Raw genomic sequence first — 71,283 nt, 5'->3', positions numbered from 1 at the left:
AGCAGTTCCAGTCATGGTGACGCAGCAGTGTGACCTCTAACGACTGCACTTCCTGTTCTCTGCACCTACAGCTCCGCCCACGAGTCAGTCGAGCTTTGCAGAAGAGCAGACGTGTTTACAGCCTGCTTTTATTCTTCATGGATAGTTTCTACCGTCAGTAGGGGCGTGGCCTGTTTGACTGACAGGTGGATGTAACACATTTATAATGACATCATCTTACTGAACTGTATTAGGTTTCAGTGTAAGCTCATAAAGTTTCCAGCAGTAAGCGAGTCCAGCTGTGCAGAAGTTCACTTTCGTTGTTTACATCTTCTTGCAAAGGTACATCTCCGTCCTCAGGAAGTTCTTCATGCGGTCGATAACACTCTCATCGCTCTGCGCATTAAAACAGTCTCTGCTGCTCAGCTGGAAAACTGGGTGGTGTAACAGAAGCATGAATATATTCTGACTTGTAGATGATCAAACCTCAGACTGCTGTGGGGAAAAGTCCGGCCCTGTAAATGAAATCATTAGCGGTCTGATTCAGACTGACTCCCACACTGAGAGAGAAGGAAACAAGCTCCAAGCTTCAGCTTCTGTTCTTCCTCCAAGCAAGCCTGTTATTACTCCAGCCTGTAATCACACAGGGACAGTAAAACCTGCTGCACACACACACACGAGAACTTATTCAGACAGCAATGACCCGCTGTGCCACACGGGGGCGATAGTGGGGCTAATAACAAATCTCATTAATTTATGTCTTTTTAACGTCTCTTGCAGGATTGGAGGATTGAAACAGCCAACAGCCCGTCGGAGAGGAGGACCACATCGTCCCCGAGCTCTGAGGGCTGGGTGACTCCGGTGGATCAGGTGCTGCTGATTGAAGTCCCAGCTGCTCCACCCTCCTCTCCAGGGCCTTCAGAAAAGCCACACAGACAGGCTGGTGGTTGTCCAGGTGTGTTGTTCACCGGTGCTTTCTTTCATCCTCACGATGCACCAGCCTGTAGATTTTGCCACTCCTGCGATTGTAGACGTTTCTCAGATGGTGTTTAAGGATGTCTTGTATAGAGAGCTGCTTTGACCACATGTACTCTGTTCACAGCACAATCTGTCAAATCAACTCAGACCTTTTATTTATTTACTTATGTATTTTGGCATAAAGAAGGAATTGCCCACACTTGAACTGTCCAACTACTTTTGGTCCCGTTAAAAAGAGGGTGGTACCGACACACGAGCCAGGCAGAGATGACACAACAGCAAAACACTACAGAACAAACTGCTTGAATGGAGAAAAAGATGCATGCAAGGCTGACATACTGTATAGGACAAAGGGGCATGAATCACAAAGTGGTTTTAGGAGAAGTAGAAACACACGAGCTTGGAACTGGAGTTTTGAAAAGCCAAAGCAAAGAAAGAAAGAATTATAGCAGTGTTTTATGATGTTGAGAAAGCATGTATGATAAGATGTGGAGACAAGGTTTACTAATTAAAGATGGTATCAGGGCGACTGCACAGATGGATAAAGTAAGGACAGGAAACAAGTATTCAAAGACGTGTATAGTAGGAAATGTAACACCACAGTGGAGCAGAGCGAGTCACTTATTATTTTATCATTTTCACTGATGATAAATGATGTGTTGTAGACAGAGGAATGGGATTTCCCTTTTTGCAGATGATGGCGACATGTGTGGAAGAGAGGAAGGAGTTTATTACTAGAAAGGTACAGGAAGTGGTTTTAAAGCTGAAGGACGGTCACGCGAGTGGGTACGAACAATGTTTTTACAAGGAAAGACATCAAGTAAGGACGTTAAACTAAAGTAGAAGAAGTGAAATAACATTTCCTGAGGTTTGGTTTGATGACACGTTCAGACAAATGCAAGAAAGTGTTAAACATCATGAGAAGTTTGAGTGGACGTGACAGAACAGGCCTGAGGCTTATATACAGGTCAGTGTGTGCATGTGTGGCTCGGGTTAGATCGTGTCCAGTACGGAGCATTGAGACTCTGTACAGGTGAACTCAGACAGGTAGAACCAGGAGAAAGAAGAGAACAGTTAACACTGAGTTACTGGGCGGATCATCGGGAAACAGCTGGGCTGGAGAAAGAAGAAAAAGACGTGAGCCATTTTATTTGGACTGTGAATAGATCAGGTCAATAAGTCAAACGGTCATTACCAGAAATACAGCCGTGGATACTTCCAGAAGCTGCAGTAGACTCACTGTTGGAAAGGAGAAATGAGGAGTTTACTTTAAACTGGCAAACAGCACAGAAACATATTCATCAATATTGCTGTCATGTGCAGATTGATACAGCATCTAAGAGTATATCTAACAGAGCGGGAGCAGCTGTGATTGTGTTTAATATCAACGTAGGGAACAGGATAAGCAGAGATGGGCAGTAACGCGGTAGTTACTGTAATCCGATTACTTATTTCAAGTAACGAGTAAAGTAAGGGATTACTATTGCAAAAACAGTAATTAGATTACCGTTACTTTCCCGTAGGAACGCTGCGTTACTGCGTGCGACGTTAGTGACAACAGCTGTGTGCAGATCAACAATGGATCACATATCGAGTGCAGAGAGAGTATGAGCGTGCAGCGTTTAAAGCGTGGAAGTACTGACCTTACTTTGAGTTTGATTCCATAAAAAGTGACAAAAACATTAGTGTCCGCTGTGCGTGGGAAGAAAACTTCTTTTTACAGCGAAAAAACCCCTAAACTTCCAACAAGCACCGAGTAGCTACGACGTAATGGGAAACTCACAGAGAAACTCGCGGATTCTTCCACTGACCGCGGCACACCTGCACCAGGGTAAACCTCCGCCTACCCCACTCCTGCTTTACAGGTGAAAATAGAGCAACAGGACCGCTGAGTCTTTGACTTTATTTATTTTCTGCTGTGTTTTACTTGCATCTATTTGAAAGACTGAGTGTAAACACAACAAATATTTTATTTTATGAGCTGGAATCAGAATCAGAATCAGAATCAGAATACTTTATTGATCCCTGGGGGAAATTATTTTTTGTTACAGTGCTCCATTTTAAACCAACATTAAGACAAGACAGACAATACGCTAACTAAGAATAGTACAATATATACATATATATACATACATACATACATAAGTCACTTATAAATAAATATTTGGAAAAGAAACATGTGTAGTTGTAGCAGCAAACAGTGTGCAGAAAATAGGTTTCAATGTTAAACTAATTTCTTCCAGTCAGAGAATGTTGCAGATAATTAAATGTTTGCTTGATGCATAAAGTTAAAAGATTAAAACTAATAAAACAAGTTTTAAAAAGAGACTTTTCCATTTGATTACATTTTGTATGATGGATTATGCAGAAAAAGTAGAATTGGGCTGAAAGATCTATCGCTTTATCACCTCTTCAGGTTGTAAATCGTGTTTTTAAAAAGTAACTGAGTAACTAATTACTTTTGAAAATAAGTAATCAGAAAAGTAACGGGATTACTTTTCTGGGGAAGTAATCAGTAATTCGTTACTGATTACTTTTTTCAAGTAACTTGACCAACACTGAGGATAAGTGATGGGCTTTCAGCACAGACAGAGGAACGGCTGTGATGTTATCAGCCGTCCACCGGGCTGAAGACACCACACCATTAAAATCAGTCATTTGTTCAGATTCCAGTTCATTGTAAGTACGTTTCCAGTGCAGCCATTCAGAAAGTAGCCGGGACAGAAACTCAACAATACAGAGTGAACACGATGGCTCTGATGATTACAAGAAGACAACTGATTTACTGAAGAAGTGAAACTTATCAGGCACATCTAATTATCTTAGACACACACGTCTGTATGATAGGATCTAATCTTAAGTGACTTTCTGGTCCACACTCCATACCAGCTGCTGAAGGTAACGCACCAGTTTGTTGACTGTCAGCTGCCAATAAACACCAAAGAAGAAGAGTCTGAAAGCAAGGCAGGGAGGAGAGGGCCACAACAAAGGCTGGAACATCTTCATCCTCTGAGCAGCTCTCTGTCAGCTCTGTGAGGATCCTCAGGAACAGTTCTCCAGGCTTCCTGAAGGACACCCAAAGCTCTTTGGATGTTTCTGCCTCCTGTTCTCTGTCAGCGTGATCCCACACTGCTCCACGGATGCTCCGGGTCTCTGCGGAGGCCCATCCGTGACTGACAGAGTCTAAATGTTAAATTTGCTCTTCGATAACTTATCTTTTATCTGTAGACACAACACAGCTTATCTTTGAGCCTTTTTATGTTTGACTGAAACACAGAGCAGACTGAAGTCACTTCACAAACATGAGGAAAAGGTCCAAAGACGAACTATTGATCCAGACTTCTTTAGAAATGATAAGAAAGCCTTGAAACATCTCTGTTCAGCACCAAATCAACAGTCGCCTACAGAGAGAAACTCAACAATCCGACGGTCCTAAACACTTGGCAACAGCGAGGAGGAAGAGACCCCTTGTAACAGGAAGGAACCTCTGGCAGGAGCAGGCTCAGGGAGGGGCGCCCACCTGCTGTGGCCGGTGGGGGTGAGGGCAACACTGTGACATCATGAGGACATCTAGCTCTGTGTGCTCTGCAGCGCTGCGTGATGAATAACTCTTTGTCTTTGCTGGTAACACAGTGACCTCGTGCTCGAATTCCTGGTGGGGGAGCGCCTTCTCCTCAGGCTCCTCCCACACTCCCGCCCTGCATGTATTACTGTTACACATTCCTGAGTAAATACTGCAGGCGTGTCAGGTCCTGTCAGCCGTACTGCTCCAGCGCACACAAACACAAAGTGTGCGCCGTCGAGCGAGAACAAGTTTCTTCTTTTTCTGCAGTTTTCTTTACAGGACCTGCAGCTTTCCACCGTGAACGCCAAAAGGCCTACCTGCACCGGTCACCTGCTCCTAAACCTGATTGGCTGAATGCTACTCACTTTAAATGTTGACACGAACACTTCACTGTGCTGTATTTACAGTATTCAGTGATTACATTTCTGAAATTAATAATCCTACTCCCAGTTGTCCTGCTTTGCCTTACCACCACTCCATTTCTCTTCCACACCACCTCCGGCGCTCCCGGCCTCGCTCTCCTTCACCTTGCCTCCTGCACACACGCATTACTCGTAATTATCCCGTCACACTTTATTTGTGTTTCAAATGTTAGTTTGTCAGATGTGAACATGTTTTGTAGGACCATGTTTTCACATTTTACCTCAGTTTGTGTTTGCAGTGTAGCGTTCCACTCTGAGGTGCTGCACAGGTAAGCAGCATTTAAAGTATGCCTTTATTCATTTATGAGACGCGTGCTTTCTTGGCAGCGGTTTTAGGCTGGATGCCACTCCTCTCCTGCCCTCTCCAGTGACCCAGGCTTGAGAGAACACCGCCTCTTTAGAAACCTTATCGAGATAAGAAAAGGTGTGGAGCAGCTTTCAGAAGCTCAGGCTGATGGAGACGAGATCCATTTGCCCGATGCAGTGATGTAAGTATTGATCTCTCAGCCGTTCAGGGTCACGCGAGGCTCTCGGAGAGGCTGCGGCGTGTTAGATCTGTGGTCCTCGAGCTCAGACTCCAGTTTGGTTCTGCAGGTTTTGGTTTTCCTGACTTCAAAGTTTGCATGTGTGAAATGTTGGTTTCACTTTGACACGCAACATGTCAACATGCAACAAGCACAGGCGGTCTGTGTGTGTTTCTGTGTGTGTGTGTGTGTGTGTGTGTGTGTGTGTGTGTTAGTTTGTGTTTGTGTGTTTGTTTCTGTGTCTGTGTTTGTGTATGTGTCTGTGTATGTTTCTGTGTGTGTGTGTGTGTGTGTGTGTGTGTGTGTGTTTGTGTGTTTGTTTCTGTGTGTGTGTTTCTGTGTGTGTGTGTGTGTGTGTGTTTGTTTCTGTGTGTTTGTTTAAGTGTGTGTGTGTGTGTGTGTTTGTTTCTGTGTGTGTGTTTCTGTGTGTGTGTGTGTTTCTGTGTGTGTGTGTGTGTGTGTGTGTGTGTGTGTGTGTGTGTGTGTGTGTGTGTGTGTGTGTGTGTGTGTGTTTGTGTGTGTGTGTGTGTTTGTTTCTGTGTGTGTGTGTGTTTGTTTGTGTGTGTGTGTAACTCACTTCCACAGAACACTGAGCCAAACCTCAAACATGCAGCTAATCTGATCTCCCGTCACAGCTTCCTGCAAAGTTGTCACCAGGTTTTCAGTTTGCAGGTGTAACAGATGACAAGATAAGAGAGAACACCAGGACGTGTTCAGTGCTGCACACACTCCTCCAAATACACTGTTTTCATTAGAATGATGGTAAAATGTGACCAAAGAACCACTGTGACCTCTGCAGTACAAGAACTTTCATCTTTTACCAAAAGTATGTAGACAAAACCACGGCCATGCTTCAGTGGTTTTGTCTAAATACTTTTGCAGCAGGGATTTCTTCCGAGTTGGTGTCGTGATGTAAAGTGGCGTGTATGAGGAAGAACATTTTTCACACACTCTGTCATATCTGTGACATCTGCTGCGTTGAAGAACTGAATGTGTGTGTGTGCTGAATGTGGTGAAACGGTCCAGGCAGTGCGTGCCGTCTTTCTCTGCTCTCTCGTGGGTTCGGTTTGTTGTTCCAGCGTGATGATGGCTCCCTCACCTGCACTGACATCTCTTTGGAGCTCATTAAGTGTTCCAGTGAACAGCTCCCAAATCCACAGGTAACTCTGAGGATTACTCTGTCATGAAATAGCACGCACTTCAAGGCCAGATGAGGCCTGTTCTCTCCTCACTCCGTTGTCTAATTGGGAGCTGTGTATAAAAATGAGTCATTCCTAAAAAATATAAATATTGTTTTATTATTACAATGTTATCTATGGGCTGCAAATACACTGTACAGGGAGTGCAGAATTATTAGGCAAATGAGTATTTTGTCCACATCATCCTCTTCATGCATGTTGTCTTACTCCAAGCTGTATAGGCTTGAAAGCCTACTACCAATTAAGCATATTAGGTGATGTGCATCTCTGTAATGAGAAGGGGTGTGGTCTAATGACATCAACACCCTATATCAGGTGTGCAACGTCCTTTCCTTTGGCAAAATGGGTCAAAAGAAGGACTTGACAGGCTCAGAAAAGTCAAAAATAGTGAGATATCTTGCAGAGGGATGCAGCAGTCTCAAAATTGCAAAGCTTCTGAAGCGTGATCATCGAACAATCAAGAGTTTCATTCAAAATAGTCAACAGGGTCGCAAGAAGCGTGTGGAAAAACCAAGGCGCACAATAACTGCCCATGAACTGAGAAAAGTCAAGCGTGCAGCTGCCAAGATGCCACTTGCCACCAGTTTGGCCATATTTCAGAGCTGCAACATCACTGGAGTGCCCAAAAGCACAAGGTGTGCAATACTCAGAGACATGGCCAAGGTAAGAAAGGCTGAAAGACGACCACCACTGAACAAGACACACAAGCTGAAACGTCAAGACTGGGCCAAGAAATATCTCAAGACTGGTTTTTCTAAGGTTTTATGGACTGATGAAATGAGAGTGAGTCTTGATGGGCCAGATGGATGGGCCCGTGGCTGGATTGTGTTAAGATTCAAGAATTGAGAAAGGGTACAAGAGGTGATCGAAAAATAACCACACTGGTCCGGCCGGGTGAAGTCAAACGAAGATTTTAATTCACATGTGGGAAGATCACTGAACACAGCAATTGATCTTCAACTTACTAAAGCACAAACAATTATTTTATAACATCAGGGTTTGTTTACTGACGCCCCTTCATGCGTCACAGATACATTTTATACATAGATCAGATCAACATCATCATGACTTTTCACCTAGAAAATCATCTTCTATTTTCATGGCTAGCCCTTCCTGTCTACCTTTCAGTTCTTGTCTTGTTCCTCTTTCTTGCCGAGACACCAAGAAACGGTTCCTCTTTTACCAAGACAATTTTGCAGTTACAGCCAAACATAACTAACCTCTCCTCTAAATAAATCTAATTTAAAGTGTGTGTGTGTGTGTGTGTGTGTGTTGACCTCACATGCTCTTTGTGTCACCTCTTCACCTACTGTCTGTGTCTCGTCCTCAAATGCTCTTTCTCAATTCACCTGTTGCACTTCTGACCTTTTACCAGACCAGAAGCTCACTGAGACTATGTGTATGTCTTCTACTAAATAAATGTTTTAACCAAGAACCTCTACTAAAACCTTAATACAAGAATATGAACATATAAAAGATAATAAAATAAACTGATATAAGTGTTTTGTAAGCATGTATTGCAATTCCTTCTATGTTCTAGTTTTCCCTCAGCATGTATCACCTGAACAGTCACGTCAGTGAGGCTTACGACCTTTAAAGAACCTGAACATCAACTCAAATAAGCACAGATATGCAATATGTATAAAATGGTTATAACTGCACCTGAAATACAAAGTTAGCATCATCATAAACATCTTAAGGCCATCTTAAAGCTATCTATTACCTTGTTAAAGCAATGATCATACTGCAGATTATATTATGCTGGTAAAATACTTTTTGTTCATCCCCACAATTCCCCCTTACGACCTCTGGCACACCAGAGGTCGATACACAGGTTGTTGTTCACTCCTCAGTCCACTCGGCTACCTCCAGATCCATCATCGGCATCATGGACATAGGGGCCACCGCCCCAGGGTCCACTGCCTTTACAATCACTTTCTCTACCAACCTTCGGGCACAAGGAATGAGACAACAACCACAGGTCACCAAAATACCCACCAATACAGATAGAGACAACATAATTGACAGAACAAGCCCCTTCCACTTTCCCTTTTTTACTCTTTTTATTTGAACCACCCCTTTTCAAACTCTCAATTTGTTACCACTCCTTTCTGTAGGCGCGGCGATCTCCTCCTAGGCTGCTCTTCTTTCTTCGGCCTTCCAGGTGGACTACTGGTCGGCCCGTTGCACAGGTGAAGAGGTTTATTCTGCCTCTGTTCCTTGACACCTGCGTTCCTTGAAGACGAATTTTCCTCCACCAAGCTCTCGTGTGCGGGTGCACACTGCGACCAGTGGTACCAGGTGTCGCCTTTCCCTTTCAGCTGGACTGCTGTAGCCGTCCGGGCGGTCACCTCATACGGACCAGTCCAGCGGGGCTCCTTCCACTTTCGCTTAATGACCTTCAGCCACACTGCCTTTGCGTCCGGGACCTCTCCGTTCCCCGTGGGTCTCTCACAAGTGACCTGTTTTGTAAAGCTGGACACAAGAGCTTTCAACTCATTAAAATATTCTGCATGAGACCTGTTGCTTGTCCTGGGCTGCTCCACCGGGACCACTGTCCAGGGTGCTGGAAACTGTCTCCCAGTCAGCAGCTCATAAGGGGTGAAACCTGTGGATTGGTTAACAGAACATCTTATGGTCATCAAAGCAATGGGCAGGGCTGCGACCCAATTTAGCCCTGTCTGCGCACAAATTTTAGCCAACTTGTTTTTCAAATTTAGGTTCATCCTCTCTACCTTTCCTTGAGATTGAGGATGATAGACCGTCCCGAACTTATGTTGCACTCCCAACATCCTCTCTACCTCTTGCAAATATTTATTCTTGAAGTGAGTACCATTGTCTGATCTAATTCTCTTGGGAAACCCATGCCTTGGAATGTAATGATTGATTAAGCACTTAATCACACTTTTCGCATCTTCACATTTGGTCGCCCATGCTTCGGGCCATCCAGTCAGAACATCCACACACACCAACAAATACCTCACCCCACCTGGGCCTGTATCAATCATGTCGGTATAATCAATCACGACCTCTTCTCCTGGCCTTTCTGGCATGAGAAACTTACCAGCTTCAGGTTTTACTGCTGGCTTTGGGTTGTGTGCCCCACAAATTAGGCACGTTCTGGCCTTTTCCAGTATCATCCTTCTCAAATCAGGATGCCACCATCGGCACAAATTTCTCTCCATCTGTTTCACTCCCACGTGACCAAGCCCGTGAGCCTCATTCACCTTTTGTTCCGCCATTTTGGCCGTTAAAGCGGGACGCCCATCTGGCCCCCTCCACAAACCGCCATCTTGCCAGGCTCCTTTGTTTTCCCACACCCCCTTTTCCTCTGGGGATGTCTCCTCCTGAGCCTGTCTAACTTCTTCCATGCTGTTAGTGCTAACCTCCTCTTCTGGGGTTACCTGCACCAGTTGTCTCTGTCCTTTGTAGCCCGCTGCTTCCTTTGCGGCTTCATCAGCTTTCTGATTTCCTCTTGCCACCATACTGTCTGCTTGTGAGTGGCCTTTGCATTTTATAATACTTACCTCGTCTGGGTCCTCCAGGGCCTTTTCCAGTTCCTCCATTTCCTTTTTGTGACAGATGGGTGCATTAGTGGCCGTTCTGAACCCGGCTCTCTTCCACTGAACCAGTTCCACATGAGCTGCTCCAAACGCATATGCTGAGTCAGTGTAGATGTTCACTCTCATGTTTTTAGCCAACCTCAGGGCTCGAGTTAGGGCTATCACTTCAGCTCTCTGGGCCGACTGTTGTCCCTCGATTTTTCCTGCTTCTTTCACCTGAAACTCAGTTCCTACTCTACAGACTACTGCATAGCCGGCTTTCAATCCTTCTTCATCTCTGTGGCAGCATCCATCTGTGAACCAATCCTCAGCTCCAAGTATGGGCTCTGCCTTTAGGTCTTCCCTGATTTTTCCTTCAACTTGGGCTTTCTTAATACAGTCATGTGGTTCTCCTGACCCCATTAGGTCCGCCATATTTATTCCTTCATGTGTGAATATCAAATTTGGCGCCTCTAAAATTTTGCTCAACCTTTGTTGCGTCAGTGGAGTCATTGTGAATGCCTGTGAGTTCACATAGGCCACTACACTGTGTGTAGTAAGCACTTTCAGTGGGTGTTCCCTCACTATATGTGCTGTTTTCTGAATTATCTTTGCTACTCCTGCTGCGTGTTGTGTGCATGTGGGATGCCTTGCTTCTGTTGAATTTAATCTTATGCTAACATACATAAGTACATCCCTACCTCCCCCTTTTTTCTGAAACAACACACCATTCACAACTCCCTTTGTTTCTGAAACATCAAGATAAAACGCCTCATCATAGTTAGGTGTGGCCAGATCTGTGGCTCTTGACAAATCCTGTTTTAGCGACATGAACGCTGTCTCTGTGTCCGGCGTCCAAGGCAATTCAGCCTTCAGATTTCGAACACCAACTTTCTTGATCAGGTCCCTTAAAGGGGCCGTTTTACCCGCATAGTTCGGAATGAACTGCCTGCTGTAACCTGTCAAGCCAAGAAAGGAAAGCAACTCCTTCACAGTTCTTGGTTTTGGATGTGTCAGAATTTGGTCTCTGTGTGTGTTCATTAACCCCACTGATCTGTGTGCGATCACCCGGCCCAGGAATGTTACCTCCGGCCGGACCAACTGCAGTTTTTCTTTGCTCACTTTGAAGCCACACTCCGCCAATCTGTTCAACACCACGAGCGATGCTGCCGTACAGGCCGCTGCTGACGGGGCTGCAATAAGAAGATCATCAACATACTGTATTAATGTACAGCCCCCTGGCAGTTGACATGGGGACAATGCCTCTTTCAACACCTGATTAAAAATTCCTGGTGAGAGTGCAAAGCCTTGTGGTAGGCGTGTGTACCTAAATTTGCGGCCTCTGTATGTGAATGAGAAAATGTCTCTGAGTGACTCGTGCAGTGGGAGACAAAAGAATGCATTCGCTAGGTCAATACATGTGAACCACTTTTGGTCCCCAGTAATTTCGGTCAGAGCCGTGTAGGGATTTGGTACAGGCACAGTGTCAGTCCTCAGCATGGCATTTATTGCTCTCAAATCATGTGCCATACGGTACTTCCCTGCCCCATGTTTTTCCACTGGCAAAATAGGTGTGTTCCAAAATGACCATGAGGGCTCAAGCACTCCTGCCTTCCACAGTCCGTCAATGGTTACAGCTATACCTTCTTCTGCTTCAGTTTTGTGCTTATATTGTGGTCTGTTAATTGGTATGTCAGACTTCAGCTGGAACAGGACAGGCGAACAGTTAGCTAGACCTACATCTGTGGGCCCTGCGGACCACAAAGTACCAGGCAATTTTGAGAGCTCAGCTACTGCATCAAGATGATCCATTCTTTCCCTGCCATGTATTCTGGAGATTTCTTTATGTTCTAAGATCACTGCATCGTTGGACAAACAAGTTATGCGATATATTTTACATTTTGGTGCATACCAGACATTTGGAATTTGGGTGTTTTGCCAGCATGCGTTGTCCAGCGCCCGCTTGACCATTGGTCCCAGATCTCTTGGCCCATGACCCTCGTGGACCGCCAATGTAATGTGAGGGGCTAAATCCTCTCCCACATTGTACCAAGGCAGTTGTTCATCAGTAAATTTCACAGCCGCGGCCACACCTTCTGGTCCAACATAAATGTTATGTGTTTGCACATTCCACGTCTGTCCCTCAAGATCAGACTGGAACTGTTCCCGATAGATATCGTTATCTTCCCTATCATAAAAGAGTGTAACGTGGAAAGGATCTCGCGGAGGGGAATAGACGGCCAGGCTCATTATCCAGGGTTTCCACAGCTGATAATGTCTCAGAATGCCTTCTTCCACTAGCCTCCCCCAGTAGATTTCGGCAGTGGGTTGTTCAGAGTTCTGGACTAGATATTGAGTCTTTGAAGGTGATCCCAGTTTCACAAGCAGGTCCCTGCCCATGAGATTTTCCAGGCACCTGTGAGGACACCACATATTGGTGCTTCAAAGTCTGTTTTCCCAGCTGTGTCAATGCTGGATCCGTCAATGGCAGTGTCATTGGAATCCCGGAAAAGCCTACCACATTAACTGTGTGACAGGAGAGTGTTGCACTGTCTGGTGTGTCTTTCAATGTTGAGTATGTTGCTCCAGTATCCACCAGGAAGGGCAATTCAGTGCCTTCCACGGTCATCGACAGCATGGGTTCTGCCGTTCCCACACTGTTCGGTTTCTCCGGGCTCCGTCAGTATTGCTCCCCCTCCCAGCCCCAGTCGGCTACTGGGTACTGGGGGGCTGGTGCTGCATTCGGGTTTGGAGCTTGATGTGCTCCCCTGTAAGCAGCTCTTTGTCTTGGGCCTCCTTGTGCCTGGGATTGATAGCCTCGCCCCTGATAGTTCTGCGGCGGTTCAGGGCAATCTCGGGCCCAGTGTCCTTCTGCTCCACATCTCAGACACGCAGTCCAAGACACTCTGCCAGGATTCCCCGGATTCCGAGCCCTTTGTCCTCCCCTCACGGATCCACCACGCCCTCTCTGCGGTCCACCGGTCCCCCAATTCCCTACTGGTTGACGCTGCCTTGGTGCATTGGCGGGCCAACGGTCATCAGGGTAGAGACCCGGATCCTGATCTGGCCAGTCAGGCACAGGATCGGGCTGAGACCTTGCCACCATTATAGTCTTATTTAGTTCTTTCAGTTCTTTTTTCTTCGCATTATATTTTTCGCGAGCCTCACCCAGCTGCAGCCTAAGCAGCTGCGCCTGTACTTCATCTAACTCTTTCTTTTGTTTGTTCGTCAAATCCTGTTCCCGCTGAAGTCTGTGGGTCACATGTCTATCCCACTGCACCGAGTCTGCAACGGCAAAATCTGGGTTCCTTTCCAAGTCAACTGCAACCTGGTTGGGCAGCCCTGCCAGCACTGCCGAACGAAACCACGCTCTACTTTCACCCTCCTTCCCCGGATGTATTCCTGTTCCTAACAACCATTGTTCCTTTGCTTTAGCTAAACACTCTCTGGGTGTGTTTTTGGGATCCCAAATAATTTTTGGAATGGCTCCAGAGTTAGGAGTTGGGTACTTCTCCCGAACTGCATCTGCTAAGTCACCCTGCACCTCATGGTATTGCAGGTCATTTGCATATCTGGTTGTTTGAGCTATCTGCTCTACATCTGCTAACCCACCACCCAGCATACAACGTCCGGCCAAAGCGCGAAAATCGCCCAGCGCTAATTCTTCTCCTTCCCAATGTTCTCCCTTGGTTATTGGTGGAAGTTGTTTAACCAATGCTTCCAAATCTCTCACCTTATAGGCGCGATAAACTGGTTCGTTCTTTGGACCTGCTATTAGAGGCAGACTTAAACCAGGGTCAGGAGCTCCTTGTTCAAAACTCACTTTTCTACTCTTTGAGCTCTTAAATATGGGCCGTCTCTGTGCTTGGTCTCTCTTCACACTTCTTTTCCTCAAAATTAGGCTTGTACTTGGTTGAGGTTCAGCTCCTCCATCTTCGTCCTCCTTATCATCCTCTTCTTCTGATGACGTCGCACGGTCTTCATTCTCCTCTTCTGGCCCTCCCTGCATTACTCTCTGCTTTATAACCTCCAATGCCGTTAATGCCTCTATGGACGCACGTAGGGCCTCATGCATTTGTCCGTACACTTCTCCTTCAGTTTTTAACACCAAGCTCAGAGGTATTTTATCACCCAGCCCTTTCTGTTGGGATGTAATAAGTTTACTTACCTCAACCTCCATCGCTTGGCACTCTTTCTCTGCTGCTTTTAATGCTCCAGGTGAAGCCAAACGAATAGCTTTCTTAAGCTGTTCAAGCTGATCCTTCAGAGGTTTGCATCCCCTTTTCCCACTAGGTGTCGCACCCAAGCTGTCAGCCATTCTCTGAAACACAGACTTACCTCTTCCAATGGCGTTGGTCGACTCTACCTTCTTGGTCTAGGTCACCCAGACACGCTTAACTTTCGGTTTCAGTCTTCGTCTCGCTGTTCTCGCAACCACTGGCTCCTCTTCCCCTGCTCGGTGATACACAAAGTTTAACCCAGCACTTTAGACGCTGCCCTCGCGTTCTCAAGCGTTGACACTCAATCAAAATTATTCGCCCTCAAAGTGTTAATATATGACACCAGCAACCCTTATGCGCAACGCGCTCACCTCCGTATACTTACCTCTCCAATAGTTCCTCGGATTAGTGTTTTTTCATTTATTTTAAACCCATTAACGGCGCTGCGCGTCCCTTATATACTTTACAACAACACACCCTCAAGGGTCCCTCAACTTGTCCCGTACTAATAAGTCTAAAACCAAGAAATCACCTTTATGACATTATGTCAAAGCTTTCTCCATGTTGCACAGCCTGCCACAGGTTTAACAAAAAAATCGCTGCCCGAGAAGGCTCCCACATATCAAGGTGGTCGTTTTCACAAACTTCCAGCAGACCCTCAAATAAACAAAAACAACGACCCAGGCAGGCTTCCAGTTCAGCCTCCTCAATTTCTATGCACACTGAAAACTCATGGGGAGATTCTTCTGTCTCCCCGTGTCCTACACAATTCACCTCCAAATGATCCCCTACAATTGAAATTTCAGTGTGGAATGACGCAGAGATTAACATTTCCTTATTTATTCACTATATGTAACCTGAATTTTCTCTCTCTTATCAAATAACAAAGGTTATCTTTACAATTTGTTATTGAACTACTAATTAAGTTGCTTTTTATGGTGTCAGTGATAAACTGCCCCTAAAAAGTCCACTTTATTGCGTGCTCATTGAGTTACTCCTATCAAAGCTATTTAACAAATTCAATTTACACATACTCATTAATTTGTCACGCTTATTAGTGGCTCATGGTTGCTTAAAGCCTATGTCTGACTTGACCACAGAGTTAGAGCATCATTCAATCCTCTCAGGATGACCACTCCACTTACTCTGCATCCAGTCAGCTCATGAATTAACAACCCTTGCAGACTGTAACCCTTTTATTTTTTGTTTATGCCTTCAAATCCACCTTAAATCTTCTTTACCTAAACGTTGGTTTTAAACACAAACAATTCTTATATTCTATTTTGAAACGCTATCACCATTCATATATTTACAATGTTATTATTTACTAAGCCAGCATTTTAATCGCAGACATTTATCCACATTTGCAAACAATAGTTATAGAGCTCAATGACACACAAAACCGAAAGCATAGTCCTCTCATGCGCTCTGCATCTGCTGCCTCATTTGCATGCACACACACTCTTCATCTAAGAATAGCAGCAGGCAGTCAGTGCATTGCTGACTCGACCCACAGAGATCTTTTTTATTACAGAGACGTCTTATATTTACAACTGCACAGATTTTAAACCTTTTAACACCTATCGAATTTCGACAAATTTAACATAACAGTTTAACCGATAAACTCCCTGAGTTTTTTGCGATCAATTAACCAGTATCTGTCCAACAGTTTCTGGCCTCATCTCTAAACTCCCTAACTCAATTTAAAAGTGTCCAACACCCAAGGTCCAACCTTTGCTGCCCAAAAAAGCGCAGATACCGTTCCAAACGGTAAGGAGATTCTAACTCCTAGTTATTCTGGAGTGCCCCAAGCTCCACAGTGACCAACTGACTATCCCTCTTCGAGGACAATGCATAAGCGTCCTTTGCATTGGCAAGCGTTACCTCTGAGCACTGCGCTTCCTACCAGTCCAACTGGCGTTCTTGAGTAATTTATAATACTTTGGAACAACAGTAAAACACCCAACCAAGTGTAAGACTGAAGCAGGTCCAACCTTATAACCAAAAAATAACCAAATTCCCTAACCTACTAAACGGTCCAACCGTATTCAATCATTACCAGCAGTCCAACTGCTTTAAATCCTCAGATTCTTATCAAAATCAAAACAGACATGCACCAGTAACTTCAGTGAGTAGACTTAAATTTTATCATGTCCAATTTGGCACACTTTGGAAATAATTCAACAGGTAGTGCCTTACCTTTTGGATAAGCCGGCTTATGCCCACTCACTTCAACCACTGGAATTCATGTCTGCCCGTCTGACCACCTCGGACCACCGCTCACACCTCCACTTTTTTCCCTTACTCAACCACCGGACGAAGCCCCCAAATGTTAAGATTCAAGAATTGAGAAAGGGTACAAGAGGTGATCGAAAAATAACCACACTGGTCCGGCCGGGTGAAGTCAAACGAAGATTTTAATTCACATGTGGGAAGATCACTGAACACAGCAATTGATCTTCAACTTACTAAAGCACAAACAATTATTTTATAACATCAGGGTTTGTTTACTGACGCCCCTTCATGCGTCACAGATACATTTTATACATAGATCAGATCAACATCATCATGACTTTTCACCTAGAAAATCATCTTCTATTTTCATGGCTAGCCCTTCCTGTCTACCTTTCAGTTCTTGTCTTGTTCCTCTTTCTTGCCGAGACACCAAGAAACGGTTCCTCTTTTACCAAGACAATTTTGCAGTTACAGCCAAACATAACTAACCTCTCCTCTAAATAAATCTAATTTAAAGTGTGTGTGTGTGTGTGTGTGTTGACCTCACATGCTCTTTGTGTCACCTCTTCACCTACTGTCTGTGTCTCGTCCTCAAATGCTCTTTCTCAATTCACCTGTTGCACTTCTGACCTTTTACCAGACCAGAAGCTCACTGAGACTATGTGTATGTCTTCTACTAAATAAATGTTTTAACCAAGAACCTCTACTAAAACCTTAATACAAGAATATGAACATATAAAAGATAATAAAATAAACTGATATAAGTGTTTTGTAAGCATGTATTGCAATTCCTTCTATGTTCTAGTTTTCCCTCAGCATGTATCACCTGAACAGTCACGTCAGTGAGGCTTACGACCTTTAAAGAACCTGAACATCAACTCAAATAAGCACAGATATGCAATATGTATAAAATGGTTATAACTGCACCTGAAATACAAAGTTAGCATCATCATAAACATCTTAAGGCCATCTTAAAGCTATCTATTACCTTGTTAAAGCAATGATCATACTGCAGATTATATTATGCTGGTAAAATACTTTTTGTTCATCCCCACAATTGGTAAAGGGCAGAGAGCTCCAGTCCCACTCAGACGCCAGCAAGGTGGAGGTGGAGTACTGGTTTGGACTGGTATCATCAAAGATGAGCTTGTGGGGCCTTTTCGGGTTGAGGATGGAGTCAAGCTCAACTCCCAGTCCTACTGCCAGTTTCTGGAAGACACCTTCTTCAAGCAGTGGTACAGGAAGAAGTCTGTATCCTTCAAGAAAAACATGATTATCATGCAGGACAATGCTCCATCACACGTGTCCAAGTACTCCACAGCGTGGCTGCAAGAAAGGGTATAAAAGGAGAAAAACTAATGACATGGCCTCCTTGTTCACCTGATCTGAACCCCATTGAGAACCTGTGGTCCATCATCAAATGTGAGATTTACAAGGAGGGAAAACAGTACACCTCTCTGAACAGTGTCTGGGAGGCTGTGGTTGCTGCTGCACGCAATGTTGATGGTGAACACGGCCTCTCTGTGTGAGGATCTAAACGTATTCTACGCTAGATTCGACACAGCGAACACCATGAGACCGGACAGTGTGCGCACCGCGGATGACGTCAGTGCGCACACTGTGTCTGAGGAGGATGTGCGGAGGTGCTTCAGGAAGGTGAACGCACGCAAAGCTACTGGTCCGGACGGGATTCCCGGCCGCGTCCTCAAGTCATGCGCGGCTCAGCTGGCTGGAGTGTTCACGCACATCTTCAACCTTTCCCTCTCTCTGTCTGTAGTCCCAGCCTGCTTCAAAATGGCCACCATCGTCCCTGTACCCAAATCCTCCACCATCTCCTCATTGAACGACTGGCGACCTGTAGCCCTGACCCCCATCGTGAGCAAATGCTTCGAGAAGCTGGTCAGGGACTTCATCTGCTCTGCACTACCCGACTCACTGGACCCTCTACAGTTCGCATACCGCCACAACAGGTCCACTGATGATGCCATAGCCCTGACACTACACACTGCCCTGTCACACCTGGAGAAGAGAGACACGTATGTGAGGATGCTGTTTGTAGATTACAGCTCAGCATTCAATACCATCGTTCCCTCGAAGCTGGACAGGAAACTGCAGGATCTAGGACTGAGCAGCTCCCTCTGCAGCTGGATCCTTAGCTTCCTGTCTGACAGACGCCAGGTGGTCAGACTGGGCAGCATCACCTCATCCCCCATCACACTGAACACTGGTGCTCCACAGGGGTGTGTACTGAGCCCTCTCCTGTACTCACTCTACACCTACGACTGCACAGCCACTAACAGCTCCAACATCATTGTGAAGTTTGCGGACGACACTACAGTGGTGGGTCTTATCACCAACGGTGATGAGACGGCTTACAGGGAGGAGGTCAGCGCCCTGACCCACTGGTGTCAAGACAACCATCTCACCCTCAACGTCGCAAAGACAAAGGAGTTGATAGTGGACTTCCGGAGGTGCAGAGAAGTACACACCCCCATCACCATCAACGGCGCTGCTGTGGAGAGAGTGAGCAGCTTCCGGTTCCTTGGAGTACATCTGGCTGAGGATCTTACGTGGTCAGTACACACAAACAAAACAGTGAAGAAGGCGCAGCAGCGCCTCTTCTTTCTCAGGAGACTGAAAAGATTCGGCATGAGCCCCCGCATCCTCAGGACCTTCTATCACTGTGCCATTGAGAGCATCCTCACTGGATGCATCACCACCTGGTATGGCAACAGCACCGCCTACAACTGCAAAGCTCTCCAGCGAGTAGTGCGGTGCTCTGAACGGATAATTGGAGGTGAGCTTCCCTCCCTCCAAGACATCTACAGGAAGCGGTGCCTGAGGAAAGCGGGGAGGATCATCAAGGACTCCAGTCACCCCAGCCATAAACTGTTCAGACTGCTTCCATCAGGAAGGAGGTTCTGCAGCATCCGGTCCCGAACCAGCAGACTGAGAGACAGCTTCTTCCACCAGGCCATCAGACTGCTGAACACGTCATAGACACCTCAGCTTCACTACTGGAACTTCAACATTATGCACTACATACTGTACAGTAATGCCACTGTTTTGCACATGTCTCACTCTGTATATTTTATTTTATTTATTTTATATATTTTATTTATTGTTTACTCTATTTAATTTGTAAAATATGTGTACACACACACACACACACACACACACACACACACACACACACACACACGTAGAAAAATATTTAGTATACACATCCAGAAATGCATATACTATTATATATTGTACATATATTTATTAGTTTCAGATGTAGCCATTCTTGTATTTTGCTTGTTTACATTATTGTATTTTGCACAACTCTGTTGCTTGTGAAGCTCGCACACAAGAATTTCACTCACATGTGCTGTACCAATGTACCTGCACATGTGATGTGACAATAAAAGTGATTTGATTTGATTTGATTTGATTTGAACAGATCAAAACACTGACAGAATCCATGGATGGCAGGCTTTTGAGTGTCCTTGCAAAGAAAGGTGGCTATATTGGTCGCTGATTTGTTTTGTTTTTGTTTTTGAATGTCAGAAATGTATATTTGTGAATGTGGAGATGTTATATTGGTTTCACTGGTAAAAATAAATAATTGAAATGGGTATATATTTGTTTTTTGTTAAGTTGCCTAATAATTGTGCACAGTAATAGTCACCTGCACACACAGATATCCCCCTAAAATAGCTCAAACTAAAAACAAACTAAAAACTACTTCCAAAAACATTCAGCTTTGATATTAATGAGTTTTTTGGGTTCATTGAGAACATGGTTGTTGTTCAATAATAACATTATTCCTCAGAAACACAACTTGCCTAATAATTCTGCACTCCCTGTATGTGTAAAGCTGATTCCACACATCCTTTGAACCCCAGACCTTAACCATCCATCCATCCATCCATCCATCCATATATCCATCCATCCATCCATCCATCCATCCATATATCCATCCATCCATCCATCTATGCATCATCCATCCATCCATCCAGTTTGTGTCTGAGGTTGTTCTCCAGGGTCTGATCCAGCGGTGGCGTGGCCTCTGCTGGCAGCAGGATCATTTTTGGAGTATGAATGCAATGATCTGATCAATAATTTGATTTCTGTTCGGACGCACAGCCAGAGTGGGATTACAGAGAGCGACTGGAAACAGTCCACTTCAGTGGCACCATTAAAGCAGGCCAGTTTAAATAGCAATGTGGGTTCTGGAGCCGGATGTTGGAAAACTGTGACTTGTGACTATAAGAATTTGATATGATTATCGCGAACCTGACCGACAGGAATGCAGAGTCCCAACCAGTTTGTTGCAGGTCTGTGTTTTGCAAGTCAGATTGTGCAACAAGGGAGAGACAAACCATCTGCAGGAAGAGTCATTTGTCTCTCACAGGGTTCCTTCATTTAACCTCACATTGAAAGAGCAGGGACCACCCCCTCTGTGTTATATCACAAAGAGGCAAAAGTAGGAAAAGCTGTGATAAGCAGGGTTTAGAGCAGCCTGCTCACGGGGATTGCTGACCTCGTTATCTGAAACTGTAGCCGTGTTTCATGTGATCGTGCTCCAACACAACAGAAGGTCAGCTTTAAACCTGCAGAACAATGACGCGCTGCGGCAGATTGATTTCACTCGGGCGTGCCGGTGAGAGACACGGTCCCCCAAGCCCTCAGGTGTTCTTCACCTGAGTCATCACAGGCATGCAGGCACACATGCTGTGATTGGACAGTTTGAACACATACAGACTTTGATTGGTTGTTCAAAAAAAGCCTCATAGTAAAAGGAAACACAAGAAACGGGAAGAAGTTAGGAAAATATTTTGACAATTTTTATGGCTTTTCAAAAACATGATTTTCATTTATTTTCTCATTTAGTATTTTAGTATTTATACAAATGTTATTTCATACAGAGAGTTTTTGTAAACATTAAAAACAGAATCATAAACCCCCCACACACACACATATATATATATATATATATATAAAATTAAAAGAAACATGTCACACAAACAGTTTACAGTGTAGAACATCATCATGTATTTACAGCGAGGCCAGTTTCCACAGCTGCTCGTGTTGTATTCAAAGACACACGTCTCGTGTTTCAGACAACAGAGGACTCACATCTTGGTTTTAATACATTCTGTTTGTGTGTTTTCCCAAACCGGAGACGGTGAGAGATGTTTATGGCTTTCAGAAACTCAGCTACAGAGATCCAGATAAAAACCGACACAGCAGTTCCTCTAACAGCCAGCAGGGGTCCAGCAGAGAGTCAGCCCCACAGACTCCCATTAAAACTTGATAATAATGATGTTTCCAACGCTGACACATAATCTTTGGATGATTACATGTCACCATTCCCATGATTGGGGGCGTGGCTGCTAGGACCGGACCCCTGCATTCATTTTTATTCCGTTATCCAATCACATGGCTTGCTATGCGGATTGATATCAGCTGATAACCCTGCAGTCTGAACGAGGTCACGTCTGTCTCTGAAAAAGCTCAAATGGTGCCGAGGCTTCACGATGAGCCCAGAATCAGAGGACGAGGTCACGGCGGCTTTGTGAAAACACACAAACTTAAACTACCAAAAAGCTTCTGATTGTGTGATCTGCAGACCTGCTATGATCTTCAGCTCCAGTTACCAAGTTTTTCCTTTTTTAATAAAGTAAACTAAATAAATACTCTTCTTACTGGAGATCAGTGCACGCACTCACACACCAGACAAACCAAACTGGTGGATCAGCTCAGAGCGCAGGACTCAGAATACTCAAACGGCTGCCTGGAAGCTGAACTTCAAATAAAACAGGGCGCGGCGTGAGTGTGCGCACAGCTGTGAATCATTTAAAACAGCTTCTGTCCAATCGTGGTTAAGAATGTCAGCACCTCCTCGAACCTCACCAAACCTTCCCTCCAAAAGTCAAAGAATGTCCCCGCCCACAAACACCCCCCCCCCCCCCCCCCAACTCTTTAAGCCCCGTTTTCCCGTCACCTCTTCCCTGCGTGTTGAATCTTGCCCTACTCAAAGTTTCCTCCCTTTGTTTGTGTGCGCGCACTTCCACTAAACACTGCAGCAGCACTTTAACGCAGCGCTGCGACAGTGTGTGTGTGTGTGTGTGTGTGTGTGTGTGTGTGTTACAGCATTCATGTGTTTCCCTGTTAGTGCTTTCAGGGAGTTTGAGACCTGCTCTCTGATTGGTGGGCTGACAGCACCCCTCATTAATCACAGACTGAGCTTCCAGTTACTGCAGGTAATCAGAGTAAAAGTGAGCGCGCTCAGATCGGGCTGAGCTCCTGCTTTACACCAGCTGCTCTTTCTCTCATGTGAGTGGGACGGACAAAATATTAGAAACACCAGGCCGTGCGATGCTGTTTATCAGGAGAAGCGCCGATCGCAGCCTGCGCGATGCAGGACTGAGCGCAGACGCTTTCACTCGTGGATCGTGTGCACACCTTTGATGGGGACCGTCTGACCGGACTGTTGGCGATTTCAAAATGGAGCAGCCTGAGTAAACATCGTTCCATGTTTTATCTGAATGCCCGCGGTGGATGATGGCTGGAACAGGAACGTTATAAATGCTAAAAATAAACACTGCCAGGATAAACTGAGGTATGTGGGATCCCACGAAGCTTCCAGGGAAGCCTCTAAACCTTTACTTTAAAATGCTCTGCTGCATTTGAAATGTCCCCCATCACACAGGCCCCGCCCACCCGGTACAGACCAAGAGATAAACCAAACCGCAGCATTATTTTAACCCTGGAAACCTGAAATTTCTACATGTGTGGCCTCCTTTGTGTTTGTGATCAGCCAGGCATCACAGCTGTGTGTGTGTGTGTGTGTGTGTGTGTGTGTGTGTGTGTGTGTGTGTGTGTGTGTGTGTGCGCGTGCGCGTGCTCCTCAGGTTTCAGCAGGATAAAGAGAGTCACTCATTGTAGCTGTCAGTGCGTCAGCTTCAGCTCAGGAAGCGTCTCAGTCTCAGTTTTTCGGTGTTGTGAGTTTTGCAGAGGAGGCGGCGGTGAGACAAAGAATAAAGTTTGTTAACAGCGAGAGAAGAAGAAGAAGAAGAAGAAGAAGAGAGGAGGATCCAGTGATACAGGAACATGGAGGTAAAAATAAAAAGCTCCAAAAATGTAAGAGAAGTGAAATAAAAAGCAACTTGAGCCCTGATTAAATCCATGGTTTGGGTTAAATGGTGTCTCCGCTGAGACAGACGGCAGACAGAGGGACAGAGGGACGAGGCTTCGCAGGAAACCAGCTGGATCCATCTGGCTGTTCCTCCGGGCTGCACAGGTGAATCATGGGAAATACAACTATGGGAACTGTAGGCCTGCGCAGAGAAAGAGAAGATGGCGTTAGCAGGAATTCTGATCTCCAGCCTTCAAATTCAAAGACAAACATGGAAGCCTGTTAGCACGAGGAGCTGAACTAGCAGACACAAATACAACAGGTCACTTCCTGTTAAAATGGAGTTCACCGACATCCTCCACACAGAGGGTCATGTGACTGTGGGGATTCACTCACCGTGCAATAATAATAATAATAATAATAATACATCTTCATTTCCTGTTTTGAACAGCGGTCAGCCTCCAATCACAGCTGAGCTCAGCGGTGCTGCTCTCCATTTCTCTGTTTTATTATTTGTTCTGCTTTTTGATTAAACTTGTGATTTTAACTGTTTCCTGTGAATGCTTTTATTTTGGTGAGCAGACCAATCATCTCACACATTTCCTTCAGGAGGAATAAATGTCATCAACACCACGGGTGCATCATCCACACACACACACACACACACACACACACACACGGGGCTGTGTTAGCTCGAGCCGTGGGGACGGCCTTGGGAGCTGCTGCATCAGCAGCGAGCAGCCAATAGAACACAGCGTCAGGCTACAGACTGTACATAAAGGATGGCCGTGTCAGCACTGAGGATGTTATCAGGCTGGTTCTCAGCACTGATTAGCAGCTACGCTGCCTTAGTCAGCATCAGCTGGTAACGTAGCGTGCTGCAGTCAAAGCGTGCTCAGCAGCATGACATCATGACGGTTTATCCGCCTAGAAATGTTTGACTGGTCCTAAAATTGGGGATCTGTCCAATTTTCCTCTGTTCAGGTGTGAGAAACGAATCCCCACGACACACACACACACACACACACACACACACACACACTCGCGCTCACACACGCTCACACACACGTGCGCTCACACACACACACACACGCACACACGCACGCACACACACACACACACACACACACACACACACACACACACACACACACGTGGCAGCAGGAGCTCCCGCTCAGACCGTCACCTGGACGCTCCTGCTGATGTCACACTGCAAAAATGTGTCAGTGTCTCTTCTTGTGTCCACAGCAGCTGCTCTCAAACACACAGCTGAGTGTGCATTACGTCACCCACAGATCAGACTTACCGGCAGCAATCAGGACGTCTTCTTTAGTACGGCGAGGTCGCACTGAAAAACACAAAGAAACAGAAAACAGTGATTAGCACTGACGGCGTGTCTCTGCAGCAGCGCGCTGACGGCGAGGAGCCGTGACCTTCAAACAAACCGTGCTGTCAGCTGAAAACGTTCAGCGTGAGATGTTCAAACACGATAACGTGTAACACGACCCAGCTGCAGTCTCCACCAGCTGCTAGCACAGTTTCTGTTTAGAGGTTAGAAAGGTGAAAGGTCAGAGAGCGCACGGCTGCTAATGTTACAACCCCGGCGTTCGTGCCTCCTCAACACTCGCATCACGGCGTCGATGGCTCGCCTGCTTCTCTACCTGCAGAGCAGCAGCCGTCATTACGCCTGACGCGGTTTAATGGCTGCTGTGATTCTGACTCAGTCTCGATAAAGATTCGTTCATCTCAGGCCAACGCTAGAGAAACAGACCGCTGGGTGACTCACACACAGCGGCTGCAGTATGAGCCCATCCTGCTATCAGATCTCACTGACCCACACACCCCACTCCCACGGTGTCCTTGGAAAACATCAGTATGACTGTATGCGACCTCAGGAGTACTCAGGGAGTCGAGATTTCTCGGAGTAAACATCAAAGAAAATACTTTTTGGTTCAATCGCTGAATCTTATCACAGAAACTCGGATACATTCGTCTGCGTCTGCTGATAAGAGCAGCCCAAACGTCGGCCTTCAAAGAACTCGCTGCCTGCTGAAAACTGGCTGTTTCAAACAGTCAGGGACAGCGATGAGCTCACAGGTCAGAGGTCACGCACCGACGTTAGTGGACTTACTACTCGATGCTCGTTTTCCCCAAAAGAAAAGAGATTATTAAATAACATACATGTAATGAAATCCTGTTTAAAGGTTCAGCGTTGCTCACACAGAAGATGATTTCTGTGTTCAGCTGTGAGTAACACCTGCAGCAGGAACGAGACGAGGCTCCGTCTCTCTGGGATCTACAGACGAGTTCCTCCTTCCTCTTTCAGCCTCTCAGCACCGCTCGCTTGGGAGAACAAGCCGCACACACGCAGCTCAGCGCTGATGGACGACCTCAGGGAAACAGGAAGGAGGTGGGCAGCGTGCAGAAACCTTTGAACTGCAGGGTGATGGGAGAGACGAGCGGCGACACAAACACACAGAAGACGTGTGCAGACATGACAGCGACATTCCTGCCATTCCCCCGGCACAGGCCCCGCCCCGCTGGGCACGAGCAGCTCCCGGGATTCATTCAGAGGTGAGGAATTTTAAAACCACTGCGTTTGAAAGCTGCTACCTCCCACCGCGCTGCAGCCATCACTCGCTTTGTATCAAGCCCCCGATTGGAGTGGCCGTCAACTCCTCAGCCAATGAAAGGATGTCTAAATGTTTGATTTGAACCTTCTTTTAAAGCCGTCCGGTTTGTCACCAAACTGCATCTCAGCTGCCGCCTGTAATTATGGGAAAGTCGCGCTTTTATCTGGAGAGACGATTCATGGCGCTGCAAAATAACCACAGAGAAATGCTTAATTACAGGCTGGATTTGGAGTCAGTCAGGCTCTGCGGGAGCATCGGCTCACTGCCTGAGCCTGCAGGGCCGACCGGTCAGAGCACTCCCGGTGTTCCCCACTGTCAGGTCTATCCACGCCTGCTCTCACACGGGGAACTCCGGGTTTCATGTGAAACACGATGTTTCCTCAGCGTTGCAGCGACTGCACCTCAAGGCCACCCTGGGCAGAGATGGACGGGTTTCTGGTCTCCGACACAACGAGGTCTGTCGTTTGACATCTGTCCTCAGTGTGGGACGTTTTCATCCAAAACACCACCGGCCTCCCTCCGCAGAGTGGCAGGATGACGGGTGGTGTGTGTGGGTGGTGCCACTCTAACCTGACCTGGAAGCAGAAGTGAACGCTGAGCTGTTCCTCGTGTTCTCGCCACCCTGAACGTCAGCGCTGCACCTGCAGGACTTCAGCCTCTGCGTCGTCCAGTCCTGATCATGCATGCTTTGAGTCATGGCTGACAGAGCTGCACCCAGGGCTAGCCTCAGCTCCACCCTCAGCTCCATCTCTTGACCCTAAATCTGTAAACTGAGACTACAAAACTGGACTTTCCCAAAAAATGGTTTTACTTCACAGCAAACATGTCCATCTTTGTGCAAAGTCTGTGCTAGAAGTTGCACTGTGGGTAATGTAGTCCCCAGACTGTGACAAGAACTGACAAATAAAAGCACACATCACTGATGCTCGACCTGTTCTGCTCATTTCCTCGTGTTTATTCCTGGATTCACAGCTCAGACCAATCTTGTTCTGCAGGTGGGGTGGGGGCGGGGCTTCTGAGCTCACAGTCAGAGCTGTTTTCATGAGATTACCATATTTGGCATATCAGCTCTCCATGACATCATCCAGAGCCTGGAGCAGGAAAAACTGAGATGTTTCGAGGACCTGTGTTTCACTCTCGTACCTTAGTGTAACATTACTGTGAGACTACGTGTACAACAAACTCACACTGTGCAGCGCACAAACAGCATGTTTGTGAGTTTGCACACTCGTCTGTCATCGCCAGTCTTTATCTGCTGTCACTGCCTCGCTCCATCTCTCGCTCGCTCTGGGTGTGTGTGTTTAAGATGCCTGTGTGTGATAGCTGTGTTTGTCTGAACGTACGGTTACTTCCTGTCTTTCTTGTTTTCCACTGACCGACCGCTACAGTCCCACCTACAGCTCCGGGCTCCCACCTGCCCGGCTCGGTGGCCCCGGAGCCTATAGAGACGCTCTACCATGAACCCTCTTTAACCAGGTCAACATGTCCATCGGGGTGTCACACAGCATGGAAGAGAAAGCTCATCAGAGCATGCCCAGATCCTGCTACAGACTCCCACTGACCAATCAGTAGGAGGAAATAATAATACAGATTCCTTTCAGAGAAAACCTTGTTGCTGTTACATTTATTCCTAAAGAACGAAACACCGTGAAAACTGCTTTTCCTTTCCAGGAAATCACCTCTTTAAATATTTAACATTTCATTTACGTCTCCGCCTCTTTCACCAGGGCAGAGCTAACAAAGGTGACCAGCTCCAGGATGACAATCATCCATCCACATCTCCACCGTCACAGGAAGTCATAACAGAACAAAGGCCTCCTGTCACCACATCGGAGGGGTCAGTCCTTTACCCGAGACATCAAGAGGTCCCGTCACATGACAGCGGTCTGTTAAGAAGACTGTGCACGCGTCCGCAGAGACAAACGGGCTTCCAGCCGCCTGCAGGTGGACGAGAACAACGTCCCCCACCAGGTAATTCTGCTGCTTTCGTGTTTGTGAGATTCCTGCAGACACACTTCATACCTGTTCATTCATTCACTTCCTTGGAACTTCAGGTACCCCCCCCCCCACACACACACACACACACATTTCCAAAAGTAACTTCCTGTGTTGCGTTGCTTGGTTTGGCTGCAGTGAGTAATGTGAGTGTGTGCATGCTGGAGGCTGCGTCTGTGACTCATCAGACTGTTCTTTGTTTCAGCAGCGCAGCTTCCTGCTGTGTGTCAAAATGCGATGCGATTGCATCACTCGCTCTGCTTTGGAAGAGCGTGCCGTGACTTCAACTGTAGCACCGTTTAACATATTTGTGTCTGCAGACCTGATTGTTTGCAACAGGGAAGCGTTTCCCCGATGATAGTCTGTCATAAAGTGTTCCTAAAGATACGACCGTGCTGCAGAACTCTAATGTTCTTTCTAGTCTTTACCTCCATCTTACCGGTGGAGGTGCTGCTCCCAAACTGTCGTCTAAGAAACAGCGGCTGCGGCCGGCTTGTGCAAAGGTGACAGTTACTTTTGAAATGGTGCCGAAGGGCGCGGCGGCTCTTTAATATCTGAGTAGGGTACATCTGGGAACATGTTTCAATACGCCGAGGCATGAGAGGAATGAAGTTTCCTGGGAGGTCATGGAGTGGGAGACAGCGGAGAAAAGCACAGAGCGGGGGAGTAACGTTCCTCACGCTGTTTGGACATCTGAAGCACTCTGATGGGAAAAATCAAAATAAGCAGCTGACTCTGAATCTGGAGTCTCTGGAGACTGACTCGGTGTGATCACCCAGCTTCTCCACGTTACAACACATTAGAGCGCTGCTGTGGCTCTAAAGAAACAACAGCCGTGCAAACAGAACATCTCATGAGCTACTGTCACCATGAACGACACAAACACTCTTTCACTGCTTTAAGCTGTCAGCTGCTTTGGGTCCACAGGTGGTGAATCTCACAGATATTTCTTTCTGTTTCCAGCTCCACACAAAGTGTTTTTCCCAGTTTGTTGAGGAACAACAGTATCTCAGTCATATCTCGTCAGCCAGTTAAAATCAGGAAACTACCCTCGAGTAAACAGTCTGGTTCAAACAGTTTGAGGCCAACGTTACTATCATTTTCAGCCACAGTGAGACCTGTTTTGTTGGTTTGGTTGGTTCAGCCTCGAAGCAAGATGCCTCTCTGACTCAGCCGCTCCAACGCCTCATCCCATTGGCTGACCGACGTGCCCCCCCCCTGCATGCCCCTTTTAGATATCAGGAAGCAGGAGTACTTACGGGACTTTCTGTCGGCAGTAATGCCAGACGCCTACGACAACGAGGGCCACAGCAATGATGACAGCGATGACGATTCCAGCAATGGCTCCATCTGAGAGACCGTCCAGCGTTCCCTCCCCTGTAAAGACAGTCATTGGTAGTTTAGTATGGACATTATCTGTGACTGTGTGTTTAAGTATGCATGACTCAGTGTGACTGTGATCTCTAACTCTGATTAATGTACGGGACAGAAGATAAAGGCGGAAACGCAGACCTCATTCCAACATAACAGTAAACAAGCGGCGCACCGCTACACCTCCCCGCTGCTAGCTGGCAAGACTGAAAGTGAGACTAGAGAAGAAGAAAACAGGACGAGTTTAAAAACAGTCTGATAATGTTCGGTTGGTTCAGGGTGGCGTCACCTCGTTAGTCACACTGGCCTGTCCGTGTCACTCCGTTAGATTACTCACAAATAAACAATGGAGCTGATTCAGTTCTTCTTCATAGTAACGGGACGCGATGTTATTTTGGTATTTTGTTTGTGGATTATGACGTTTATATGCTAAGAAAATATGCAACTAGGAATATTTTTTAATCTGCTGTACACAGCTTTGACGTAGAGCATATATATACACATACATACACACATACATATGACCCTTATTGTGAAAGGCAAAGACAGGAAGAAGCCTTTTCTGCACAAAACTCCTCGACCAGTCGAAGCCGGACTGTGTCACCCTCAGCTGAAGCTAGCATTGGCTTAACATCGCCTAACATTAGCTTATTGTGCATCTGTAGTTCCCAACTTTGCCTACAAGCTTTGCTCAGGGTGCAGTTTTGTTTTCTCACAACCTGAAAATGTGAGTCAGACATTATGTACCTTAATGATCACGTCTTTTAGAAAATGAAGGAAAACCTGTTTATTTTGTTTGAGCATATTAAGCTCGAACACGTAAATCCTGAATTATATCTAACAACAATAATTAGTGATGATTAAAATACAGCTGGCCTTACGTAGAAGAACTTGGTCGACGCTTTTAGGCGTCTGTAATGACCTGAAGAGTTGCACTTGCCATACTTTGCCAGCATTAAAACCTAAACGTGGGGTCATGCCATATGCAAACGACATGAACTGGTTGGGTTTCTTTGAAGCTCTGAGATGATGTCAGAGCTTCAAACAGACGTGGACGTCACGTGCCGGCAGTAAACTCTGACCTGGTGCTTCCTCATTGGTTGAAAAAACAAATATACAAACATAAACGTTCACGCCTGTAAGAATTTAAGAGGAGCGCAAAACTTCAGGCTGTCCCTGCAGGCTGTCCCTGCAGGCTGTGCAGCGCTGAGGCAGTGAAGTCTGTATATTCATTGAATGATCAGTCTGGGCTGCATGACGGCGCTCACCTTGGACAGACAGGTTGTGGCTGGTGGAGGTGGTCTTGCTGGTGATGATGTTGTGTGCCTCACATGTGTACGTTCCAGCGTCTTTGTATGTTGCACTTGCAATAATGAACACCGCCGCTGTGGTTGTAGTTGCGGTGCCGTTTAACTTCCAGATGTAGTTGGCAGGAGGAACAGATGCAGCGGAGCAGGTGAGCTCCACTTGCTGATTGACTTCCACGGCTTTCCTAGCCGTTATAGTCGGTTGTTCAGGACCATCTGGACACAACATGACAACACAGCCGGTTTATCGTTTGGATTTAGGTGAAAAATGTGTCAAAATAAGAGCCTGGATATGACAGAAGTAAAACCCAAGATAAGTTCTTTTTCTCCATGATTCATAATCACGAACTTGTCTTTACAGCGAACTTAATTATTAGCACGTCGGTCGTTACTCTGACTCTTTACTGATGACCATCAGCTGACAGAGCGTAACCATCCATCCATGAAATATTACGCCCTGGTAGTGAAAAAGGAAACTGTTGTGTGGACTCTGATGTTTCTACTTAAAACCAGGATGTGTGACCTCAGTAGCTGTGTAGTGTAACAGGATCAGAAAGGAGGCGACACAAAAAAAGAGAACCTGAGGTTAAAAACGATCCAAATGCCGTAAACTTCAGTTATGACCAATGTTCCCTCTAATGTTTCATGTGTGAGCGAACACACAAACTCCCTGAGCAGTACCACTGTGAGCAACAGCAGACGTGTGCACTGTGGTCACGCCAGCATCGAATCCATCCAAGCTACATGTTTATTAAAATAATCAAATCACAGCATTTATGTTAGACGACTTTTAATTAACTGCTTCAGCCCACTGACAATGAAAATGTAAAAAAGTCTTGTTCATGTGCAGCATGTTAACACTACTGGAAGGAAAAATAACTTCAACTCCAATTTTGAAAACACAACTTTCTTTATTTTTCATAAAGCTCTGACTGTATGATGAGTCTGTGGTCTGGGAGAGAGTCTGTAACTCTGTCTGCAAATACAGTAAATAATGACCAATGTTGGGATATTAATTATATAGTTACTTCTTCAAAAAAGTTACTGAGTTTTTGCAGCTGTTTACCTAAAAATGCAGCCAAGGTATTTTTAAATAAACATTTCAAACTATTTACAGAACAATCAGCTGTTCTGCATCAAATCTGATGCCACACAAATTATTTGTGTCGCTCCAAAAAATAATTTCTGTCCACTATGAGATGAAGGAGAACAACAGCCTGATACCTGCAGGCCTGACAGCAGCAGATGTGTCACTGCTGTAACACCTGTAACACTCAGCAGGCGCCTCATTGTTCTGACACAACAACACTACTGACTACACTACACACTAACTACACACTAACTACACACCAACTACACACCAACTACACACCAACTACACACCAACTACACACCAACTACACACCAACTACACACCAACTACACACCAACTACACACCAACTACACAAGATTTGCGCTAAACGTCTCAAACACGCCGTCACTCCTAAAACTTCCCCCATTTCTTAACAACTAGATGCCATGTTTTGATTGGTCCACATGGTACATTTTTCCACCAATAGGAAAGGCTGGGAGTTTTGGTGTCTTTGCTCGCAGGCTTTCGAGCGTTTTCCTTATAAAACGCCGTTTTTACCGTTTCTTCCTGCAGTAAATATAAACAACGACAGTATTCAGGAAGAAAAACAAACATTGCAGATATTTTATCATAACTCTGGTTTTACGCGGCCGATCAACACAATTTAAAAACTGGTATAAAGTCCACACTTTGTCCATCAGTTGTTCCGTCTGTCCTGCTCACATCTCCAATGGTTGTACACGTTGTCATTAACGTGGCTTCACTCCACATCAGCCGCTTTGCTAAAACACCGGCACATAAGGACGCTGTCACAGCCTGTCAGCCACGCTGATTAGCTGCGTATATACGAATGTGAATCGCATCGTTGGCTGGACTGTAGGATAAGGTGGCATCGTTCTGATCCCATACGGGAGCAGCCAGTCACTGACTCACACTGCAGAACAGGATTGTTGAAGTTTTAATGTTATTTTTCACTTCAGGTTAGTTTTTTTGTGCGCAGTGCAGATTTTCTGTGCGGAGGCCGTGCCAGCAGTGCGCAATTGCGCACGCGCGCAGCTTAGAGGGAACATTGGTTATGAGCAAACCTCACTTCTGATTCAGGGACATTTTTCAGTTGGCTCATGTAAAAAGGCTTTTGCAGGTGTAATTAAAGGTGGTACTACCTGATTAGAAACATATGCTCTCGATACACAGACACTGGAAGGTTACTGACAGAAGACTCTTAAATTAAGCACCGGATAGTGAAAGAACACAGTCCAAGGTATTACATCACGATATTCTTTGGAAATAACGACAGTGAATTTAAAAATGGCACGTCTTTGTTGCTGGAGCTGAGCTTACTGTCTCATATTTATACCTGCCGTGGATGGGACAGTGAGTGAGGCGTGTGCAGGACCTCTACTGTCTGACTAACACTGTGTCAAACACAGGCACATGAATGCATACAGCCCCACACACATGTTCGAGTATCTCAGCAAAGCAAACACTTACAGACGACCTGCATGTTGTAGTGGGCTTCTTTGCTGCTGACGGCGTTGCTGACCCGACAGGTGAACCTTCCGTTGTCGTCCTTCTGCAGCGGGCTGATCAGTACAGAACTTTCATCAGCGGCAAAAACCACACGAGGGCTGGAAGGCCCAAGAGGTTTACCATCTTTCAGCCAGTCTACCTTCCCCACAGTGCCCCCCGTCGCCTGGCAGCTGAGGTTTGCCGTGCTGTTGCTGGCGATGAGGACACCAGTCGGACCGATGATTTCAACACTCGAGATTCCCTCTAGGAAAATTAAAGGGAGACACAAGGATGATAACGGTCTTCCTGTGTTTATTATTCTGATTTTACTGTGATCATTCTATTTTCTGGCACATATTACATCAATTATTAAAGATACATAAAGAAGTGATCCAAAGTGCAGTAAGGACTGTAAATACAGTCAGGATAGTCCAGGTGTGAGCATGTCTGAGAAAATGACCCCACTCTGCGCCTGATTTACAACCTCGGCAGAGCAAATTCCTGAGATGCTTCTGTCTTAGGAGCGAGTTTGAAGTCTTACCGGTAACAACATGATGTTCGTTTTCTAACTTACGGTCTCGTTCAGCAGAAACAGACAATAGAGTCAGGGCGTGGCAGGCCTTTGACTGACATGCTGCAACAGCGTGAGCATGCCTTTGCCTCCGTGTCTTAGTAACGTCTGATTTCAAAAACAAAAGACGCCGATGGCCGAATGCCAAAACCTCATGAACCAGTGAGCGGCAAGCTGGATCCAACACGTCCCACAATGCAACTGCACAGGGTTTCTGATTAGAGCCACGTCGCCTGCTAAACAAACACGTTCTCACTCCACACCTCCAGGTAGGTTGTCCTGTGATTGGGCGGTACACGACGGCTGCGGCAGCCAATTAAAGTCTGTTTTGTGAGCATCGTGACCTCTGTGGAGGTTGGAGGCTTCGACAAACTAAGAAACCTGATGCTTGAATCCTTAACTCGGACATTTAAAGCTATTAAAAATGAGCATAATTGTAGGAATTCTAAAACTTTGAACTCCGTGTACTCAAACTGACATGATCCCAAAGTAAGGGAAGAAGAAACATCCAACTGGGGGGGAAGAACGGGGCTAACCTTTCATTCTCTCTCTTGTAGTTCAGGCTCTCTTTACCGTTTGCTTTCCACTGATAAGAGCACCAACAGGCTCCGCCTCTTTTTCATCGGCCTGCCATCAGCCCTCTCAGGTGTTTCTGTTATGTTAGTTTCATCGTCTCAGTAATCTTGAGTCATTTTATGATCATTTGGGGGCTTGTCTATGATTTGAAGGCTTATAATCAATGATGTCCATTTTTAATTCACTAAGACTAACACAAGCGTGGCCTAGCAGCTGCTATAACGTTTGTGATTTTTACGCTTTAGGCTACAGTTTATCGTTTCAGCCCGCGAGAACCCTCCGTCATCAACAAAGAGAAACTCCTCAGGGCACAAACATGAAACCGGCCTCCAACCCAGCAGGTTTGTCACAGGTCTGCCAGCCCCACAGCACAGCCAGCTTGAAAACAACATCTTTGAAAAACATGAAGAAAACGAGTCCTGGGCTGTAATGACAGACGACTCACATTTTCTGTTAGCACAACGTTTCAACACCTCACAGGTGAAAACTGTGACGAAGGTCACGAGCACTTATTATGACTCATCCTTTAAAAGCCTCGGACAGAGAAAAGAGCAGGAGTCCTTCAGTATTATTTTCCAGTGTAAGAAAATCAGCACTGCTCAGTGTCAGCCATTGTTGATCTTCAAAACTGGCTAGGTTACTTTTAAACATGTAACACTGTCAAAAGTGTTAATTTAACACTGGAGATTTTGCTGTGTACAATGACCCCACTCAGCCACGTCACTCACCCATAATGGTGAAGGAAACAGCCGGGGAAGGGACGCTGCGTTTGCTCTTGGGATTTTCAGCCCAACAGGTGTAGTTAGCCGCCTCCGTGTACCCTTTGATCATATCCAGAGTGAGGACGGAGCTGGAAGTCTCGATCCTCATCCCGTTATAGTACCACGTGAAGGAGGCGGGCGGCAGGGAGCTGGCCGAGCAGGTCAGGTTGAACGTGGAACCAGCCTGGATGAACTTGGGTGGATTTGCAGGCGTGATGGTGACATCATCAGGTCCGTCTGTGGAGAGGGGGAGTGCAACATGACTGTAAACAGTTTGTACTTCATCATTAAACCGACTGACAAACCAGCAGCTCTAATCGCCAAGATGGCAGCAGCAGAAACGTGATGGGTGGAGTCAGTGACTACATCCTTTCATGTGACATTAATACAGAATGACTGCAATAATTCCCTTTTACTTACTTTCCCTTATTGTTTGATAATTAGTGCTCAGAGATTATGAATGAAGTTATCTTTTCCCCACCAGTAAAACTCATCTCACCTCATCTTCATCGCTTTGTAGACCTGCAGGAATAACGAGCTAACAAATCAAGCACAGTCGTCCAGGCCTGAGACAAACTACTGCTTTAGAACAAACTCCATATGGTTGATTGTTCTCCTTTAAAACACCACAGTGAACACAGTCCAGCATATATTTGCTCGTTGTGACTCCAGCTCTACAAGAACAGCTTTTCCAGGCTTGTAGAGAAACAGATTTCGCCCCCATGGCTAACTGGGAGTTCCTTCCAGACCCGATGAAGCCGTCAGCTTCATATTAATTAATAACAGAGTTCAGCAGCAGTCGCTGTGGCTTTTCGCTGCCTCTCAGGTTAGTCATGCAGGAGTGGAAGTGTGTACACAGTGTGGTTAGCACAGCCTGAGAGGGCGCGCCGTGCAAACACACAAACACACACATGCCTGCGTGTGTGAGTAGCAATGGTCACGTCTCACCCAGCAGTGACACCTCTGTGCTTACTGAGGACTTTAAATGCCGGGGTGTGAAGGACCGACCGGGCCTGACTCATGTTTGACCTTTGTTGTGCGGCAGGTGTGGAGCTCATTCGCTCATTCAGGTGCAACGTTACAAACAATGTAAGAGTAAAGACCGGGCTAACTGTCCAACTGCCACAGCTAACAGGAAATACCTGTACAGGAATGCTAAATATGCAGGTGTCACGAAACATGCCAGCATTAAGAGTATGCATCAGAGAGCCCTGAAACAGCAGGTCCCCCTCACAGCTGAGCTCGCTCTTTGGGAAACACAAATGTGAGGGCAGCGAGCGTTTGCACGTGTAGCTGAGATAAACAGCACTGCATATATTTGATTTGTTATTATTTAAATGGAATTTGTGTAATACTAAGGTTCCACATGTCACTGTTACAGTGGGGCACTAATCAGTGGGACACCGCTAGTAAACATGTTGCATGTGTGGGGGTTCCCAGCCACAGTTGCATGGACTCCACAGTGGTAAGGCACGTTCTCTGTAGCTCCTCCCCCTGTACTAAATGATACGTTTAAATGTGGCGTTTTATTATTAGTATGAGTTCTGAGGGCTGAAGGTTCCCAAAGTGCTTTTGATTACTTTGAAAGAGGAAAATAGGAATGGAACCTGCTTCTTATCCATTAAACGCTCCTTTATGTGTTTTCACTTGTGCTAAAGGGAGGAGCTGCCAGAGGTGTGGACTCGAGTCACATGACTTGGACTCGAGTCAGACTCGAGTCATTAATTTTATGACTTTAGACTTGACTTGAAAAAATGTTCTAAGACTTGTGACTTGACTTGGACTTTTACACCAATGACTTGGGACTTGAATTGGACTTGAACCGGTTTACTTGAAAAGACTTGATATTTTACCCCAAATATAAAATTTAACATGCATATTATATAGAGATTGAAAATGTGACGTCATTCACGGGTAGAACCGCAAAGGATTCTGGGAACTCGTGGCAAGCGGTACTAGCGTACGCAGGCTTTCAATTAAAATCAGTTATACAGCGATAAAAAGGAACACAAAAATGTCAAGAAGCTGTTGTATTATTAACTGCAATAGCCGGTCACATGACAGCCACGGGAAGCCGACGGGTAAAGAGATCGGTTGTTATCGGATTAAGTCGTTGAAGAGAAATTGTTCGAGCCATGTTTCCGAAGTAACAAAGACGCGACGGATGGCCTGGATTGCAGCCATTCAAAGAGCAAATATAACGTCCCAGAACACTCCAGCTCACAGGTTAGTCTGCTCCAAGCATTTACACGAAGGTCAGTGTCTTTTAGTACTTAATACGTCATTTTCATAACATAATTAGTGATATAGGTTACAAGCAAGTCTGGCGCTGAACAGAAATGGTCGCGCTATGCTCCTTTGTTTATTGTGTTTATTGTGCATAAATAGTGAATTGTCCTGACACAATATTGCGTTTCGCTTCTGTTATTATGGTACATTGACAAAAACATATACTTTTATTCACAGGATAAAACAGGTTTTTTGTATCACTAATTGCCCAGTACGATTACAGCATACAGTATTATTGTCACTGCTACATTTCTGTGATGCTACCAGAAATTATTTCCACTGCTAATTAATTACCGTTGAGCTCAAAGGTCCTATTAATAAACGGTTAACGAATGTGTATTTATGACGACGATTTGTGAGACTGGTAAACTTATGATACGTACGATGGTCTTTACTTTCTACACGGTGCATTTCAAGGTCCTGTACCCATCCGTCGGTAAACTGTACCTGGGCTTGTTGCAGTGACCTGAAGTTACTAAACTTCATGAGTGTGTGCACTCACTCCAAGAACCGTATGATTATAAATATGCATATAAATATGCTACGATGAGATAGCTGACTTCATCTAACTAGCAAATGTTTTCCAGGCTACGTTGGTGATGCAGTTTTTTTTAATGTGTATGATATTTTTGTCATGCGATTTTAAAGCCGGTCCTACAACCGCATCCAAGAATAACATGCAGCTTATCTCAGAACTGTCGGTGAAAATTATTCTTGGAGCTAGGTTTAATTGAGCTGCATTTTAAAGAGGTGCAATTTCACAATTTGTGTATATTTTCTAAGTTCACTATTTCGACATGTGTTGAGAAAAACACAGATTTTAAAATTACATGGTCTAATATTTACATTTAGCATAACTGCAACATTATTTTTTCGTTTTTTTTTTAAAGACTCGAAAGGACTTGAAATTCAAAGTTTCAGACTTGTGACTTGACTCGGACTTTTACACCAGTGACTTGAGACTCGACTCTGACTGGCCTGACATTACTTGAGACTTGACTTGAGACTTGAGGATAAAGACTTGAGACTTACTTGAGACTTGCAAAACAATGACTTGGTCCCACCTCTGGGAGCTGCTGCTGTGTGGGTCCACTGATGTTGCTGCTGCTGCATTATATCTTTTATAATGTAAAGCCAGTTTTGCAACCAATTCCTGTTTGTAATCACAACGCAGTCTGCCATTAGATATCTGCTCCAGGGCGGTGATGAGCGCGCAGTCGTTAAATGACGACGGCTCATCTTTCAGAAAACTGCAGTCGGGACTTTTGTGGCAATCTGCCAAACTAGAATTTGTGTTAATCTGTGTTTTGATGCGAGGTCGGTGATAGACGGGAGGTCACGAGATGAGCGGGAAAATAAGCCCACGGCTTTCATGTCACGACACGTCAGCAGCCGAGGACGTCTTTCCAAGAAAACTGCAGTTTTTGTGGAACAGCAGGTGTGTATTACAGTTCCAGTTTCCCCCTCTGGGGACAAAAACACCTCCTTACACGTCCAACGCTCGCTGACTTCCACGGCCAGCTTCCAGCTTTCTAAGAGCTGAGCACAGACCTGACGGGGCTGAGCAGCTGAAACCGTCTGCTGCGAGGATGCAACCTCAGCCGTGCTTCCACATCTGCAGAAACTCGGCGGATTCTCTGCTACACTTCCTGTTGCGTTTGCTGCATGTCTGCCGAGTAACACCCAGACTAAAAGCCTCTGGTATTGTGCTCTGAACGGTGTCATGCAGTCCGGCTGCAGTACTTACAGTAGACGGTGAGGTTGAAAGGGGTGGTGGTAGATTTCGTTGTCAGCGAGTTAGATGCTGTGCAGTAGATCGGACCCACCAGGTCCGTCCTCAGAACATTTTTGATGGTCAGCACGCTGGACGAGTTCGTCTGCGATACAAACCCGAGGACAGAAGACAAACAATGAGGATGACTCAGGTAGAAGTGAAACACCGACCCAAAGATTCACATCAAACAACGCAGAAACAATCAGGGTTGAACTGACCTTTATCTCTGTGATGCGCGTGCCGTCGACCACGATGGGCACGCTGCCGTTGATCCATTTGAAGCTGAGCGAGGAGCCTATAGCGCTGCAGGTAAGAATCACAGTGCTGTTGTATTCAATGGCATCAGGGACGTTGGACTTGATGTCCATGTTGGAGACGGGCTCTGCAGGGAGGAACCAACACAGCAGCAGAGGACAGCATGAGCACAAACGTTCTTTCTGATTTTTTAAGGATTTTTCTCCTCGCAGCTTCCAAGAATGAATTGTTATTTTACATTTTGTCCTTTCTCTGAATACTCCACACCTTTTTGTCTGGCAGAAATGAGCTAAACACACCCAGCTACATCGTTTCTCCTTTGAATGAGGGCCTTATGGACGGTGCAGAAGCAGATTAAGCACTGCTGGATTGTTGGTTTAAGGCCAACGTTTGCATCACCTCCTCGTTTGTAGATGATGACTAACCAAGTAAGCATCGCCATAAAAGCTGAGCAGAGTTAAAGCAGCCTCTGTGTGCGAGTTAGAGCAGGTTGGGGATCTCAGCGAGGTCTACTAGCACTGCCTGCTGCCTTTGGCTCTCAGAGAGGGGAGGCCGACTCAGAGGACAAACATAAAACATTACTTCCTTTTCTAATTGGTTGTGAAGGACACAGGTTTGATTGGGTCGAGCCTGCTCAGGCCTTGCACTAGTTTGGGACTGTGTCAGGGTGTGTTAAGGCGAATATTTCCACAGATTAAAATTAATCAGCATCTTTATTTGTGAAATCCTACTACAAATGAGCAGCCAGCGGCGCAGGCCGGCTTCTCTTCATACAATTGTGCTCTGAAATCGTGATGAAGACGAAAGAGAAACAGAAGCAACCGGCTCGACTCGTTTGCAGTAATCCTGGAGCTACTGTTCACTGGTGATTAAGCAACAGTGGGTGTGTGGGAACGCAAAGGAGTGGAAACCAGTCGGCCTTCAGGAGCTTCACACCATCGCTACTTTGAGATTACTGTTCTAGGATAGCTTGGCTGATAACAGATAAGCTGACTGATCCACAGGAACATTAAAGATCCACTCTGGTGCAAAGAGAGTCAGTGGGTGTGGATATTTGAATTTGTGTAATTACTCCAGAAACTGCTTTACTGATTTTATCAGGCAACAAAACCAGCACATGATATAGATCCATAATAACTAGAGTATTATTGGTCACCAGAGGTACAGGAGACAGAGAGACATGAGGGCACAGCTAACATGAAGGAAGCTGTTTGTGTTTCTCTGATTTCACTGGTGATTCTACACATGCAGCTTTTATGTCCCCGTAACAGCAATCAAGTTAGTCTTCTCTAACGTGACCTCCAAAATAAGAGCCTGTAGGCATGCTGGCAGGCTGAGTGGCAGGATGTTCCTGTTGGAGGTTTGTCATAGTTACAGCCAGCTCATCACATCACCTAATGATGCTGCTACTTTACAATCTAGCGCACAGATCAGTATGAAGCCAAGCTCTCTAAGCCAGCCCACAGCTGCTGCTGCACCTGCAAGCTGCTTTGTAACCCACCTCCACTCACAACAGAGCTCCAGCCATGAGGAGAACATCAAGCATCCACCACACATCCACACTGTCTGTGCACCACACACTCTGCTCCTTCTTGTTATCACATCCTCATCATCGAGCAGCTGCAGAGCAACACGAGCAGCGCTGCTGTGGTGACTGTCAGCCTTACTCTCCTCCTTATGCTGGTTTGGGTCTCCAGCAGCTGCTGAAGGACACACCTTGTTTTTGAATGTGAGGTCAGAGCATCAGAGCTGACACACACACACACACACACACACACACACACACACACACACACACACACACACACACACACACACACACGTGTTTTCACATCTTCGTGGGGACGTCTAACTGACCTAATGCTCTCCCCAGCCCCTGACCCTAACCCTGGGCCTAAACCATAACCTAACTGTAACCCTGACACTCAAATCACGCAGCTGAGTACACACGGCCACACTGACTGGAAGGTGCAGCGTCACGAGCCACGCCCTCACACACTGCTGGTTATTTGAAATGAACAGAGTTGTAAAGGAGCTCGCGCACCGGCAGTGTCGCGTTCACCTGTGACAAAGCAAACTTTTCCTCCTCCAGACTGCAGGGATAAGCAGGCGTGGCTCGCAGCTAAATCCCAACCAAACTGAATTTAGAAAAGTGGGCATTTTACGGGCAGCTGTCCCGTGGGTACGTTATAAGCCCCAAACTACACGAAGACACTTTCTGTATTTAATAATCGCGCCAGCACTGCTGGGTTGTTGGTTCGAAGCGACTAATGAAACACAGGGAGGAGGTGGTCACGTACAGCAGTCTGTTCCTCACCGTGATCAGCTCCGCACTGCTGCAGTCTCACAAGCTTCCATTTGTCTGAAGCCACACCTCTGCAGGTAACCGCACAGGTATGGCACACATTACTACTCACCGACCACCTGAAGTTTAGTCCCTCCGGCTAGAGTGGTATTAGGTGTTATCACAGTGACGGTATAGTCCCCGCTGTCCCCAGGCTTCAGGGCGGACAGGGTCAAGGAGCCGTCGGTGGGGTTAAGCGAAACTCTCCCCGTGTAAGCTGCAGTCACTCTCAAATTTCCACCAACAAATGTAGCCACATTATTTAGGTTATTGAAAATCCAGGTTATGACGTCGAGGTTCTGGCTTGTAATCGTAGTTTTCAGGGTGACATTTCCCCCCACAAGTGCAGACACGGGACCTTCGGGCAGAATGCCGTGCCCCACGCAGCATCCTGCAGAGAACAGCCCACAGAGGCACATTAGACAATAATAATAATAATAATAACGAGAGTCAGGGAGAACATGTGCACACAGTAAAACTACGAAAAGCTCATGAAGCAGCGGAGCGCACGGAGCGCTCGGAGCTTAATCCTCTCACCGAGCAGCGGCAGCAGGAGCAGGAGCGACTTCAGGGAGAGCGGATCCATCCGGACGGTTCAAGTGTTCCCAGCAGAGAGAGCCACGGAGGAGACGCGGCAGTACCTGCTGCTGTTAGAGGGATACACCCAAAGGTGAACGCGCACACGCAGACTCCCTATTTATATGCAGCCCGCCCTGCGTCACTCTTCCTGTTTCTTAAAGAGTTTAGATTTAAACCCTCCCACCTCCGCGCTCAGGTGCACCCCCCCCCCACACACACCTTACCTCTGAGACCACCGAGCGCGGTCTTCTGCTCGTCCCCCGGCCCCCTGTGCTCACGGTGTGTCTTTACTTTGGGGGTTCTTGTGTTTGTTTCTGGTGTTTTTGGACACTGCGTGATTCCTAATAAAGTGGATATAACTCGTGACTTTACTGTTAGAGTCGTTTCCTGGAAATCAAACAGCATCTGCGGATGTTATGAAATGAACGTTGGATGAATGCATCATGTGTAACGCATCAAAGGCATGTCAGACACGTATGAGTTAGCCCATCTCTAACCATAACTGTGGTTGAATAGACTCACAAAGAAAGTGGACCTGCAGTTCAGTGAGGCGATGCTTCCACCCAGTGGAGAGACACTCAACGTGGAGCTGCGCTATCAGCTGCAATGATCACACTAACACCTGCATGAAACTTTGTGGAAGTGAACAGGAAGCAGGCAGAATTCATTACACAGAAGTGTGTCCGCATTACGCCAGGGCCGAGTCCAACACAGTTTACCTTTGCAATGCATTGAAGTGTTTTCTATGACCTTATTCAAAAGGGTAAACTTGTATATATCCTAGGGTGACCATATTTTGATTTACAAAAATAAGGACACTTAGCTCAGTCATGAAGAACTTGCTTAAAGAAACATATTTAACATATTTAAACGACACCTCTGTGCGGTTAATGAATTATGAAATAAAATATGTCATATAGGTTTTACAAGTCAACAAGTGCAAAACAAAATATCCTCTGGAATTAAATAGTGATACAGAAATAATGGCTCATCTGCATAAGAAAAATTACCAGTATTGGGTCGGTATGAGGGCTGGACTGGGACAAACAATTGACCCGGGCATTTTGACTAGAGACCGGCCCAGTAGGTATTACAGGAGAAGCCATAAAGCCTTTGAATGAAAACGAACGCTGTTGTGACAGTGATGTACAGTCTTGTTGGTTTATGTATGATTTCTATACATTTTACATCATATGACCACTTTGGTTGTAAGATTCAGATAATAATTTAATAAAAGCGAGATATTGTTAATGCTCTACCTGCCCCCCTGGCAACACTTTGCTAGACCCGCCCCTGCACAGTTACCAGCTGTCAGCTGCTTAGAAAAGGATCCTGGTGTTATTTGTCTCTCAGAAACAGTTCATAACTTCAACTCATCCATGTCACCTAAAAGGTAAACATGTTTCTCCATCACCTGTTCAGCTCTGATGGTTCAGTAAGGACATCTCCTGGTTTCACCTTCATGTTTCCCTCTCACCACATATCCAAACCGACATCATAACACCATCAGTAACATCATAGCACCACCCAGCTGTATAGAAACTCCATCATGCTAGCTAGTACGCAGTACGAGTTATTGTAACTGACTGTAAAAAGTCAGCACAACGAAAATAAACTAAACGTGGTTTATATCTGACCCAGATGGACTGCAGGTCATAACTTCTTACCTGAAGTTCAGTTCACCTGACACTCGGACCGGCGGCCGCCTCAGGTCTCTGCTCCTGCCTCCCCTTCCCTCATCCACCTGCTGGCCTCTGTGGAAGCTCCACCACAGCCACCACCAAACAACTGAGTTATTTTTACACATCGACCTGCATCTGGCCAATCCAACACCTTTCATTGTTTATACCGTTACAAAAACAACAACAACAGCAACAACAAAACCATCGGTCTGTAAAGCTATGGTCGGTACGAGGGAAATTTCTTTTGCAGTTCGTCTGATAAGATGCACTTGCACTTTGGGATCTTTTAAACATCATTAGGCGCGTTGCTGCGCGTTGTCAGTCCCGCCTGTGAGCGCAGAACAAGCACTCACAAAGCAGCAGTTCGGGGATGATGTCTCACACATGGGCCCTCTGTCAGAATACAGGAAAGCCCAGACATTTTTATCAGTCCCCCCGGACGCCCGGATAGAACGTGAAAAGTGGACATGTCCGGGGGTAAGAGGACGGTTGGTCACCCTAATATATCCCATATTCAGAACACATAATGTGAAATGTGGTTTGTTGCCCAGGGCAACACCGTGGCATAGTTGTGCAGACAAGGAAAGAGCGTATCCAAAGCTTTACTGAGGAACGGAGAAACAGCCTCTTCCCAATTAAAAAAGACAAAACACTCTCTGCTACGTTCTCGGTCCGTCTTTGGGGTGGAACAAATCTCAGCCATGAAATTTTAAAGCAGCTCTGAAGGAAAAAGCAGTTCAGCCTGATACGGGCAAGGTGCATCGTGTGGGTATGAAGGCCTCTAGAATGCCTTTCTTATCACAGCAGTGCAGTGAGATACAGAGCATCTCTTGCTCAGTGCAAACATGTGGGAGAAGAAACAGTATTTGTGCTGTGGTTTCAGCAGGCATTAACACACACACAGGATCACCGGAGAAAAACATACAGAACAAAATGCAGCAGTATATGGACACAACAACGTTTTACAGTGAGGGACGTTGTTCTGTTCACAGCTTGCCTCTGCACATCTTTACTTCTGACAAACCGCCTCTAAGATCCTCTTTGAACTTCCAGTCATGTGACTGACCTGCTGCCAGTGGACCAGATTAGCTGAGAGCTGTTTCTCTTCAGAACCACTGAGTTCTTTTCCTCAGACACATGCTGCTGCCATCAAATCCAAAGTGAGCGCATATTAAGAAGAAAGAAAAGAAAGAAAGTGTGTACATTATTGTACTTTATTGAGCCCCGTGGGGAAATTGCTCTCTGCATTTAACCCATTCACTCAGTGAAGCAGTGTTAACAGTGTTAAGACTGTTAACATAAACAAAGCAAACATTCAAACATTACATGTTTTCTGTGCTCTGTGAATAAAATGTGTCTTCATGAGAAATCATGGCTTCTGTTTCTGTTTTGGAACAAAATGTAAAACACAGTGTTTCCTTTTTCTGATCTTTGACAGTCAGCAGTCATCTGCTGCTAAAACCATCCATCCATCCATTCGCTTATCCTTTTCAGGGTCGCGGGGGGCGCTGGAGCCTATCCCAGCTGTCATAGGGCGAGAGGCGGGGTACACCCTGGACAGGTCGCCAGTCTGTCGCAGGGCCAACACACAGGGACAGACAACCATTCACACTCACATTCATTCGCACATTCACACCTAGTGACAATTTGGATTATCCGATTAACCTATCCCCTCAAGCTGCATGTCTTTGGACGGTGGGAGGAAGCCGGAGTACCCGGAGGGAACCCACGCAAACACGGGGAGAACATGCTCCACACAGAAAGACCCCGGCCTGATGGTGGAACTGAGCTCAGGACCTTCTTGCTGTGCAGTAACAGTGCTAACCACCGTGCTGCCGTGCTGCTAAAACCATCAGACTTTATGTAGTCTGGTAACAGAGTGAAAAATAACTGCTGCTGTGACGCTGTCACTTCCTGTGCCAATGAACCACAGCTATCTGACCACATCTATATGCAGCACACACCACCTCATGGTTACCAGCAACACAGAGATCGAGACCCTTCTCACTCAGTCTTCACTAAACCGTTAAACTGACTGTGTGAATGGAAGGATGGGTGTTTTTGGCTGAGGGCCCTTCATTGTAAGAACCAGCACGATCTACACCACTATGATCTATATTCATATCTCGTTTCTTTTCACCACTGAGGAACAAACTGTGGTCTCTTCCACAGCATGTCTTTATCCTGTCTTCCTTCTCTCACCCCAACCGGTCGCAGCAGATGGCCCCGCCCCTCCCTGAGCCTGGTTCTGCAGGAGGTTTCTTCCTGTTAAAAGGGAGTTTTTCCTTCCCACTGTTGCCAAAGTGCTGCTCATAGGGGGTCATATGATTGTTGGGTTTTTCTCTATATCTATGAAGCGCCTTGAGGCGACTTATGTTGTGATTTGGCGCTATATAAATAAAATTGAATTGAATTGAATTGGTTATTGCAGATTGTGTTCTGGGAAACGTGACACTAGTCACAGTAGTGAATTGTCATCCAGAGGCCAGAGCAGACGACACTGAGGGAACCTGAAAACTACTGGCTGAGTCTCTGTCGTTTCCTCTGGTCCCCAATCAGACCAGCAGTGACATGTTTAGCTGCATGTTCTCCTTAAACTGCTGGCTGTCTGAGTGGTGTCCCAGAAACGATGTGGGCTTCATAGATAATTGGCAAACCTTCTGGAGGAAACCTGGTCTTGTTAGGAGAGACGGCATCCATCCCACTTTGGATGGAGCAGCTCTCATTTCTAGAAATATGGACACATTTCAACGCACATATTAAACAAATATGTAAGACTGCTTTCTTCCATTTGTGCAACATCTCTAAAATTAGAAATATCCTGTCTCAGAGTGACGCTGAAAAACTAGTTCATGCATTTATTACTTCCAGGCTGGACGACTGTAATTCATTATTATCAGGAAGTCCTAAAAACTCCCTGAAAAGCCTTCAGCTAATCCAGCTAATGTTTTCTTGAGACAGGACACAAACACTGGAGCTGTGTCAGCTGTTTCAACCAAAGCTCGCTGATGCAGACAGATCTGTTTCTTTTATTATGTACAGACTATCAAATATCATCCTGTGGTTTGCTGAGCATTAGCAAAGTGTGTGCTGTGTGTCGGTGAGGGTGGAGTAGATGTGGTCCTGGTCTGTGGGGGCTGGAGTCATGGTCTCATAGGTGGAGTCACATGTGGATCCTGGAGCTCCGCTCTTCTGCTGGGCTGCAGGTAACTGAAAATATTTAACACATCCAGTTACAGCACATGTATGTATGCAGCTGGTGTTTGCTGCCCTCTAGTGGCACTAATCTGTCATGCAAGGTTAATGTTGTTGTCATAGAGATAGTTCATGAATATAAATACCTTGGTGTCTGGATTGATGACTCCTTCACCTTTAAACCACATATAGAGAGACTAGTAAAGAAACTGAGACTTAAACTTCGTTTTTCTTTTGCAGTGAAAAAACGTCTTGTCACTGCAACCTTTTTATCTGTGTTAGATTATGGTGACATTCTGTATATGAACGCTTCTTCTTCATGTCTTCTAATGTTGGACACGATGTGTCATGCTTCCTTGAGGTTTATTACCAACTGTAGATATCTGACCCATCACTGTGACTTGTACTTAAGAGTAAAATGGCCTTCTTTGGCCATTAGAAGACAGGGGCACTGGTACACTTTTATTTACAAAGCTATGCTAGGATTGCTGCCTCCTTATATTTGTACTTTGGTCACAAGGACAAATAGTGGTTCTTACTCCTTACGTTCAAATGATCAGCTGCTGTTGTCTGTTCCCCTTGTCCGCACAGAGCTGGGTAAGAAAGCCTTTGTCCACTCTGCGCCTTTTTCGTGGAACAGAAAGACTGGAAACTGACTGAACTGTTGTCTTTAAATGTTTTTAAAACTAAACTCAAAGGCCTACAGACTGCCTCAATAATGTGTAATTGTTTTGTGTAATTTTTTAACTTTGTTTGTTCGTATGTATTTGTTTGGAAATGTGCTGCCTCTTGGCCAGGACTCCCTTGAAAAAGAGGTTTTTGATCTCAACAGGTCATTCCTGGTTAAATAAAGGTTAAATAAAAATAAAAAAAAACTCTGACAGAAACACTGATGGAGTTACCTCCACCTGTCTTCCATCTGATTTCCTGTTTTTCCTGTTCTCCATCCATCTGTAGAGGAGCAGCAGGAAACCAGCCGACAGCACGACGATCACAACCACACACACAACCAGAGACACAAAGTAATCTGGACACAGAAGAAGACGATGCTGAGTGGGACGTCAAACAGTCATATGAAAGATTGATTAAAACAAACAGACCTGAGGTGGGTGTGGTCCAGGTGGGCGGAGCTGTGAACAGATCCAGAATCAGTGATGACGCAGAGACACGCTGAAGACATGAGACACAGCAGCTCCAGACAGATGTGTACACGAGGTTCTCTCTGACCTCAGATCAGTTTTAGTCCAGAGGAGATAGTTTCTCCATCATGTGTCCATCATCATGTGGCTTCTTCTCTGAGTGATGAAGCTGTAACCTGCAGGTGTGGGCGGCACGCCGAGCTGCTCGCATACGCTGATGTCTGGAAGTCCTGATGCACTGATTTCATCCCAGAGTCGACCCTGCGCACAGAGATTCCTCCAGGATCTGTGAGGACGTTGAGGATATGATGTTCTGTAGATCACAGTGAGGAACATTATTCTGAGACTGTTCCACAGTCTGTAGATGCAGATTTTTGCACATTGGTGAACAACTGATGATGTTTTTATACTTGATCATGTGACGGACCTGCTGAAAATTACCCGGTCAGCTGCTGCTCCACCTCTTTTTTTCAGCCTTTTTTTCCCCTCAAGTCAACTTTAAGACGTGTTGCTGAAATCAAATTTAAAATGAGTCAGAAATATTGAGGAAATATTAAATGTCTCAGTTTGTTTTTGAGATGTTTTTGGGAATTATGAATTATTTGCTTTTCATTCTAAGAGTTTTTCTAAATTTAAAGCCATCAGGACACATTCAAAAACACGAGGGCTGAACACCAAAGACCGAAAACGCACTTCAGAACTTTTCTGTTCAGTCTTTATTCGACCAAGATACTCAGACTTAAGATGTAGGCACAGGTTAGTGTCATGCCCAGAGTTCTGGACTCACATACAGGGTAAGAGTGAATAAAGAAAGCTGTTCAACATCGTACACTTACATGTGAAAGCTCAGGAAACTGTAGACACAGAGTAGATAAATGTCAGCGTCACCTTGGGCCCAACCAGGGCAGTAACGCTCAGGTGCAGGCCTGAGTAACTGCTCTCAGATCATTTCAAATGATCAGCAGGACCAGCTCAGTAAGACAGTTGTGTGTGATGCTGCAAACGTTGGCACTGATGTGATACCAGGTAAATACACGGCCAATTATAAGCATCGATGCCAATACTGATACTTTAACCCACAAATGTAGCTTCTGTGGGGAAGAACACTGTGTCATGAGATCAGTCATTAATTTGCATACTTTCAGCTTTTATTTTGAAACTGTTTTTTGTAGACCTGAGTGTAAATGTCCCTGTCTCTCGTCGGGTCAGCTTCTGTTGATTAGATTTAAATAAAACAAACGTGACAACCAACATGAAAAAGATATTTTTATAGTGACTGCGTGGCGTACATTTTTTATTTCCAAAGAAATGACTGACTTAACACAGTTCAGTGAGCTGCATGCTGGACTTGGAAACAAAGTATTGATCGTAGCACACTAGTACAGATCCAGCATCAGTGCTCATACTGATAGCTGGATTTAGTTGATTAGATGATCACAGGTCAGTAAGTACGATGGCAACAGACCAGCAACACTCACAGGAGCAAGAATCAGATAAAGTGTGAAGCATTGCAACGTTTTACTATTAAACACAGTTAAACAGGAACCATTCAGCTATGTAAAGAATTTACAATACAAAGGTTAATTATGTTTGATACCAAAACACATTATTTAGTGTAATCTTATTTACGGCCTTTTAATGTGAAGCTGGTCAAAGTGGCCTCTTTATTAATCACATTGTAGCAAAAGTTATTAAGTCATTAGATTAGTGACAATCATGTAACATACGTGATGTGAAATCCAGCGTCTGTAGGGACGGCAGCAACAGAGGACAAAGTTCAGGGGTTAGCCTTCATTTACACCCACAGCTCAGAGAGGCGGGGCTTATAAACTGAAGTGATAACAAACATACACAAATAAAAAAAACTTGAAAATGATAAATATTATAACTGATGTTTACAGTTATACAGTTATAAACATCACAGACGTATCTGTGGATGAGTTTGTGATGGAAACATTTCAGGATTTTACTGGGATGTTACTGATTTGCAGGAAATTGTGTCCGTCTGACTGAATCGCACATGTGACATGTACTGCATGTCGGTGAGGGTGGAGTAGATGTGGTCCTGGTCTGTGGGGGCTGGAGTCATGGTCTCATAGGTGGAGTCACATGTGGATCCTGGAGCTCCGCTCTTCTGCTGGGCTGCAGGTAACTGAAAATATTTAACACATCCAGTTACAGCACATGTATGTATGCAGCTGGTGTTTGCTGCCCTCTAGTGGCACTAATCTGTCATGCAAGGTTAAACACTGACAGAAACACTGATGGAGTTACCTCCACCTGTCTTCCATCTGATTTCCTGTTTTTCCTGTTCTCCATCCATCTGTAGAGGAGCAGCAGGAAGCCAGTCGACAGCACGACGATCACAACCACACACACAACCAGAGACACAAAGTAATCTGGACACAGAAGACGACACTGAGTGGGACGTGTGTGTTTCAGGGTCATAAACAGAACGTTTTATTGCACTGACAGGATATTAATAAAGCTGCCAGACAGGTGAGTACCTGTGATCTGCTCAGGGAGAGCTGGCGTGGGGGTGGTGCCGGTGGGTGGAGCTGTGAACAGAGAAATGCCGTTAGAGACGTGAGACAGAAAACTAGTCCTGTTCCAGCTATGAACAGCAGGGGGCGACAGCCGTCTCAGTGACTCACTCACAGGAGTCTCTGAGTGCATCACTTCCCTTTTTCTAAGGAAGTCAGCTCTCAATAAAAGAGGAAATCTGTGTGTCAGTGAAGCTGAAAGTTCCTGAAAAAGCCGTCGTGTTGATGCTGAGAAAACACAAACACTCCTAAAATAACACAAAGACTATTTCAGAGCATCCATATGATGGTGTCACTTCCCCTTTCAGCAGAAAGAAGAGTGGCGCCTGTCCAGTATTCAGGCCTGTTTATACCAATCATTACATGTCATTGTTGCAGCTGGGACCGCCACACCTGGCCCTGACACGGTTTGGCCGTACGTGCTGAGAACTGAGCCTCCACATGTGACGAGTGAAGAGCGAGCGCGTGGATTTCCCCCGTGCTGGCTCCCTGTTAAACCCAAAATCAAACTAAATGAACAACATAAAGAAGCAGAGCTGTGATGATGACTGCATGACGTTTTCAGGCTGATGCATGAAGTTTGGTTTGAATAAAGATTATTTGGGATCCAGTAACGACTCACCTGAGACCGTGAGGCGTATCTTTGCGGCGTCGCTCTGACCGTGTTTGTATACGATGGTGATGATATATTCCCCGCTGTCCTGCGGCGTCAGCGCGCCCAGGGTCAGGTGGCCGTTGGCTGCATTAATCCACGCTCTGCCCTCGTAGGACGTGTTCAGTCTGAGCGTGGAGGAGCTCACCGAGGCAACGGTTATGATCTCCTTCCCGTCATTGAAGTGCCAGAACAGAGCCGAGCTCTGCAGGTCCTGAATCGGCGTTTTCAGCGTCACGTTGCTTCCGACACCTGCGTGCACGGAGCTTTCTGACAGGATCCTCTGACCCACGCAGCGCCCTGCAGGGACACAGGTCACATGACGCACCATCAGAGCTGTGCTGATTATACCGCCGTGACCTCTGACACTAACAGCTGTGCCACACCTTTACCACAGGAAGCAAAAACAGCAAAGCTTTCAAAGTAAAACCGAGCACCAAAACCCACTTTATGTAAACATGTTCACATTTCCAGCTGTCCTCTCCACAGTGGATCCGTTTCACACGTTTTCACTCCTGATTTCAGTTTGTTTGTTTCCTGTAAATCTGCTCCGAGGTCACATTTACAACCTTCCTCAGAGCTCCTTCCTTCAGCTGAGAGCGGGGTCAGCTCTGAGGAGGGCCGGACTACGAGCCCAGACCAACGGCTTCTCTTTACCTCTGTTTACCTGCTGGATCACCATGGTAACAGCAATGGTCACGCTCCAGCAGATGAACCAGGTTTGGGATAACCTCCGATAAATACCCGTGTTTGTTGGAGGTTATCCCAAACCTGGTTCAGGCTTCAGCGCGACTGCTTCGCGTTAACTTCAGCGGAGCTCTGACCAGGACGGGTCAGAGCTAAAGGGCAGCAGCTTCAGCCTTTATAATAACTAAAATATTAAACATTCAGCGCTGAGATGCTTAAATTCTTACCGATGGACGCGAGCAGACACAGGAGGGCGACCCGAGCCATGGTGGACGCGTCCAACGTTCCCAGCTGAGGACTCGGCTCTGGTTTCCTGATCTTTCTAGCAGCTCCGACTCACAGCCGAAGAGGAAGCTGGTCCGTGTTTTCTGCAAACGCTGGCACATTTCAGGGTTTCTAGAAAATCACCAAGCAAACGAGGAAGCGTCCGAGCCTTCATGGCTGCACGGGCCTGAAGCCCACGGCTGGGGGAAGTTTGGTAATCACAGGAAGGATGATGTCAGCGATCCCACTGCGACCTCTCCGACATCCTTGGTACACCTTCCAGCACGACCACACTGACCCTCAGTTTCACGCGTAGACACACATACAGAGGACGTCTGAAAGTGTTTCTGAACCTGCGAGCGTTCAGGCACAGCGGGCGGAAGATGTTTGGATCCAGGAGGACTCTTCAGACAGAAACCTAGGAGCTTATGAAGCGCTTTGTTCATCAGGAACCCGATGGTCATCCTCGCAAACATGAAACCTCCACCATCATCTGAAGCAGAGTCCAGCTCTAACACATTAACGGCAGCACAAACATGTCTGTGCTGCCGTTACAACATTACTAAATCTATGAAGGGTCCAAATGAGACTCCAGTGTGGGTGAAACATGTTTCCTGCAATCAAGAAACGTGCTGGCTTCGTTTGTCAGATTCAGACCCGTTTGATGATGAAATCACTCATCATCACGTCCTGAAGACTAAAACATTATTTACCACAAAGACACCAACACATTAAATGAGTCTGTCAGCGTTTCAGCTCTTTATTAAATAACAAAAGGTCAGAAAATGAAGAACAGCTGGAAAACAAACCAAGAGGCAGTGCTGCCATCTGGTGGACGTCAGTGAGGACGCGCTCATGCTAAACTACAGGAGTCCAGCTAATACTGTTTCTGATGTGGTGACTGAGCCGCCCTCAGTGTTACATTTGCATATTCATTTATCTCACAAAGAGGAAGACGTGCAGTTAAAGGACATCCTGTAAACCTCAGTATCAGCCGAGCGATGAGCTAATCCTCCTAACGAGTTCATCGGAAGCTGCACTGTGTGACACACCTGTGAGACGCCGGCCTTCTCCTAAACACAATAATAATGATACATGACCAGGATATGTTTGACCTATCAGGTTTAAGTTATCCTAACATCAGGTGTGTGGGGGCGTGGCCACAGGAAGGTCAAAGTGCTTTATACTGTTTGACAGCAACAGGGAAGCAGCAGGTATAAAACTGTTTCTGAGGATCTGTATTTCATACTGGCTCCTCCCACGTGCTCCTTCTCTTCCAGAGCACTGATTGGTCACTCAGCAAAGGTTACACCTGGTTGAGCCACAGAGCCGAGATCACGCATCAGTCCCAATCATCCTACGCATGCTTTATCAATAACACAAGCTCACCTCACAGGAGCCTGTCACCTGACCGCAGTCAGCTGATCAGCAGCGGGGATGTGCGACGTGGACGACAAACACGTGACTCTAATTACTCAGCAATGCACGACTGCACGTCGGATCCAGGAGGTTACGAAGCTGCCTCCCTCCCACCTGCAGCAGGTGTGACCACGCGTGTGATGTCACACAGAGTGCGGACACGCTGCTGCTGCCGGTGTACGGACAGCATTCCCGACGGCGTCCGCGTCACGAGGTCGTTCTTGCAGTGAAAACAGGAACACGCTGGTTTCTGCTGATGTCTGAATGAAGTTTTGATTCCACCATCAGGCGAGGGTGAGCGACGGGCTGGCTGAGCTGTGACGCCACGCCGAGCTGTCATCCTCGCGGCGTTCACGTCTTGCTGCTTTCGGCGACGCACTTGTGCTTTTTGACCTGCGAATGCCACGTGAACCTTTTGTCGCACACGTTGCACTTAAAGGGCTTCTCCTCCGAGTGGACGGCCATGTGCGTGATGACGTTGGCCTTGTTGGTGAACTTCTTGGCGCAGACGGAGCAGCTGAACGGCTTCTCGCCCGTGTGCACCCTCATGTGGTTGACGAGCGTGTTGCGCAGGCTGAAGCTCGTGTTGCACACGGAGCAGGTGAAGGGCTTCTCCCCGGTGTGCACGCGCAGGTGTGTGGTGAAGTTGGAGCTCTTGGAGATTTTCTTGCCGCAGAACGGGCACGTTTTCTCCCCCGTGTGGCTCTTCATGTGGCTCTGCAGGTGGTTCTTGCCTCCGAAGCGTTTGCCGCACTCAGAGCAGCTGTAAGGTTTCTTGGCTAAGTTACTTCCCGCGTCTCTCACAGCGTCCTCTGACGGCGGTTTCCCGCTCTGCACTGGAGCGTCCTCTGGGGCCCCGGTGTCAGAGGAAGTCCTGACAGGCTGCGGGTGGAGGTTTCTGGCTGCTTCTGGTCCTGCTCGATCCTCTCCACCAGCTCGTGCCTGCAGCTGGCGGCTGCTGAGCTCGCTGCGGGTGTGAAGGAGGTCGGGGGACTGAGTGCTCTCTTCCACCTCCTCTTCAATCTTCACGGTGACGGGAATGATGGTGAGGTCCTCGTGCACTCCGGGCCGCTCTCCCGGCTGATTGGTCCAGAGCCCCTCATGTTCATCTTTGACTCGTGGCGGTTCTGGACTCTCCCGGTGCAGACCGGGGCTCTTCTGCTCCTGTGATGCTCCTTTATCCGCCGTAAACTTTGTGGGGCTCAGGGGAGACCCTGGAGGACACAGAGGGAGGAAACGAGCACTGGTTAGCCCAACAGACCAAACGTGGCCAGCAGGGGGCGCTCCTCTGGAGCTATGAGTACGTCTGTCCCATTCACTGCTTTCAGGCTGACTGAATAAAACATGAAGTTCATTTTGGACATTTTGGTTTTGTTACAGAGGACCAGACAGCAGGATTAGTTACCATGGTTACGTCCATCTAAGAGTGCACGGTCATGTGATTAGTGTCGTGTAACACGGTTACTCATAAACAGTTACTGTCTTCTTTTTGGGGGGGTTAACTTTCAGTATATCATTTAAATGAAAAATAATGGGGCTGCGGTGACATCACTGCTGAACCATAGTGGCTCCTTTAGGTACTGAGGGGGAGGTGTCAGCTGCAGCCCCACAGCTGTCCCTGTGGGGCTGCAGGTACACACACTCACCTGCACCGTTAGTGAAAACATGCTGCTGCTCCATCCACAACACCAGAGAAAAATTATTCTCCATGGTTACTGTTCCTACGGAGACACATCTCACCTGCACCCAACTTACAATTAAACTGCCTAGTTAAAATTTACAACATCTGGAACAGCTGCTTATCCTTTCCAACGACAACAACTAAATAATATTAACTATTATTACTATAAATATTATAACTAATATTTTTATTAGTATTGTTGTTATTTTGTTGTTGTTATTATAAAAGAATAACATGAATAACAATAATAAAAATTGTCATTATTCATTCATTATTGTCATTATTAATAACAACAACAACAATGGTGATGATGACGATAACAATAACGACCACATCAATGGTGTTAGCCGTCCGGTCTGTCTCCGGTAACCCACCGTGCGGGCCCCCCCGGCTCTCGGCAGGGTGTCCGTCCGGCTGCCTGCTCCTGTGCAGGCGGATCTCCTGCTCGTACTCCTCCATTGTCCTCTCAAAAAGCGCGAAAATCTCCTCAGCGGCCGCGTTGAGCCGCTGCTTCACCAGCGCTCTCAGCACCTCAGCCTTCGACATTTCCCCGCCGTCAGCCGGACACGCAGATGCCGAGCCGAGCGAGTCTGCGGCTGCGCGGAGAAGGTTCGGAGGACAAAGTCGCAGGGAGCACCGACACCTGCCCGCTAACCTCCCCAGGACCTAACCCTGACCTCACCTGTGTTTCTTTACTGGGACGGAACACACCGAGCCTGTCTAATCCGAACCGGAAACCCGACTGCTACTAATTTGTTCTGCACATGCGCTGAACAAACTACTTCCCCTTTTCGACTTTTCATAATAAAAGCATTCTTTTAGCGCGATTCTCATATGGACACCCCGCACCACCCGACCCTAAAATGGATAAAAGAGAGGATTGATGGATGGACATGTCATTGTGTTCAGTATAACAACAAAGTGCTTGACATACATCAAAATTACTAGAAAATGAGGTGTAATAAATAAGAACATACTTTACAGGAGAGAGGATCAAAGTTGGGAGACTTTTTATTTAATAATATTGTATATTCATTTTTTCAGCTTGATAAGATTGTAAATACGTTATACGTTAATGTCAGATATGAATTGGACAGTTCATACAGTCCTACATATGAAAGCAGTCCTACATATTTGTTTACAGTTTTTTACAGCCACTAGGACACATTTCTCAATACTTAGGTCATTTTTGCAAAACTCTTCACACAATCCTCCTAACTGACCTTCAGCTTGGCAAAGCAGTTCATTTCACATTCAAAATGCACTACAACTACCAAAACACTTCATTCAGGTCTCAAATAAACTCATTCTTCCAGAACACTAGCAAAGGTTGACAGCCGACAAACACACTTTGTCACCCACAAAACAATGACCTAAAAAACACTAACAACATGTAGCATTACAGTGTTTTCTTGTGTAAAACAAGGACACATCTCTGTTTATAATTTCAATATATGTTACTGGAATGAATCAGACATCATGCAGAATTCGTTAATATTTGTTTATGTATTTTTATTTTTTTGCACTAAGTAATCCCAAAATACAAGAATTTGTATACACACCATCCACTGATACACATACAATAGTAATGCTAATCTACTCGGTCTTCTCCATTTCTGGCTGGGTCCATGTTTACATCACAAAGCAAACCTATTCAGCAGTTGTCTCCTTTTGTAATGAAATTGAAGGAGTAACACCTGTGTAGATGTTCATCTACAATGAGAATCAGCTGTGGCTGGTTAAACTGCATTTTTAGATTTAAAATATGTTTCAATAAAATATTGCTGTTGAATTTTGCTGTCTTTTTAAGTTTTGCATTGTGTTATTGTTTTGGCCATAAGTTTAACAGTTTTGAAAACAGTATGTAAGCACATGCAAAATGTCCTGTACGTACAAAGATTTTTGGCAGTTGTTGTGTCTGAGTGAGAAAATAATTCATGAAATTTGAGAGATGTAGTCATTGAATGCATTTTGTGCCAAAACAATGATAACTGGTCCTCAGTTTAGCCCACATAGACTTCTGTTGTGCTCACTGTGTGAGGAGTTTTGCAAAAGTGACCTAAGTATTGAGAAATGAGTCCTAGCGTCTGTAAAAAACTGTAATATGTGCACTGAAGGACATATCAGGCAGTGAAGAATAGTTTTCAAGAAGGCCTTCGTGTTTTGAGCAGGACAATGCGTAACTGCAGACTAGATCTGTTCCAGCAGCACGGCTGCAGTACTGACCTCTGATCAGCCGAGATGTGAATCATCATGAACGCAACAACAGGACGAAGCAGAGCCAGGACTGCTAAAACTCTGCTCTCCTCAGCTCACAGACCCAGAAAACTAGGAGCTCTGAAATGAGCTCCTAGTTTTCCTGAAATCATGCATTTCCTCAAATGACAGGCTGACATGTTTTCTGTGATCTGCTGTGAATAAAATGTTTGTGATTGTCACTTCTCCTCACTCCTATTGTTGTTTTCATTTTACATGGATTTCCAAGTTTTTTGCAATTAGTGTTTTACTACTCAGCATATCATATGTGTGTGTGTGTGTGTGTGTGTGTGTGTGTGTGTCCTCACTGCAGACACTGATACAGTGATGATCTTCCAGCTGCAGCAGTCACTTCCGTCTGTGAGGTTTTTGTACGAGTGTTTTTCACTGTGTGAACATCGGAGTGCTGTGGTAACTCTGACAGTAATAAACTCCTGCATCATCAGCCTGGACTGCACTGATGCTCAGAGTGAAGTCCAGGCCATTCCCTGCTCCACTTCCACTCAGTCTGGAGGAAATTCCTGAAAGTCTGTCTGATGTTCTGTAGATCAGAGCTTTGGGAGCTTCTCCAGTTTTCTGATGGTACCAGGCCAGGTAGTATTGTGAACCAGAATACTGAGCTACTTGTGTACTGACTTTACAGTTGATATTTACAGTCTGACCAAGCTGCACAGATTTGGATGCTGACTGAGTCACCACAACGTTTTGTCCAGCAGACCCTGAGGAGAGAAGAAACTCTGGACATGAGCTGGTGAGGTGAAACTCAGCTACGCTCTGAATGATTTTCACGTGACAGAAAAATGATTTTCCTCACCTTGAGTCAAGCAGAGGAGAGTCCAGATGAGGACGCAGATCAAAGTCATGTTTTTGATGAAGAGGATTTCTGTGGCGTCTGTTGTGATGAAGGCCAGCTGTCAGTCATGCAGTGTTCAACTGTCAGGACTATAAACTCTCCCAGAGCACTGGAGCATGGTGCTGCTGATGCAAAGCAGCTCACCGTGGACATGCTCAGATTGACTCCAAGGCGGACTCGATTACTCTCATGGATCTATCAGTTATCACAGGATTCATCTGGAGTCTTCTCTGCATTTTGCATCTCTTAAGTTTCTTTAAGTATTTTCTTTGTTTTTTTACATAGTGAAAGTAGATAATGAGAATATTTATCTTGTTTAAATCTGGCTTATGTTGAAATATTCTGACGGGTTCGGTTTAGCAGATAACGTCTTTATCAGTGAAATGATCAGCTGGTGATAGTTTAACAGTAATTATGATTGTAGAAATGCACCAAATGAAATGATTAAAATGTTGAATGTAAATAACTGAATATTTGTTCAAAGTGTGTTATATTTTGTATTAAACACTAAAACCATGCAGATAATTAGAAGTTGATGCTGAAGATAATTACTGAGATGCTGTGTAACAGTTTGGCCCCAGTGCAGTTTGTTGAGCTTCAGGTCACATGAGGACTGTGAGTGCGCTGATGTGCATGACAGCTTTGTTAAAGGGAAGTGAAACACTGTGTGAGTGAGTGACTGGTGGAGCAGAAAAACATCTGTCAGAAAGTCCTTAAAGGAGAAGATCTGCTCTCACACAGTGAAGGCGTTACTGCCAGCTGTGCCGTGTGCTCCCTGTCCTCTAAGCTGATTGGTGTCTCCTAGGTGACGCTCGTCCCACCCTGACGGTGCTGCCCCCCTCCAGAGAGGAGCTGCAGCAGGGGAAGGCCACGCTTATGTGCCTGGCCAACAAGGGCTTCCCCTCAGACTGGAGTCTGTCCTGGAAGGTGGACGGCAGCAGCAGCAGCAGCTGGGAGGAGGGCAGGAGCCCAGGGGTGCTGCAGGAGGACGGCCTCTACAGCTGGAGCAGCACCCTGAGGCTCCCTGCAGACCAGTGGGAGAAGGTGGGCTCTGTGACCTGTGAGGCCACCCAGGGCTCCCACACTTCTCTCTCACAGACACTGAGGAGAGACCAGTGTTCCCAGTCCTGAGCTGACTCGCTGGTTTTCCTCTGCAGGTGTCTCTCTTTCTGTCACTCGTCTTTGTTTTGTTCATCATTTCACTGTTTGACACAATAAAGATTCATTCAAAGAAACTCTCGTTCCACTTCTGCCCTTTTTAACTGAGCTTAAATTTAAATTTTTTAGTTCACCGTTATTCATACAGGTAGTCCCACTTGTACAGCATCAGAGTCTGAATGCGAAATGTTTCAGAAAAACATATTAAAGTTACAACAATAAAAGAAACACCAAAGTACCTCAAACTGTTTAATATTTAAGAAGTTCCCAGTGTTCAATCACACATTGTTGTCAACTCTTAATGATGACATTAAAATAACTTGTTGTTATAGAGACTGAGACCCCCACGGCCTCATCCACCTGCGACTGTCTAAATAAGGCTGATAGGTGGTGCAGAGTTCAGAAACACACATGTGATTGTACTGGTGTTCATTTGACTTTAACACACTATTATAATATTTAATGAGAATTAACAGATGCTCAGAAATGAGTGGGAGGAGTCATTCTGTGGTACGATCCTGTAATAGTAGATGTCACTGTTTTTATAACAGCATGTGGATAAAACGTGCTTTCATCATTAAACAACATCTTTAATTTCCTATATAAAAGTCTACAATGTAAACAATAAAAAACATCCATACTTAATGTTTTAGTATTTGTAAATGGCCTGCATTTGTGTTATTAAAATGATCATCAACAGAATTTTTCAAAACTGACTTAGAAAGTTCAGTTTTTGTTAAACTGAAATGTGTTAGTATAACCTGATGAGCTGCACAGTGTTTGTTTCCTTCACAGCTAAGTTAGTCTTTAGTCTGAGTGCAGCTGTTGAGACAGTTCCTCTAAAGCTGAGGGAGGTTTTTGTACGGCGCTGTATCGCTGTGTGAACAAGTTGCTATCCTGCTGACAGTAATAAACTCCTGAATCTTCAGCCTGCTCAGAGTGAAGTCAGTACCAGATCCACTTCCACTGAAACGATCTGAAACTCCAGACTGACGATTTGTAGCTTTATAAATCAGGAGTTTAGGAGCTTTGCCAGGTTTCTGAAGGTACCAGTGAAGCCAGTCACCAACACTTGTACTGGTTCTACATGTGATGGAGACAGACTGCCCTGCAACCACAGACTGAGCTCCAGGAGACTGAGTCACGATGATTTGTCCTGATGAACCTGGAAAAGATGGAAAAAAGGAGAAGGGTTACTGAGACAAATCCAGCGTGGAGAAAGATGATCAGCATCCAAACAGAAGATGGAGAACAGATGGAAGAAGGTCACTGCTGCTGGTTTCAGTGTTCACGCTGAAGCCACGCGCTCACAGAGAGTCTCACCCTGAACAAGGAGCCCCAGGGTGGCCAGCAGTAGAGTCAGTGACATCATCATTGTGCTGCTGGCGTGTCAGTGTCTCTGAAAGGCCTGGACAGACACTGATCAACACTGGCCTCTTAAGGGCTGTGAGCAGAGGCAGGACACGTATGCAAACACACAGAGTCAGTCAGCTGGAGCCGTCCTCAGCACATCACCACCTTTCCTTCTCACTTGTGGCTCTACTCGCTGTTTTTCTCATGCAAACTATGATATTACCTTCACAGTTTTACATATTCCAGAATTAGTTGGTCGCAAAGATAGAACATTTTTAAACTAAGCAGTCTGGTACGATGGCAGCGTTCACACTGCCGGTGACTTGATTGCAGTCAGGTGTGAAGGCTGATTGGAGTCTCCACCTGATGGTGGAGCCCAGTGCTATGAAAAATCCCACACTCAACAGGCCCATGACAACATGATAACAGTGGGTGGATTATATTCTTAAACTTAGTTACAGCGCTTTCAGAAAGACATCTACTGTGATAAAGTCTACTCTCCACTGCTGTGTAATCAATGATTGTAAATGTAAATGTTATCAGGAAATGATTAGGCAGGAGAGGGTTTTCAGGAAACTAATAACAGAAACACACATGTGATTGTACTGGTGTTCATTTGACTTTAACACACTATTATAATATTTAATGAGAATTAACAGATGCTCAGAAATGAGTGGGAGGAGTCATTCTGTGGTACGATCCTGTAATAGTAGATGTCACTGTTTGTATAACAGCATGTGGATAAACGTGCTTTCATCATTAAACAACATCTTTAATTTCCTATATAAAAGTCTACAATGTAAACAATGAAAAACATCTATACTTAATGTTTTAGTGTTTGTGTTATTAAAATGATCATCAACAGAATTTTTCTAAACTGACTTAGAAAGTTCAGCTTTTGTTAAACTGAAATGTGTTAGTATAACCTGATGAGCTGCAGGGTCTTTATCAGTGAAATGATCAGCTGGTGATAGTTTAACAGTAATTATGATTGTAGAAATGCACCAAATGAAATGATTAAAATGTTGAATGTAAATAACTGAATATTTGTTCAAAGTGTGTTATATTTTGTATTAAACACTAAAACCATGCAGATAATTAGAAGTTGATGCTGAAGATAATTACTGAGATGCTGTGTAACAGTTTGGCCCCAGTGCAGTTTGTTGAGCTTCAGGTCACATGAGGACTGTGAGTGCGCTGATGTGCATGACAGCTTTGTTAAAGGGAAGTGAAACACTGTGTGAGTGAGTGACTGGTGGAGCAGAAAAACATCTGTCAGAAAGTCCCCGCAGAAGGCCACGCTCATGTGCCTGGCCAACAAGGGCTTCCCCTCAGACTGGAGTCTGTCCTGGAAGGTGGACGGCAGCAGCAGCAGCAGCTGGGAGGAGGGCAGGAGCCCAGGGGTGCTGCAGGAGGACGGCCTCTACAGCTGGAGCAGCACCCTGAGGCTCCCTGCAGACCAGTGGGAGAAGGTGGGCTCTGTGACCTGTGAGGCCACCCAGGGCTCCCACACTCCTCTCTCACAGACACTGAGGAGAGACCAGTGTTCCCAGTCCTGAGCTGACTCTCTCTCTCTTTCTGTCACTCGTCTTTGTTTTGTTCATCATTTCACTGTTTGACACAATAAAGATTCATTCAAAGAAACTCTCGTTCCACTTCTGCTCTTTTTAACTTGCACAGATTGAGATCCTTTCACAATAAACACAGTTGTTCTTCACTCAGGGGTTTCAAACTCGTGGCCCGGGGGCCACTTGCTGCCCATATATTGACGTGAAGAAATAAAATGCAGTTTGTCCCTTGAAGTGACTTTTTTGTTTGTTGTTAAGTGCAAAGTTCTTTAAAAAAACAAAAATGATTTAATATGACTGCAACATGAGCAGAGAGTACAAACATGCTGAGGTTCAGTGACTAATGTGTTCACTTATGTCTGCATTTTGATTCTGTTAAGTACGAACACAATGACAGCAGACATACTGCTACATGTCTGCAGACAGAGGACCAATGACTTTATTTGGCAGTTCAATGAAAGGCTTCAGTTAGTTAAGAAGGAGGAAAAAGAATACCATACCATACCATACCACCTTTATTTATAAAGCACTTTAACATAAAACCAGAGTTCACAAAGTGCTGTACATGCTAAAAGCATAAGTAAAGAAAATTAAAATGAGATAAGATAAAATAAATAACTAAAAAACTAAAATAAATTGAAACATGTCAAAACAAATTGAGTCAACCCCTCTAATCAATGCCAAAGGCTTCAGCGAATAAATATGTTTTAAGAAGACTTTTAAATTCAGAGAGAGAAGAGGCCTGCCTAACATGCAAGGGTAGATCATTCCACAACTTTGGAGCAACTACAGCAAAAGCACGATCACCTTTAGATTTATACTTAGTTTTCGGTACCTTAAGGAGCTGCTGATTGGCGAACCTAAGGGAACGGGGAGGTGTATATGGTTGTAGTAGCTCCGAGAGGTAGGGGGGGGCCAGGCCATTAAGAGATTTAAAAGCAAATAAGAGAATTTTAAAAACAATCCTAAAATGTACAGGTAGCCAGTGGAGTGAAATTAAAATTGTGTTCATGTTATACAATATACAATATACAATATACAATATGTGAATCTGTGTTCATGTTATACAATATTCAAATAAAAAAAACAACCAAACAAAACACTTTTTGGAAATATTTGTGTTCTTTCTTTCTTCTTCTTCTTCTTTTTGTACTACTTGAACACTAAAGTGGCCGTCCAATAAGACGACAGTGTCAGCTTTGGCCCACGGCTCATTTGACACCCCTGATCTTAAATGAAAGCACAACTATGTCAGTTTTCTTTTATTTATAACTTACAATCCTACGTTCCAAAATCATTTCACTCACCTGCATTCAGACCATGTTAACATTTATTATGGCTGCCACTGAAATCTTCCTCCTTACATATTCTCAGAGTCTGGAGGAAAAACCAAAGCACTCAGAGCACACAACATAACGAGTCTGCTGGTACTGAAACCTGTTGTGGACATTTTCAGTTCTTAAAAATAACGTCTGGGAGTAGCGACACACATGCAAACACAGAGTCAGTGAGCTGTAACTGTCCTCAGCACATCACTGATGAAACTTTTGTCAACATATATTTTCTTCCTTTCACAGAAAACTCATCCCTGTTCTCAGTTCAACACTACTTACTTATCTTTGATATTTACCTCACGCTCCATTCATCCTTCATCGAATACATGAAATATGTAGCGACTTAAAAATATCTCACAATGTGTAAGTAAAACGTAAAGGATGTTTTATGTTAGCGTCCATGTTTCAGGACTCTCTGTGTCCTGTGTCCCCTCGGGTTACCCCTGAGAATGAGACCCTCACTTGCACCATTGGCACTCTCACCTGGGAAATAGACACAATCCAGCAAACCCTGATGACAGAACCTGATCCTGACTGTAATGTCATCTGCAAACTTAAGGTTTTGACACACTTGACTTTTGCTGTGCAGCCATCTGTGTAGGACACCTCCACTGGGTTGCCACTGCAAATTTTCCAGGTGCTGGATGTGCCTCACCAGTGATCCACTGACAGATGGAGGCTGGGACAGTGAGCTGGGTAGTTTGGAGTTGAGCTGAAGTCCACAACCTGATCCTATTACAGATCCTATTACGTGTACCAGGGCAGTCAAGGTGTTCCAGCTTGAAGTGCATTCCTGTGCTGACAGCATCATCCACTGACCTGCACCAGGGAGCGTGTGATGTTTGCAGATAGGTCAACACTCATGTCTTTACTACAGACGTCAGGGCAACATGTCTGTCATTAATTAACAGAGTGTTTCTTGGGGAAAGATGATTGTTAGCTGAAAAGCCATTTTTAGTGTTTCAGTGTAGCGCCTCTTTGCTACCCTGATCTCCTTTGTCAGTATGTTTCTGGCCTGGGTATACAGGACTCTGTGCCCACTCCTGTAGGCGGCATTATCCCTGAATTTTCCTGTAAACCAGGGTTTGTTGTTATTGTATACGCAGAAGGTTTTAGGATGTCACAGTGTCAGTGATGTTGTCCAGGTGTGCCTCAAAAACACTCCACTTCCTGCATTGTCTCACAGCACAAGGCCAGGCAGGCGCCTGTGGCACTTTTATTTTGACTGCATTGTTTATGGTTGTGTATTATAAACTGCAGTATATTTACTCTTTATCATGCTGCTGCATGCATACAAATGTCCATTTTATTTGCAATAAACCAAAAACAAACAAACAAACAAGCTAAAAACGCAAAACAAAACGCAGGTACACAGTGAAAGACCAGATGTCCCAGTTTCACACTGGAACTTGAAAGCAGCTTACATTTGTGGATCTGTGTGGCTGTGGCGGAAACCCCCACGTGGGCATGTGACGTGATCTGTGCGTGTCGGGCGATTGGTGCACATCTAAGGTTTTGTGAGTGAGGACATGTTTAGACATTTGTGTGCATAGACAGGTTTGTGAAAGAGACAATGATCAGATTTGTGAGGCTGAACTTCATAAATTGTGTGTAAATGATCAGTATTTCTGCACCCACTGAACTACTACTGTAAAGACCAGAAAGGATGCACCAGTTAAAATAGAAGCGCCCATGTTAAATCATTGGTGGACAGATAGAGCTGGGTGTCATCTGCATAGCAGTGTAAATGTATGCTATGTCTTCTAATGATGCTGCCTAAGGGAAGCATGTATAATGTAAACAGAATTGGTCCTAGCACTGAACCCTGTGGAACTCCATAATTAACCTCAGTGTGTGAAGAGGACTCTCCATTTACATGCACAAACTGGAGTCTATTAGATAGATATGATACAAACCACTGCAGCGCAGTACCGGTAATACCTACAGCATGTTCTAATCGCTCTAATAGGATATTTTGGCTATATTAGCGTGACCGAAGGTTACCGAGGAGAAAACAGATGATGGTTCCAACGCCGGAGAGATTGTCGAACGGAAGAGCCAGAGAAGCTCCGTAGTGTGAAGGTATTTCTGCTATTTCAAGTCTGACAAAAACAGAGTAGCTGCACTGTAAATGTGCCGAAAGCAAGTCTGGAAATACAATAAAGCGGTGCAGCTCAGTCTCTGACTGGAAGCGCTGATTCGTCATTCGGCTTTTGTCAGACTAAAGTAACTGTTACAGCTGTTTGAAAAGCTCAGCTATACAACAAGGAGAGATTGAGAATTTCCTTTTAGTTCTCAGTTTATTTGATATTGACAAAAGTTAGTCAGTTTTGTCTGTTCTTCTGTAAAACAAACTAAGATTTATTTTTAGAATTAATATTTTGTTTCTAAGTGGAATTGACAGTTTAGTCTGTTTCGTTTGTTCTGTTTTGAAACTTAAACGCTTTAGCGGCTGCCTTTTGTGTAGTTTGCAATATTTGCCTTTATTTATCTGAAAAAGTCTCATGTTCCTTAAGTACATCTACCCTGTTGAACTTATTATGGGAAATAAATATTTAAATAAAAACAAGCTGCTGATTAGTTCACATTTTACTTGTGAGCAACGGCACATTTAAATCTTACAAATATAGTTATTTGGCTGATATCGTGATAGATATCGTTATCGCCTGAAATGAAAAAAACATATCGTGATATGAAAAAATCTTATATCGCCCAGCTCTACATGCAAGTCAGAAAGGCTGCAACATAACAGGCTTGAATGTACGTCATAGCTATGCTCCTCCCATGTTGTGTAAGGCTGACCAGTGAAACACACTGGAGGTATTTTCCTGTTACACGGTGGGACTCACACCATTTGGTTTAGAACTGATGAAGCTTCACGGATGAAACTTAAAGAAGTGTGTCGCTTTCTTTCCAGCTGCTTAGACCAACATGTGTCTGCGCAGACTCTCGGTCATCCAGAGAGTCTGTGCAGACACATTCATATTAGATTACTTTCACTGCTGATGTTGTTGGTGCATTCATATAGACCCTCAGAAAACACGATAACAGTGCTTTGAGACACGCCTGTGTGTGGTGTCATTTCCACATGTTTGAAGCAGCACAGACTTTACTAATCTTACTCATGGAAAACGTCTGCTGTGTTTATCTTGGGAATCGTCCTGATGTTCAGGAATTTGGGGTCATAATTATGTAAAAATCAGTATGTCAGTGGGAAACTAAGCTGTGCACATTAATGCTGCTGATGTGTGCATCTTACATTGGTGTGTGTCCATTGAACTGTGTCAGCCTGACTAAGGGAGGTTTTTGTACTACGCTGTTACGCTGTGTGAACACGTCTTGATTGTTCCACCATACGACGCTCTGACAGTAATAAACTCCTGAATCTTCAGCCTGGACTCCTCTGATGCTCAGAGTGTAGACAGTACCAGATCCACTTCCACTGAAACGATCTGAAACTCCAGACTGACGAGATGTAGCTTGATAAATCAGGAGTTTAGGAGCTCCTCCAGGTTTCTGGAGGTACCAGGAAAGCAGGTTTTTCTTATAGTAAGTACTGTAAACACTTGTACTGGTTCTACATGTGATGGAGACAGACTGCCCTGCAACCACAGACTGAGCTCCAGGAGACTGAGTCACGATGATTTGTCCTGATGAACCTGGAAAAGAGGGAAAAGAGGAGAAGGGTTACTGAGACAAATCCAGCGTGGAGAAAGATGATCAGCATCCAAACAGAAGATGGAGAACAGATGGAAGAAGGTCACTGCTGCTGGTTTCAGTGTTCACGCTGAAGCCACGCGCTCACAGAGAGTCTCACCCTGAACAAGGAGCCCCAGGGTGGCCAGCAGTAGAGTCAGTGACATCATCATTGTGCTGCCGGCGTGTCAGTGTCTCTGAAAGGCCTGGACAGACACTGATCAACACTGGCCTCTTAAGGGCTGTGAGCAGAGGCAGGACACGTATGCAAACACACAGAGTCAGTCAGCTGGAGCCGTCCTCAGCACATCACCACCTTTCCTTCTCACTTGTGGTTCTACTCGCTGCACGCTCGTTTATATAAAGTCCACAGTCTTCTCAGGATCGTCTACAAATCAAATGTATTTAATCGAATGGATGTAAAGTTTGTTTTAATACTTCAAGTCAACCCATCTGAGGGAAATCTGTTTTAGAAATGTTATTTAAGTAACCAGGAGTTATCCTGACAGAAACGGAATAAGTTCATAAAGTAAAATAAAATCCTACTGTACCAAGCTGAGGTCAGGCTGCTGTGCTTTACTGACACTCAGTGGTGAGACCAGCAACAACAGTTCAAACATCACCTTTCATTTGCTTTAATTATGAGCTCTCATTAGTTGGAAGCATTAAAGATGTATCTCTACAGAGCCGCCAGCAACATTTCTTTTTCCTGTTTAGTTGACTTCATGGCCACAATGAGTGGATGGAAACTGCTCACAGCTGCGTCTTTGTCTTGTCACTGCTGTGTTTAATCAGGTGGAAACTTTCAACTTCATGAACATGAAGCCCCACAGGCCCACAGCCTGTTTTCACTTCCCACTGTTAGAGTTCACAGGAGACTCAGAGCACACATCCAGACTGAAACACGCTGAACATGAGTTAATTCTTTCTCCTTAATCGAATTCCCCATTTTAAATATCACCATTTGTTTTTTTTAACCCACCATCTTCATTCATCTGGACCTGAACCTTACTTTAACTCATCTACACTTTGTAGAGGTAGAGCAGCGGTGGCAGTTTGCCCAGGTGAACTGCTGTTTCAGAATAGCTGGTGTTTAGGATTGACTGGTGTTTCAGAATAGGGCTTTGGAGTTGATGTCACACCGCAGTGGATTGTGGGAGCGCAGCACCTTTTTAGCAGGCTACGAATCCAAACAAACACACTGTGTTAGAAGGAAGATTGTGACCAACCACACTTACAAGCAGCTCAAAAGAAAAAGGATGTTATAGAGACAGGTTGCGTCCGGATGCAAAGAGACGGTACTTGCAAAAAATAGCGTGCACTGGAAAAGTGGACCCGTGTGAAATAACGGCCGTGGAGTAGAAACCCTGAAGACCAAGTGCTATTGACTTAGACTGATATCTTCTCGTACGTTGTCTGTGGAGTCAGCGCATACACGTTGAACAAATTTGGCAATTATAAATGTCTGGAGGCGCACATCCACCAAGGATCGGTACAAGATTTGGCTTTTTTTAAGCCTCCATGTTGTGAATTCGCCGTCATTCAAACAAAGGTAAGTCAGCTCGAGTACTGCGAGTAAAATGCGTTTGATTCCCCCCGAACATTCAGATTAGTGCAGCATAAATTCATTCATGAGGGGAAACTACAGTCAGAACATGTGGAGGCTGTTAGAGGGAAAACATAGTGAGTTCAGTGCATTTATGTGACATTGTCCTGAAGGATTTAGTCATTCTCTATGGTTAAAGAAATTGCACTAATTAATTCATATTTGTTATAAATAATCCTAATTATACATCTTGCTTCCGTGTTTGTGTCCTGTATAAGTAAAAATATATTATATTTTGGTTTTATACATCGATTAATGACCTGCAGAATCTCCTTATCATATTAAGTGATTCATAAAAGTCGAACTTTATGCTTTCTCCCTCTTGAAAACGATGACATCCTTGCATTACATACTTTAGGTTCATTTTTTGCTGGCAGATTAAAAAAAACAAACAGGCAGATTTAGAATACAACATGCAGCGTTGTATAGATGGACACATAAAAAGATAAAAAAATCACATGTAAACACTTTGTTACATTTATGATAAATGGATTTGAAAGTACAGTGGCACGGTGGTTAGCACTGTTGCCGCACAGCAAGAAGGTCCTGAGTTCAATTCCACCGTCAGGTCTTTCTGTGTGGAGTTTGCATGTTCTCCCCGTGTTTGCGTGGGTTCTCTCCGGGTACTCCGGCTTCCTCCCACCGTCCAAAGACATGCAGCTTGAGGGGATAGGTTAATTGGATAATCCAAATTGCCACTAGGTGTGAATGTGCGAATGAATGTGAGTGTGAATGGTTGTCTGTCCCTGTGTGTTGGCCCTGCGACAGACTGGCGACCTGTCCAGGGTGGACCCCGCCTCTTGCCCTATGACAGCTGGGATAGGCTCCAGCGCCCCCCGCGACCCTGAAAAGGATAAGCAGAAGCGAATGGATGGATGGATTTGAAAGTAGATAAACACATTTGTGTCGGCCTTGGCTCATAGTTCTTGTCTTTAAATGAACTTTGTCTGTGTGTGTTACTGCACTCTCAAAGACTGAATGAACCAGCATTGCAGCCATGGGTCACTGTGAGCATCACAGGGAAGGTTGAAGCCGCCCGCTGCACCTGTAAGGCCGGAGTCACAGAGACCTGCAGCCATGTCGCTGCTCTTCTGTTTAATGTAGAAGCAACAGTGTTGATCTGTGGCACAAGGACTGTTACAGATGAACCTGCATACTGGGTTTTGCCTGGTAATATGACCAAGATACAGCCAGAGGTTGGCCATAAGATAGACTTCTCCTCTTCAGCTGCCCAAAAAAACCCATAATGTTTTAATTTAGGGGGGCATGTAAATAATTTGCATTTACTGAATATGTACTAATATGAACCACAGTTCAAAAGTTGAATAAAGAAATAAATGTTTGCCTATTTTAATTAAAACCACTTTGTA

At 45.3% G+C, this 71,283-nt stretch overlaps 3 protein-coding genes, 1 long non-coding RNA gene and 2 gene segments (V, D, J or C); 1 reads left to right on the top strand and 5 right to left on the bottom strand.

The window, feature by feature from the left end:
* Positions 1–22,759: 22,759 nt before the first annotated feature.
* LOC146682315 (cell adhesion molecule CEACAM5-like) lies at positions 22,760–42,936 on the bottom strand. Its single transcript, XM_085446432.1, has 10 exons — positions 42,786–42,936; positions 42,322–42,639; positions 39,868–40,031; positions 39,623–39,752; positions 35,554–35,823; positions 33,661–33,942; positions 31,058–31,312; positions 29,678–29,795; positions 25,097–25,138; positions 22,760–23,992 (listed from the first exon to the last, which is right to left on the bottom strand). Exons 1-9 carry the CDS (start codon positions 42,832–42,834, stop codon positions 25,120–25,122), a joined length of 1,605 nt encoding a protein of 534 aa, XP_085302558.1. The 5' UTR covers positions 42,835–42,936; the 3' UTR covers positions 22,760–23,992; positions 25,097–25,119.
* A 4,580-nt stretch (positions 42,937–47,516) lies between these two features.
* LOC146682314 (uncharacterized) lies at positions 47,517–49,348 on the bottom strand. The gene is made up of 4 exons (XR_014917705.1): positions 49,271–49,348; positions 48,805–49,156; positions 48,607–48,731; positions 47,517–47,719 (listed from the first exon to the last, which is right to left on the bottom strand). It is a non-coding gene; the product is annotated as an uncharacterized LOC146682314 (long non-coding RNA).
* A 621-nt stretch (positions 49,349–49,969) lies between these two features.
* LOC146682313 (uncharacterized) lies at positions 49,970–53,671 on the bottom strand. 2 transcript variants are annotated; one of them, XM_085446379.1, is made up of 6 exons: positions 52,953–53,671; positions 52,009–52,338; positions 51,750–51,875; positions 51,351–51,401; positions 51,118–51,242; positions 49,970–50,995 (listed from the first exon to the last, which is right to left on the bottom strand). In XM_085446379.1, exons 1-6 carry the CDS (start codon positions 52,990–52,992, stop codon positions 50,810–50,812), a joined length of 858 nt encoding a protein of 285 aa, XP_085302505.1. In that variant the 5' UTR covers positions 52,993–53,671; the 3' UTR covers positions 49,970–50,809. The 2 variants fall into 2 exon arrangements, with proteins under 2 accessions (XP_085302505.1, XP_085302506.1); XM_085446380.1 differs by lacking the exon at positions 51,750–51,875.
* Positions 53,672–53,725: 54 nt separating this feature from the next.
* Positions 53,726–56,857, bottom strand: LOC146682312 (uncharacterized). The gene is made up of 2 exons (XM_085446378.1): positions 56,464–56,857; positions 53,726–55,622 (listed from the first exon to the last, which is right to left on the bottom strand). Exons 1-2 carry the CDS (start codon positions 56,633–56,635, stop codon positions 54,760–54,762), a joined length of 1,035 nt encoding a protein of 344 aa, XP_085302504.1. The 5' UTR covers positions 56,636–56,857; the 3' UTR covers positions 53,726–54,759.
* Positions 56,858–58,715: 1,858 nt separating this feature from the next.
* Positions 58,716–59,250, bottom strand: LOC146682311 (immunoglobulin kappa variable 4-1-like). The segment is given in 2 exon segments: positions 58,716–59,064; positions 59,160–59,250. Coding segments are annotated over 2 exon segments (384 nt in total).
* Positions 59,251–59,804: 554 nt separating this feature from the next.
* Positions 59,805–60,329, top strand: LOC146682310 (Ig kappa-b4 chain C region-like). The segment is given in 2 exon segments: positions 59,805–59,865; positions 60,004–60,329. Coding segments are annotated over 2 exon segments (387 nt in total).
* Positions 60,330–71,283: the final 10,954 nt, after the last annotated feature.

This window comes from Copadichromis virginalis, linkage group LG22 (genome assembly GCF_057382275.1).
Source record: "Copadichromis virginalis isolate Kocher_CV1m ecotype Utaka linkage group LG22, C_Virginalis_male_GT1.1, whole genome shotgun sequence".
Lineage (NCBI taxonomy): Eukaryota > Metazoa > Chordata > Actinopteri > Cichliformes > Cichlidae > Copadichromis > Copadichromis virginalis.
This window is presented reverse-complemented; position numbering and strand designations above follow the sequence as displayed.

Bases quoted from the DNA above. Each gene is read 5' to 3' on its own strand.
- LOC146682313 (XM_085446379.1), bottom strand. From the start codon at position 52,992: ATGGCTCGGGTCGCCCTCCTGTGTCTGCTCGCGTCCATCG. The intron at 51,876-52,008 runs GTGAGTCGTTAC...TGGGTTTAACAG, and splicing joins GATACGCCTCACGGTCTCAG to GGAGCCAGCACGGGGGAAAT. The intron at 50,996-51,117 runs GTAACTCCATCA...AAATATTTTCAG, and splicing joins CAGATGGAAGACAGGTGGAG to TTACCTGCAGCCCAGCAGAA.
- LOC146682312 (XM_085446378.1), bottom strand. From the start codon at position 56,635: ATGTCGAAGGCTGAGGTGCTGAGAGCGCTGGTGAAGCAGCGGCTCAAC. The intron at 55,623-56,463 runs GTGGGTTACCGG...TGTGTCCTCCAG, and splicing joins GAGCCGGGGGGGCCCGCACG to GGTCTCCCCTGAGCCCCACA.
- LOC146682315 (XM_085446432.1), bottom strand. From the start codon at position 42,834: ATGGATCCGCTCTCCCTGAAGTCGCTCCTGCTCCTGCTGCCGCTGCTC. The intron at 40,032-42,321 runs GTGAGTAGTAAT...TCCTCCCTGCAG, and splicing joins GACTAAACTTCAGGTGGTCG to AGCCCGTCTCCAACATGGAC. The intron at 31,313-33,660 runs GTAAGTGTTTGC...TGTTGTGTCCAG, and splicing joins CTACAACATGCAGGTCGTCT to ATGGTCCTGAACAACCGACT.